This window comes from Chinchilla lanigera, unplaced genomic scaffold, assembly GCF_000276665.1.
Source record: "Chinchilla lanigera isolate Chin_1 unplaced genomic scaffold, ChiLan1.0 scaffold00001, whole genome shotgun sequence".
NCBI lineage: Eukaryota > Metazoa > Chordata > Mammalia > Rodentia > Chinchillidae > Chinchilla > Chinchilla lanigera.
Window position 1 is genome coordinate 18,643,604 of NW_004955402.1, and position 62,468 is coordinate 18,706,071.

The 62,468-nt window shown below is 36.8% G+C and overlaps 1 protein-coding gene across 1 annotated transcript; it reads left to right on the top strand.

Moving 5' to 3' along the window:
* The first annotated feature begins 25,113 nt into the window (after positions 1 to 25,113).
* On the top strand, positions 25,114 to 60,726 carry Dsg1 (desmoglein 1). The gene is made up of 15 exons (XM_005372741.2): positions 25,114 to 25,381; positions 34,065 to 34,100; positions 34,352 to 34,483; positions 35,926 to 36,081; positions 37,640 to 37,784; positions 39,673 to 39,839; positions 41,435 to 41,569; positions 41,857 to 42,042; positions 44,393 to 44,652; positions 46,092 to 46,231; positions 47,781 to 48,161; positions 50,575 to 50,708; positions 51,022 to 51,094; positions 53,345 to 53,553; positions 55,942 to 60,726. The coding sequence occupies exons 1-15, from the start codon at positions 25,337 to 25,339 to the stop codon at positions 57,025 to 57,027; spliced, it is 3,285 nt and encodes a 1,094-aa protein (XP_005372798.1). The 5' UTR covers positions 25,114 to 25,336; the 3' UTR covers positions 57,028 to 60,726.
* The last annotated feature ends 1,742 nt before the right edge of the window (positions 60,727 to 62,468 follow it).

Sequence of the window (62,468 nt, forward strand, 5' to 3'; positions counted from 1 at the left end):
AATACACTTTTCCAACTAATTATCGAACATCTCCTCTTAGATATCTGATCAACACATAAAACTAAATATTTTCGATTATTTTCCTCATCAGCACACTCAGTCTGCCCTCAGACCACTAGATCTGTATAGGTTTTTCCCGCATTGCCATAAATTATAACCCTGTCCTTCCAGCCCTTCAGACCAAAAAGTCTTGATATCTTCGACTCCTCTCTTTTTTTCATGCTCCATATACAATCTCTCTGCAAATCTTCTTGGTTCTATGCCCAAAACTTATCCAGGACAATATCCTTCTGCTTCCACTGTCACAGTCCTAATATTGGCAACCAAGATCTTGCAACTGGATTATTTTGATAGCCTCCTACCTGATATGTCTCTTTTTTTTTTTTTAAATCTCTCTCTAGAGTATTTTTCACATTGCAATGAGAAGGATCCTTTGAGAAATGAAAGCTAAATCATGCCACCTCGGTTTAAAACCAGCTGTATTTTATCATATCCAGTTGTTTTGTTTTGCTTTTGGTACCAGGAATTGAACCCAGGGCCTCATGCCTGCTAGGCAGGCACTGTGCTGCGGCACTCATCCCCAGCCACATCATACTTAGTTTGAAAATCAAATTGCTTACAATGCCTTTACAAAGCCTCCACGTCATTTGCCTTACTTTTAGTTCTCTGATATTATGTCTTTCCCTGCACCCTATCTGAGATACTTCTGATCCGAGATATTGGCACTGGATGTTTCTCCCAGCCGAGATCTTTATTTCTCTGATATCTGTGTGGATAACCCTTTTTCTCTTCAAGGTTTGCGATAAAAAAATCATTTGCAAACATGTACCAAAAAAAAGAAGGGGATCAAGGATGGAAAGGGAAGGAAAGGAAGGGAAAGGGCATGAAAAAAGGAATTAAAATGCATTATGTACATGTACCAACTTCCCACAAAGAATGTAAAGATTACATTCTACACACAGGTACTAATAAACTAAAATAACGAAAAAGAAAATACCTGCAAAACATCACCTGCTCAATATGGATTCTCCTGTTCTCCCTATCTAACGATAGCAAATCACCACTCTCTCTAATTCTCGTTCCTCACTCTGATTTTTTTTCCCATAGTACTTAACATTACATTGCATGTCATATATCTTAAATGCCATTTTTTGTTTTTGTCTATCTCCTTTCGCTAGCCTATAAGCTCCAGTAACACAGGGGCTTCATTTACTTCCCAAACATTTAAAATGGCGCCTAGCCCATGATGGAAATCCTCTTGGTTCTATTTGCTGAATGAATAGACATGAAAATAATTCTTCCTTTCAGGCTTTAATGTTCTAAGATTGAATAAATACAGTTTATTGATTTATGTCTGCCTTCAACATGAGTAGTATTTTATGATTCTCTTCTGGAGAATCTATAACCTTAGAATTACATGTTATATATTCGAATAGAGCTAAAAACATCAATAAACTTTGCACAGTCTGAGAGTAGATGAATATTGATGAAATTTTCCATTCTATACTTATCGTGTAATTGCTGCTTGATTTCTGATATTATTGCAAGATCTAAACACAATTTTTCATAGAAAAAAACCATCATCTTGAGTTTTTTCTTCAATCAAACATATGTCTGGCCTCTGATAAGCACACAGTATGAATGGTATACTGTTTGTTCACTACTACTGCATCCCCTGATCTCCCTGTAGACTTTGTACTGTACTACAAAGCTGTAAACTACTATATACAATAAAAGACTTAAATCATTATCCACTGGGTTCATATACCATTTCACATTCTTTGAATATGTGGTTCAGAAAGGATAAGTGAGATTTTTATTTTCTCTACTTTTTATTTTTGCCTTCTTTTGTAGAAACACCACTTGGATTTCCTGGAAGAGTTATAAGGACTTGATTTTGCTATTTGAAAGTAATTATGATCCAGTTGTGTCAAAGAAACTGAATGCAACCAAATTTTAGAGGTAATAAAAGTTATAAAATTCAGCCCCGGGTAGAGCATGATTTTTACATTGGAATCACATGAGCACCATCATTTATGAAAGCTTTTAAAAAAACATTTTATTATTTGGTGGATAGGTAGATGTAAGGGGGGCAGAGTGTCAAGGTTTTTTTCTTAGTTTTATTCATTATTGTTCTTTGTACACACTGTTTTTAAGTATGATAAATATCTGTCTGTTCAGTTGAAGGTTCGTGCTAGTCTTTCTTGTGAAGATTTTACAAGGCATCTTTCAAAGACAGCAGCTAGAGCCCAACTTTTCCCCTTAGACTCAACTCTGTGCAAGTCATAGCCTGGAGTCAATATGGCATCCAGGAACTCACAAGAGCTTTAGAGTCGTATGTGATTTCACCTGAATGCCTGCTACACTACCTCACTAATTCAACAAATTTTTTTTTCATCTATTTTATGCCAATTCTGGCTTTGATGCTGACAATCAGATAGTTTACAAAGAGCACCAGTTTTCTTTTCCCATGGGACTTCATCTCTACAATTTTAACCTTTTTGGTTAAGTATAACAGTGTCACTGGGAGTTTAGGATAACTTCTATAAAGTACTAAAATAACTTATGTCAAGTGCTTGGATACCATTTCCCTTTCTGGAGTACATGGTAGCACCATGCCTAACATAATGAAGCTTAACAATGGTTACACAAAGCTTTTCCAACCTGATGTCTAGAATATCCATGTGTTGTTGATAACTTTATTTCAATATTTTTAGCAAGTTAAATATCTAGCCCTACCTCATCTCTTGGGCATAATTGTTTTCTGAAAAATTCTTTTGGAGAATGGACTGAATAACCCTACTGCTTGACAGAATGAACCTACTGCTATCTCAGATTTTTGGGAGATGAGTCAGTCATCTGTCTGGTCTACATTGTTTTGTACAGAAAATAAGAGAACAGGACTCGATCTAATGATAGCAGAGTTCCCTTCCCATTGCAAGATTCTTTAATTCTACTTCCTTTAGTTGTCCCAAACTTGCATTTGTAAGTGTCAAAGTACATCTTATATACTGTGTGTACTTGCATGCACTGTTCACATATTTTATAGTTTTATGCATTTACAATGTGCATTCAAATTTTACCACTTGTAAGTACAATAAGTTTTCAAAGATTCTTCACTTTTACTTCCTGTTCATTTTTCCATTCTGTGCCTCCATACACATGCATGCGAGTGTGTATATGTGTGTGTCATAGTGAATGTAATTCAGTTGAAATGTTTTATGGAATATTAATGAAGGACTATGTTTCATATAAATATGCATTTATTCATTGTAATAACTAAATATGAAGTGAACTCTATAAAAGAGTAGTTAGAAACTCTAAAGTGAAAGAATTGATACCATCTTGATACAATTTTACTTAATTTCCCCTAGCAGTCTTAACCTTCTCTTTTAGAATCAAGTCAAATCACTTGCAAAAGGTAAAGTAATAAATGTGAGAAGCTGGGCAGAAGCTTTATGGTCAGGAAAAACAGGCAAAGCTGGGTCCAGCAGCAAATCCTGGGTTCTGAGAGAGGCAAGCACGGTTGACAGCTGTGTGTTAAATGCCAACAGAGCTCTTCCCAGCCGCTCCTGCCTAGATTAAGTAAACCATGGTTCAAACATCTTCATTTTTGAAAGATATCATAACGTACTGTTGATTTGATAATTCCGCATAATAAAAGAAGAGTCACCACCAGGTGGCTGTGTCTGGGATCCATTTCTTCCCAACAGAAGAGAAAAGACTTTGCTACACACAGATGTGACTAGATCTGCTCATGAACATATGAAACCCTCCAACACACACTTAGCAGGAGGAGGGCTTTGAGAGCCTGGCTCCTGAATGATCTGACGGGGATCTTTTCTGGTAAAAGATCAGCTATAATTAAAAGGATCAGAACAACTTATTCACCAGTTTCTCCACAGACATCCTGCACTGCTTCTTTTCTGTCTGTTTTAGTGCGTAGATGACTATCATGCTTGGCTAGTTTTTTGGGTGATTCAGCGCCTCCTTAGAGAAGTCCCGAAATAGACCACACTGAAAATCCCAGCGTTACCCTTCCTTCTCCTCAACTCATTAGGAACACTACAATTAAAGGAGCGCTCCCCCGTCATCAGGTACAGAAACCCAACTGAGGACTTTACTCTTGCAGGAACAATTCTTCATTCTTATACCATGGGTCTGGCGAAACCACCTTGCCACGATACAACTTAGCTCTTCCCTGACTTGAGGAGCACGGCCTAAAATACCACCTTGAGTCATAAGGAGTCTAGTGTGTCCAAATTTTTATACAGTTGGTGCCAACATTTTATTTTAGTTTTTCCCTGAATCTCTTTGGTCACTTCCCCATGCCTGATCTATCCCTCTGCCAAGTTTTCGGCAGCAAGCTCCCTCAGAATGCCTCCCGTTCCGTGCAAATTTTAGCATCCTTAAACACGCTTTTCTCCTTTCCCTCGACCTACATCCCATCCTTTAAAGGATCCAACATGCCTGAGCTCAGCGCAGTCCCAACAGCCCTTGTGCAGCTCAGCCCAGCACCTGAGCACAGGTTGCAGCTTGTTCTGCGACTTCTCCAGCTCCACCCTGCTCCGCCTCTCCACCCACCACCTCTGCCCCCAGCCCCGTCTCCACCCCGAGAGAGTTACACCTTTATCTTCACTCCCCACCCCTGGAGCTCATGTGGCTGCTCATTGTTCCCCGAGGAGGAAAAAAGCTGAGGCAGCCTTAGAACTCCCAGGAGGCCCCTGGGGAGGAATCCAGAGATTCCTTGACAGTCACTTACAATCACGTTTTTTTCATTTTGTTTTGTTCTTGTTTTTACCATAACCCTTCATGAGATGTATTGTTCATGTTTCAACCCAGCGCATATACACATACACTGGGGAAAATATAAATTAATTCAATACACCACGGGAAAGAACTGGACTTATCAACTATCTCATACAAAATTAATTCCCATGAATTCAATCACACACTTAAAAATAATAAAAATTTAAATTGTATATATACTTTTTATTTTATTACGTATATTTCTATGATAGAATAATAGCTAACATCTATTCAACACTTAACTTTATTCCTAACCTGTGTACTACATCATGTAAATCTCCTAAGTACGAGGCAAGCATTGGCATTAGCCTTATTTACCAATTAGAAACTGAGGTACATAGAGCTTAAATAATTTTTCCAAGTTCACAGAGGGAAGAAATGATTGGACGAGGGCTTGTACCCAGGCTGAGGCATTCCATGCCACCCGCTGTATAAGACTTGCATAACTTGATAACAGCACATAGGGTTATGGTCACAGAATGAAGTATATTGCTATTTATGGGCAATTTAAGGGTTTTCATAGGTTTTGATGATCAAAGTAATTTTGGTTCCTTCCACTTACTTTAGAATCTCGCTTGTTTACTTTCACGATGAAATTCACAGGAAACACTCAAACAGAATTTTTTTTAAATTTAAGAATGATGAAAACTATCTTAATGCAATAAACTGTTGTTAATAATATATTCCTTCTAGTTAACTAATTTTAATAAATTACAATATAGGTCTTAGCACAGACCAATATTATAAATAGAAAACTAGATATAATATCTAGTGTATCTACAAATAATATCCACACTAATATTCTAGTGTATCAACAAATTGAGTAGCAATTTTTAAAACCCCACAAAATGATAACTATGTGTCACTCTCCAGGCAATCTTAAAATCAAGAGTATTAGCAAACTGAATGAAGACCTATTTTTGCTAACAGCAAAAACAACAAATCTTGGGTCCTGCATTTCAATTACTGGTCTGACATTTTAATTATTGGCTAAAGTTTCCATTCTTTTTATACATGTGAAAATAGTGCAGCTCCTTTTGGTTCATCTTAGGAATGCTTGGGGAGTATCTTTGTCATCTTATTGTCAAGTTATGTTATAGTAGTTTCAATCTTATATCTGAAGTGTAATTTTTTTCTGTTTTAGTAAAAACAGTTATGAAATCTTGAATTGAGAGGCTAAACTGATGTGGAAGAAAGAATTAAGGGAATCAGAAGATCTAAGTTGATCTTGAATAAATCATTTTTATAGCTCAGGTTCCCTATGCCCTTTGTGAAGAGACAGCCCTATATAAAAATAACAGTTCTATCCAAACCTGAGATTTGTTTCCTCTAAAATTACATGAAATACATCTGTATGGTAATCATGGAGGTACATAAAAGTAACAATTTGATATCCTATAGAATACAAAGGCTTATCATACCAAAAATCATCAGGGAATTACATACTACTTTAAGAACACACTGCAACTTTTCTTAACACAATCTCAAAGTTCCCTTTCTCTTAAATTTAGAAGAAATTGTACTGATGACAGAAATATTTCTTTCCTAGCATCACAAAGTGTTAGAACTAGAAGCTGCCTCATTTCCTCTAGCATAACATTTCCATCTTCTAGAAGAGAACTCTGACACTCAAGAGTTATGGCAACTCCATCAAAAGTATAACATTTAAAAATGAATGGTAGTAGGACTTTATAAAAATTAACCACAAATTTCTTGAATATTACCAAGAAAACTCATCTTTAATATCATAAGTGCTGTGGTACTTTTAAAAAATTAGTTTATCTTCTTATGGTTTCTATGTCATTAAAGTATTTGAAGTGCTTTGTTTTCTATGTGAGTAACATAAGTTGGTACAGAAAAATAACAAGTACAATGTGAAGTTACATTTATAGGGAACACCTACTCAGAAAAGTAAAACAAGTTTAACAAGTTCTTACTGAGCTCATCCATTAACTAGACCTATTAATTTAGCAAAATAATAGTAATACTGATATAAAGCAAATGTGGTAGCTACTGGGATAATAAGATTACAGTGAACATAGAACAGTAGGAAAAGCCTTTCCGCATTGCACAAGTTTTATTCCAGTTCAACATGTACATGCATCATAAGCCCAGGGTAAGGTAACATTTGTGCTAATGGTATCACTATGGGAAGTGTCACTCTATAGAGTTAGGCAGTGAAAGGACAAACATGTAATTAGGCAGTAAAAGAAAGTCCATTCAGCTTCTAGTAGGTAGGGTCTCTAATTTCATTTTGAAATTAATGGCTTAATGTTTAAGGCAAATATTTACCCCAGTTTAGAGCATTTGGAAACAGTGCAGCACCACGTCATCTCAATGCAGCTTCTAGATGGAGATCTGAGAAACCCTGGAACACATCACGCACACAGTTCAAGGAGTTTCCAGGGCACTATCTTGACATGTTAAGAACCCTCGGAAAGCAGGAGGCCCTTAAGTTAGGTTGAGAAGAAGATGGATAAAGCTCTCACAATCTACAAGTTTCCACACTGCTATTAAGTATTTGTTGGGTCTAGACATGACCTGGAACACTGAAGCATCTGCTGTTTGAGAAAGCTGTCATAATGTTTTCAGTGCTACTGCTTCCTGAAAATTCAAAGACAGTTAACTATGCATAACATCCTTTACAGAAATCACTTAAAAGATGGAGATCGATTCCTTTTCTAAGGAGTACAGAAGAAGTAAACATTTCATATGAAATACATGGTACTTTAAGTTCAGTCACTTTCATTAAATTTAAAAATCTTTTGATCTACCACCTCTGTTGTAGCAAAACATATATGGAAGATAATCACATTACCAGGACTCTTGCGTATGTTTATTTCACCTTCAGAAATTATATTCTTTTATATATTTTAAATATAAAACAATGCTATTAAGAATTATTTTAATATACTTATTAGCTTTTGAACTTTAAAAATGTAAACAACTTTTTAACCATTTCCAATCAAATATGTAATAGAAGGGAGTAATTGAAGCATCAGATCAGGAAGATTTGAGGGAATCTGAATTTCTCTCCAATTTCTGAAACTAAAAAGACATTTGTGCAGCAACCATTTCTTCCTGCATTCTTACTTACTCATAGCATCACAGTCAGTAACATCGTATTTGAAACATTAGAAACTTTGTTAAAATTGAGAGAGACACAGGTACACTGCAAAGAAGCTGCCCACATACCTTTGGTAAGTGGTTAATTCTGCAAATGTTTATCAAGATTTTATACCATATTTACCAGGTATAGCATCTACATGTAAGTAGTAATAAATATTTTGGAATAACAAAAACTATATTGATGAATTACTATTAATTTAAAAAACTATCTTATACCCTTTCCTGTTCATAGTTTAAATATTCAGTAGTTCTCAAGTGGTTTCTATTTTTAGAGTGGGAAATTCCCCTTTCAAATATTATATAGCTTATACTTATGTTTTTATACACTCCTACTTATGTCTGTCAAGAAAATATTTAATGGCTAGGGTGGTAATTAATCAATTTAATTTATGGTTTGGTTTATAATATTTTAGTTTATTTTATTTATTTTGGTACCAGGAATCAAACTCAAGACCTTACGCTTGCCAGGCAGGCTCTGTGCCACTGAGCTATATCCCTGCCCCTATGTTTTATAGAAGTGAATATTTGTGTATATTTGTAAATTTTTGTTATTTGTGTAAATTTGTGTAAATATTGTGTAAATTTGACACTTTGGAAGTGTTACCAAACTTTTTAATTGTAAATAATAAATGAAGGATATATAAACTTGGATCTATCAATTATTTAATCATTGATGATAAATAAATATGTCAGAGGCTCCATGGAATAGTTTCAGCCCACTGAGTTTCTGGGTTAAAATTCAAGTTCCTCCGATGTATAGATAATAAATAATGAAAATATAAACACTAATGCTTTCCTTTTTTTCCTTTTTCCCCATGGAACATGAGGTTATGTAGACTATGATCTCCTTAAGGGTTTCGTGGGTCCTCAACACTAACATAGCATCTTACACTAAATAAGAACTCAATCTATGACTACTGGGTGCATGAATAAAGGATTGAATCCTGCTGTTGAGATCTTTTTCTGTTTTAATGATCAGTGAGTATTCTTACAGCAAGTGAGTGCTTCCTGAGGTCTAAAGAGCAGGTGGGATCTTAGCAGGTGGAATCTCATCCTTGCCATAAGGTGTGGTCCTTGTTTTGCAAGTTACCTCACAGAAGGGAGGGTTTCTCTCCAAAAGAGAAGAAACCTTATAAAATAATTTTCCTGGTGGTATTTATCAACTCTACACTTTCAAATAAGTGAATACTAAAAGATCAGTTTAAGAACTATATGTAAAATATGAGTGTACATAACACACACTTGGTCTTATATTCATTCCATTTTTATTTTTATTTTTATTATTCCCTTATGTTCTAGAGTAGGACTTTTATTCTTACTATGCTACCTAATAAGTATCCAATAAAAATATCTGTATAATGATGCTCCAAAAAAAAGAGAAGAAGCCCCTGAATTTCAGACTGCTTCTCCCCAGGGATCTTGGCACATGGAAATGTTGACCCAAGCAGAGCTTCATGGGTAAGGCCTCCTCTAGTGACAAACGGCCTCTCTTTCCAGAATTAGGAAAAAAGATGTGGAGATTTCACAGTAGGACATCTAGGACCATGGAGTTTTTTCCAAGTTCCAAAGTCCTGACAGTAAACAAAAAGCAACTAGCAAACAGGAATCTTTAATATACTATGCAGAGTTGACAGCAAACACATAACATACCAACAGGCACATATATAGTACAAACACAGTCCTCCCTACCCCCACCCCAGGCTGTGAACATCCTCTGGAAAGGAGAAACATGACACATAAGCAACAATAATAAATAACTAATGAAACATTTGGAAAGGAACACCTAGTATTTAAGAGTGTTGTTTTGGATAGTGGTTGTATAAATAAAATCGATACGAAACTTTCCCACCAGGGCTCTCTTTCTCAGCTTGTGCTGAGGAGGAAAAGCTTATCATCCTAAGATGCCCCACACATGAGCAACACACACTATGTGTTGTACAAGCACCAGAAAAGTAGTACTCGACGTTCAGGAAAATAGCTCTGATGTGGGCTGGTATTAGCAAGCGAGTAACAATTGCAGAGCCACCTGCAAGGGCGTGTCCTAGGGAGGAAACTCAGGGAGAAGAGGAGGGCAGCCCACAAGGCATACCAGGCCTGTGAGGCCCCTGGCAACCCACTCTCGGGCTGGAGGAGGCTGCTCACCCGGGATTCCCATAGGAACAAAGAAGGCCGGGCCTGTTTCGGCAAGGCCAACCCCAGGAGCAGTTGCTTGCCCTGTCCTGCCTCTTCCAACTCTCCAGGCTTTGGCTGCCTATAACTCCAGCACCACCCGCCCTTGCCTCCTCACTGCTCCTCCGGCGTCTGCAGAGGCGCTCCTCCTCCCACGCAGACCCAGCCAAAACTCCTCTATGGAAACTCATCTCCCCTTTAACGCAGATCAGCGCTTCTTCTCTTTGTTTTCACCTACAGAATTTTATGCAAACTTCTAGTACAGATATTGCCGTAGAACATTTTAATTCATTTCTTTACCTACCGTAGTTTCTCCAAAATGTTATTCTAGACCACATATATCATTTGTCTACTCACAGACTCACACGGCAGCACAGTGTGCACTCGGGAAGTCACTGTGGATGCATTCTGCTTCAGGGTCAGTGGGGACAAGTCTCCCAGCCTCTGGTAGCCTCCACTGAGGGTGCTCAAGTTGCCGCTGGAAACCCTTCCTGCCCACTTGGTGATGATCACTACCTCTTCCCCTGTCTGTACCCTCAAGACCGTGTCCCCATCTTCTTCGGGATTCTTCAACACTGAGGTTTGGGCTAAACGGAGCTAAGATTGCTGAAGGCAAGAGCAGAACTCTTTGGTTATCTGCACTACGATGCGATGATACTCTAGGATTTGAAAAACTAGTATCATCAGGTTCAAATGACTCCCACTGGCTATAAGACCATTCCTAACTGCATCTTTGGTTTCATCTCTTACCACTTCCCTTCGCATGCTTCATTCCATCTTGACTGAGCTTCCAGACATTGTACAAACTTGTCATGATATTTTATTCCCATCAGCATTTGCTTATCTATTAAACATGTTATCGTTTTCGTTTCACAGATAAGACAACATAAGGCTCATGGACATTAGTTGATTTGCCCAAGGTCTCACAGAGGAATACCCAGAATTTGATCTTGGCTGTGTTGGATTCCAAGGCTTATCTTATTTCTCTCTAAGCCAAGCAATTTCCTCTAATTAACAGAAACATTTGGATTCTTGAGGCTATTGTAAACTGTCAAAGATAGCTTAAATAAAAGAATGCTTCCAGGTTCACCGTGTCTCTGTTTCTCTTGAGTAACAGTTATAACTGGGATCAAATCTTCCTAACCATGTTTCTATGCCAGAGGTTCTCACAGTGCAGATGCTTCCCAGTTACTTTAGGAACTTACTATAAACATAATTTCTTGGTCCCTTTCTCTAGAAATACGGATTTAATAACATAATATGGGACCTCAGAATCCACATTCAAAGCACATTTTCAAAAATAGTTTTCTACATAATTTATTAAGCAAGACATTTATTACCATCCAATTTGATATCTCTGCATAGAAGTCAGTATTTTGATGGTAAAATATTTGTTAAGATCCTGCAATTAATCCTTGATATTAGTTTGAATTAGTTCAAGTTATTACTCCTCAGAGTAACTTGACCCAAGATTCCTGATAGAATTATTACCATTATATTTATTCTCCCATTAATATCTCTGATATATGTAGATTTTTCTGGGTGTTCTTCACACTGGCTGTAAGTCTACAGTCCTGTGACTCATAATATACAAGTTTGACTGCTTGGATGTGCATTTCCAGAGGTTAGTCATCAGCCTTTCATAGTGCCTACCTGATTGTATCATGGAATTTTGATGATGTTGGCAGTTGCTTGAGTTGAAAAACCTTCCCAACAACCAGAAACATGTTTTAAAAACCTGTTCCCCGGTTTCTTAATGCAACTTTTGTCATAATTACCAAAATTAATTTGATGCTCACTGACTGCAACTTAATGTTTTGAAGTCACCAACAGTAGGAAAAAATCACACACACTCACACACACACACACACATACATACACACAAACACACACACACATCTCACTCCTAGAGAGACATAAAGTGATAAAGAAATGGATGCTTTAACAAGAACAGATATTCTACATGCTTCATTCAAGAAGTAATGGTGTAGAGTTTGTATGGAAGCAAGAGAGACACAGAGTCAAGAGAGATAGTATTAGAACTAAGGTGGCAATATCTGAAAAATGAAACTTTAATTCAATTTAATCTGCAATATTTATCTCACACATACTGGATCCTCATGCTAGGAGAGCAAGGAGAAGGAGAGATGTTTTTCAAGAACCGTTTAACTTCCCAGGAACATATATACAGGGACCACAGTACAAATCACACCATAATAAACGCCTGTTCCCATGGCCACATCTACACCTTATGAAATCATTCCCCTTTAACCAAGTAAAGTCTAATGTGAAGACTTTAAGACCACAATCTACTGTCCCTCTAGAAACTTCATTCTTTTCACCACACTGAATCTCATAGAATATATACTGCATTTCTTCAGAATTAATCACTCGATGGACCTAGTTTTCATTGCCTTCACTATCCAGACTATACCATATAGTCAGGTGTTTGAGTATTTCTAGCAATACTAACCTTCATATCACTCACGGTGCATCTGAAAGTCATCAAAAATCATCTATTTTCAAATTTGATGACTATTTTCTAGTATTTTTCTACCCTCTCAAATCTCTCAATAAAATTTGAAATATATACACTATTCTTGAACTCCATTTTGCTTTAATTCATGTATCCTATTCATTCAAAAATATTTGTTGGGCAATATCATATGCTACATCTCCAGAATATAGTTTTCATCAAAACATTGTTCCTATTCTCATAGACATAACAATTTAGTGATAAGGTTGGAGAGTAAACAATCACACAAATAAACATAAACTTGCGACTACAATAACTGCAAGGGAAGAGGTGTTCAGGGCTGGGAGAGCATCTTCTAGATGGGATACAGTACAGGATGAGCCTGGAAAGTTGGGTCAGTGTGAGATAATTCAAGATCTCATAGCCCAGATAAAGATATCTGTACAGCTTCATCCTTGAGGTCACTGAAAAACGTTGTAAACAGATTGATAGGCTCAGGTTTCTCTTTGAAATAACTTCTGACTACCAGTGTAATCAACAGATTGTGGGCTGGCCAGAATGGAGGCAGCACTGCCTATTGGAAAGTTGCCACAGCAAGAGTAGTGAGGGAGAATAATTACTTGGCTGGGATAGTGGTGCTCAAAATGGAGAAAAGAGAATGAAGTTGAGAGACATTTTGAATGTAAAATCAATAGACCTTAGTGATGGAAAAATAAGAGGAAAAAGATCTAGATAATAGTCTTGGGCTTCTGTCTCACACAATTACTAGATAGTGGGCTTATCAGCTGGGAAGTGTGCTCTGGTAAAGATGAAATGAGTTTTCAGTACACTGAGTTTGAATTATATTTGAAACTTCCAAGAGAAATATCAAGTAAGCATTTAGATGTAGAGGTCTGAAGTCTGGAGGGAGAAAAAATCTCTACATGACTAAATCTATCATTGTTATAACTGCATAACATCACTCTTGAAGAAACTCCAGAAAGGAAAAGAGGGAGAGAACCAAGATTTATGAGACAAACACGTTGAACAGGTGTTTAAGGAAGAACATGGCAGCAGAGAAATAGGAAAGTAATAATCAGAAAGTGGGGAAGAAAATTGGGAAAATGTCTGTGCTCTTCCAATTTTTCTCCTATCTTTAGGACTGAAAACTTCTCATCTTGAAGCTTTGCCTTTTATTTAAATCGTACTGGACAGACCTGGTTTTACTACTTCTTTGGAGCACCTTTTTTTTCTTCTTTGCTCTCTCCTTTTCATTTTTACTAAGAAAATATAAATAAGAAAATTTACCCTTCAATACTTTACTAGCTGTTCCTTCATGCCTTCTGCAGATGGTTTCCTCCATTAATGCAATTTCATTGACACCTTTAAACTGACAGTTTTGCATATATGTCTCTAATACTCCTTTTGCTGTCATCTGATAAATACTTAACATAATCTAATCTATATGTTGGCCAATATTATATATCTACCACACAATAGCACGACAATTATGAAGCTTAAAACGTTGTCATTTCTTATTATAAAATGAAGGCCTCCTAATGCTAAATTATAGAAGTAGATCAAAAGGATTTAAATTAAACATGTAAGTCCTTGTCCTGTAAATATATGAATAATTCTAGACAGCTTCTCTGCATATATAAAAATATGCATGCATAAAATATTTTTACTTTTATACAAGTGTTTATGTTGTGCACGTTATTTTTCTTTTCACACATACTACAGCTTAGACGTCTTTCTCTATCAGCATAAAGAGCTATATCATTTTTTGTTCCACTATATAAATTACCCCAATGTACTTAGCCCGTTCTGATGGACATTTGGAAAGTTACCAATCTTTCATTCTTACAATAATCCAAAGAACATCCTTGCATATAACTTTTTATCTGTATATATTTGAATCAGTATATCTTAGACCAAATTCAGAACATAGAAAATGTCATATCAAGGTATACGTACATTCAAACTTCTGTCACCTGTCATCAAATTGCTATACCAGAACATTGTATCAGCTTACACTCACACTGTGAAACAGATTATTTCTTGTTTTCCCACTTTCTCTCCAACAATAAGCATTATCTAATATTTATGTTATCAAGTGCCAATCTGGCAGGTGAAACATGTTTTGCTTGTTTTGTGATTACTGCTCCTGAGGTTGGTATTTTCTGTCTACTAGCCATTGTATTGGGGGTTTTTTGTTTGTTTTTTGTTGTTGTTCTTTTTTGGGTCTTTTGTTTGTTTGTTTGTTTTTTGTCTTTTTGAGACAGGGTCTCATTATGCAGTTCAGGCTGACCTTGAGCTGACTCTGGAGGCTAGGCTGGCCTCAAACTCATGATTCTCCTGCCTTAGCTGGGATTACACATGTGCACCACCTTAAATGACAGACCTATACATACTTTTTGCCTCTTTTGGGATCATCAACTTTCTTTACACATTTACAAGAGCTCATTACATATTATTAAGTGGATCTTTGTTACACATGTAAGAAATATTTTTCTAGTTTACCATTTTTTTATTTATGCTTACTTACCACATACATCATTTTTATGTTGCTGAAACTTATCAATCCTTAGGCAAGGCATGGTAGCACATGCCTGTAATCCCAGAACTTGGGAAACTGAGGCCAGGAGTTTGCCGCGAGTTCAAGGCCAGCCTGGGCTGTGTAGTGAGTTAAAGGTCAGCCTGAACTAGACAGCAAAAAATTTCTCAAAAAAACAAAAAAATAAAATTTACCAATCCTTCTAATTTATGAGTTTGGATTTAGGTAGATATTCCTCACTTCAAAATATTTAAATTTTTGACTCAGTTCTTTTATTTATCAAGTTCTTTTATTTATCACTCAGTTCTTTTATTTATCATTTTATTTATCATTTTATTTACAATGAACTTCCTTTACAGTTAAATATTTTCTCCCCAGGAAATTTTTTTGATATAAGGAATGGGTTAATTTTGCTCTAAGTGGCTAGCTATCATGTCTCAGCACTATTTTCTGAATTGTGTATGTTTTTCTCAGTGATTTAAAAAATCATCTTCTTTCCAAATCCAAGATCTTTTCTGAACATATATATATAATCTATTCCTGAAATCCTAGATGTCATTGCTTCTAAACTTATTTTCCAGTTCCAAATTGTCTTAATTGCTACAGTGTTCTAATGGTTAGTACATCATTAGGTTTCAGGTCACTGATTACATGCTTTTCCAGAAATTTCATTTTCACTCTTGATTATATGTTATTCCATATGATACAAAATAGTTCTGTCAAATTTCACGCCAAAAATTTTGTATGTCTCTACGATATTACATCTTTTTGTATAAAAACAAGGTATCTATATATATTGCTCATGTTTTTATGTCACTAAGGAAAGATTTAAGTTTTTTCATGCAGGTTCTACACATTTCTTCTCAGTGTCCTTACAAGCTACCTTACACTTATAGTTGCTATTTTGAGGGGCATATATTTTCTTCATTCTCTTTCTTAACTAGAAATTACTTAGATTACCAAATGTCCCTTATTAATTGAGCATTTAGCCACCTGAAAAATTTTTAGGTTGTTCACAATAATAAATTTTGATTCTCTTAGAATTTCCATGTAGAAAAATATATGGTTTCTAAATAACCCATAGATCTGACGCCTTATAACACTTTTTCTGTGGCATTATTCCCAGAAAATATTGAGTGATACAGTAGCGAGATTTTTTTTCCTTACTTTACTAAGAATGTGTTCACCTCTCTGACGCTAAGTATGATATAGATGGTTGTATAATGCAAAATTTTTATTAAATTCGTGACCATCCAGTTTATTTGTATTTCAATCTTTCATTTAAAAATAGGTGATGTGTTAGGAACTAAGGATGTGCCTCAGGGGTAGAATGCTTGCCTCATTTGCCCACTGCTCTGAATTCACTTCTCAGCACCACCAACAAAAAGGCAAACAAATGATGAATTATATTAAGCTTTTTAAAATGCGTAATTCATTTTTTAATTTGAACTGTTACAGTGGTTAACTACTGTAATAGATTCTGATAACAAACTACCTTACATTTTGCAAGAGAATTCCAATTGGTGATGACTTATTCTTTTAATGTGACCCCTGAAATCATGTCAATATATTATCTCAAAATTCAGCAATTAGTGAATACAGTTTTATCATTCAGTTCATTGCTATGTAGCTCTTTTATTTGCTATGTTTATTTTGCTTTCAGAATCATATTTTTGTAAGGTCCTAATGACTAAAGATATAAATTATTCTCTTTTAGCATATGGTGCCATTTTACTGGATTCAAACATGCTCACCAGGTTTGTGACATCACCATGGATTGCAACTTACATGGATTCTCGTACAAAAGTTCTGTCTTGATTTGTCTTCAAATTATTTTTATCAATAATTTATATTTCCCTTGCTTTTTATTTTGTGCACATTTGGTACTAAAATGTTTAGAAAATGAACATTAAAACCATAATCTTAAAAATCCATAATCTTTTATAGAATGTAAAATTCTTAAAGTCAAAATTGATAATTGTCCTGTGAGACAATTTTGTTTAGATTTCACGTCTCTTTGGTCCCATTTAATCTAGTACAATCCCCTACTATATATTGTATATCACAGCTTTGACATTTTGGAACACTTCAGATCATTTTTAATAGAATATTCCAGAACAGACTTTTCTGATTGTTTTTTCATTTGAAGATTCAAGTTAAATATTTTGGGAAGGAACACTACCTGTGTGCCATTGTATAGTTTCCCTTGCATCATGAAAAGGGGTGCATATTGTCGGTCTGCTCCATTATGGACAGTGGTGTCAATAATTGATAAAATAGTGTAATACTTCGAGCCCATGTAAATTCCTGGTTTCCCAACAAAACTTCATTTAACACTAACACCCACTGATGATCTTTGTCTGAATCAATCATTGTGTGGCTGGGTGCAATACCAAAATTTTCTACTTCTATTTTTATACTTATTATGTGCAATCTTGTCTAAAGAAGACAACTTATGCATTCTTTTTTATTCGCTGTCATAGCTCTCTAGCATCATTATTCTTTGTGTTACTTTTTCCATCAGAGACACTTAAGGAGTGATCAGGTAGCAAAAGTCTCAGTTATAGTGTTCAGAAAAAAGCAACATGATTTTCTTAACTCACTTTCAATTATTTCACAAAAACATAACAAATCAAAAAGTATGTACAGGGCCGGGGATATAGCTCAATGGTATAAGTGCCTTCCTGGAAAGCACAAGGTCCTGAGTTCGATTCCCAGTACAAAAAAAAAAGTATGTACATAGAGACAGAGATACGGCTAATGTGGCAAAATGTTAACACATTGTAAATCTAGGTGAAGTTTTGAATTTATTATCATTAAGTCAAAAAGAAGGAAAAATATGTGCAAACTAAATGTTGAAAATGTCTATGAAAATTGCATACAGATTTATTTACTTACAGATTTCTTGTACTTTGTTAAGAAGTCCAGTCTCTCCCCTTTGCAATTAACTGTAGAAGAGTTTCCCCTAAACTCCCATCATCTAATTTCTTCCACTGAATCTGCCATCTGCATTGTTTTAACTCTAACATTCGTCTGTTACCCTTTCCTGTCCCGGCAAAATCATATATTCCAGGTTCATTACGTAAACTCTCATGGCCACTTCTGAGTACACTTTTCTTTGTCTAATGTTTCTCCTCTATTTTGTCACAGGGCTTCAAAGACAAGTCACACAGCACAACTCTGACAAGGACGGTGCCTTGCTCGAACGCCCACAGCGAATCTCCGCCTGCCATTGAGTACTGAAAGTCCTCCACATTCTGTCCCTGCTGTGTGCCCCTTAATCCATCATCCCTGCTATCTCTCACAGACATTATACTCAGATTTTACGTGGCTCCTTTGGAGGCTGGAAAATGTGTACTTTTTTCTGCCTCCTTTCCCATCTGCGTCTCCATTTGTTACAAATGTAGTCATCCTGAAAATTTCACAACCGACCTTCTATGAGGAGTTCTCCAGTTCCCTGAATAAGAGAATTATGCCCCTTTTGCGGGGCTCATAAAACACCACAGGGCTTTCTAGCAGCACATAGAGCAGGATGCTGTATAACAGAGATGAGCCTCATTGCCTTCTTACATCCAGGCAAGATTACAGCCTTCTCAAAGATGGGAACTCATTATTTTTTTAATCTGCTTTTTCATTATCTATTTTTATCTCTCCCAACAACCAGCACAGTCCCTAGTAGGATTCAAGAAATATTGGTAGAACTAAATATTTAAAACCACAACCAGGGCTGCAGATATAGCTCAGTGGCACAGCACCTGTCTGGCAAGCATAAGGTCCTGAGTTCGATTCCTAGTACCAATAAAATAAAATAAAATGAAATAAAACCACAACCAAAAGCAATTTCTGAAAATGATGTAAGAAGCCTTTTATTTTTTAATGGAGTATATACATGCCCCTAAATGGAAAATATTCTGAATAAACCTCAATTATTACTAGGTATCCTGAAACATATTGATGTCATTCCTATCAAAAGCAGGGTCCTCACAAATAAAAGGTAAGTTAGGCTTGCTGACTCATACCTGTAACCCAGCTCTCTGGAAGGCTGAGGCATAAAGATCCTAAGCCTGAGGCCACCTGGTTAACTAAGCAACATGGCAAGACCCTGCCTAAAAAGAAGAAATGAAAAATGGGTTCTTGATGTAGCTCAATAAGAAAAAAAAAAAAAAAAAGCCCTAGTTTCAACCTCTAAGAGAAAAGAAGAAGGCAGTGGGTGGGGAGAGGAGGAAAGGAAGAAAGAAAGAAAAAGAAAGCAAATCAATGGTAAAATTTGTTAAGACTCTGGAAGGTGATAGAGTTTGTTTTCACCACATCCAGTAAATAATTTGCAAACATAAATTTGTCACTAAGGGATGACAATACTAAAACACTTGGAACTCAGAGGAGATATATATATAGATATAGATATATAGATATAAATATATATAACACTTTCTTCAGAGGAGCTGTTATATAAGGAAAACAGCATTTCAGAAACTGTTCTGGAAAAGGAATGCAAAATGGATGCAAAACTTGACTGCATAAAGTGCAATTAGAATTATAGCACAGCAGTGCAAGCTTAAGAAGCCTGAAGATGAGCAACACTAGCAGAAATAAAGAGACCAAGGCAAAGTTGAGACAAAAGAAGATGTAAATTGTAAAGTGCAAAATAAAGGATTAAGTGAGTTAAAAGGAAAGGAAGAAACCAAGCAAGTAGCAATCAGGTCTATTCTGTTGGAAATGTTACCAAAGAGAACAGTGTAAGATTTCTCACACGCCGCTTCCCACAAAACTGGGCTGAGGGCTCTCAAAGCATCTTACATGTGCTTCTGTTCAGCAAGTTGGAAAAAAATCTGTTGTTCTCATCCCAGCTACCCTGAAGCCACTTTAGAGTAAGGCCCGCTCTGTGTCCATGTTCGTAAACCCAGAATGTAGGATAGCTCAAGGCACATGGTAAGCTAAAGAAACACATGGTGTAGAACTGAACCAATGTAGGAAGAAGAGGAGGGACTGAACTTGTACATGAAACTCAAATGCCACACTGGTGCAGGAGCTATACAGAGGTGTGTGAGAATGCAGGCTTTTAGATAAATGTCATACTACTCCCGTTCTGTGGCTACAATGGAATAACCTTGAAGGCAGTGTATTCTGAATATTGGACATCAAGTAGCACAGTGAGGAACATAGACTGCATGGATGCTTAGTTAGGATCATTAGTTTTTATTCTGTGAAAGCACAAGCAATGTTTATCCTCTTTTTCTACTCCTACTTTATTAAAAATATATGTTTTAAGAAAGCATAAGGTTCTCAAAATCATGTAGAGTATTTCTCTGCTCAGAAACTTCCCCTCTACATAAAAATATAAAGATGCAGTGCTATTGAATGATTGTTCTAGAATTTACTTTAAAAATTAAGATTTTTCTTAGCTCTGGTTTAACAGAAAGGAAGACTGTTCAGCCGTTGGCTTGTCATTATAAAGCCTTTCTGAAAACATTAAACTAAAAATACAACTTAATTATAAAGACATCATCTCCTCAGTGATTAATTTCTTTTTTTTTTGCAAATAGAAATGTTTAATTTGAACCCAAGTCAAACAAATCATACAGCATTTTTATACTTATTAATTCAGTATAGTCTGGACTTTATGCTGTTCATCTTAGAATAAAGACACATCCAGTATTAGCAAAATTGGTACCAAAGTGATTTGGTCATTGTGTGAAATTCATTATATATTATATATATTATATATATATAATATATAATATATTATAAACATATATAATATATTATATATATTAAACAGGGTAAACAGGTAAATTCGGCCAACACTATTAAAGCTTAGAGACTTCAGATATTTCAGACCCACTCTTCATTCCATTTTCCTCATTTACACCTTTCACTGAGGTTTGATGTAACAAGAGAATCCTGCACAGATCAAGACATTCTACTCTTAATGTACTCAATTCTTATTTCAAATTCATTCAAAAGTCAGAGAAGAAATCTAAGTCCAAATCTTCATATTTTTGTTCAAAACATTCCAATAGCCTTCCTACCTTCCATACAGATCTTCCAGGCACAGCATATGGTACACATTTGAGCACTTAAAATAAGCCACTGGCCTATGTACGCATGGAAGAGAAAAATGCTAGCACTTTTATATACTTATATACAAAAAACCTCAAATTTGATTGATATTTACACATTTTATAACTTTGTACCTGTGAATAGTAGTTGTACGGTGTACTTTTATTATGATCACGTGTACACAATCGAGAGGCAAGTGTGATCGAGTTGAAGCTGCATAGTTTCCTATAATCCAGTCTCTGCCTATGGCTCTGCTGTGCTCTGCACGTTCCAACTGTTACACACCAGTTCCTCAGTGATTAATTTCTTTAACCCTTCAAGGCCTAGTGTTCTAGTTTTGGAACACCTGCGATGACAGAACAATAAAATTTTTTCTCTTCAAATTCTTGTTCCTTGAATTTTTCTAGATAACATATATGAATTTCAGGCAAAAGTTCAAAAAATTGCAATCTTCCACATAAATATTCCTAGTTATCTGCCACCATCACAACTTTGGTTTACATCCTTCAGAACGTGGTGGGATTTCCTACAAGTCAATCTTGAGTTTGATTTTGTGCTACAGTCTCTAGTCTATTCACCCAGTCAGAGGGTGGGCGAGCTTTCTCTGTACAGGGCCAGATAAGGAATCACTTTAACCTTTGCAGGCCACACAATGTCTGTCACGCCATTCAGCTCTGCTTTTGTAGAGTGAAAGTAGCCTCAGACAACATACAAGCAAATGAGTACATTGTGTTCCAGTTTTGAAAAACAAAACAAAAATCAGGCAGGGAGCCAGACTTGGTCCAGGGCCATCATTTTGCAACCCCTACTTTAGTCCATTATCTTTATTTTATTATGAAAGTTTTCAAACAAAAAGAAACACAGACAACAGCATACATGAGCATTTAGACTTCAGAGTTGTGAACATTTTGCCACACTGACTTCTTTTATTGTTACTGCTGAATCACCATAACAAAAGTTCTTGTCATTGTGAGATTTAGTCCCTACATAATTAAGCAAATATTTCTAAAATTAAAGGCATAATGTAATAAAATGTATAGTGTTTATCCTATCCTTAATATACTCACCTTGATTTCTTTTCCATTTTTAAGATTTATTTGTATCTTTCATACATTTTGAAAAAACAATTGGTAGGGCTGATTAGAATAATTTTGATACCTATATCACACCACAGTTTTACATATAAGATAAAAGCATAAATTCCAAAGGGTTTCTCCAAAATATGAATCCATATTATGGGTCTCCAGTAACGATGTTGGCTAGAACAGTTACTTTAATTAGGCTTTAAAAAAGTCTAGGTCAGTAGAACATTTCACTGTTTTTCACTTTCAAAAAAAGCTTTGCAGCATTCCTAGCTATAAATAAACATGGAGATGCTGACTGTTGGTATGATGTTCTAGAATCTGCAACGCCTTATCAAAGACCGGAAAACTGTCTCTTCAGGGGAACTTTGATTACTATTAGAAACTCTGCCAGCTTACCAGGGAAATTCCGAGAGAAAAATTACCCCAGATTTCATCAAATCTGTATGAAATGAGACCCACTGGTGTGTGCAGGGAAGTATAGGTACTAACCCGAGCTGAGAACGGAGACAGGATGCAGGCGCATGGAGGCCGGGTGGAAGAAGCCGCGCGCACAGCCCGTGATGCCGAAGTGTAGTGTGAGTTTAGCGACCAGGCAACTGCGGAAGGAGCTGAGAAGATGTGAGCGGGAAATGTGGGCTCGTGTTGCCGGTGTCTTGAAGTTTACTAATTCACAGGTAGGGAAGAGGATCAGGAAGGAGTCTGGAAAAGCAAATGGAGTCCACTGTTACACAGAGGTAAGGGTTTTCAAAGGTGTTCATTGGAAACTGGAACAAAGGTAGATTAAGAAAAGAAATAAGATAGATTTGAATAAAGGGAATTGCAATTTCAAAAATCGGAGGGAACTGAGCAAGAGAGAAGACAACAAAATCAGCGGTGTTCTAACGCCTCCGAACTGGCCATCAGATGGGCCACTGGCCACATATGCTTATTTAAATGTAAGTTAACTGAAGAGAAGTTAAAAATTCAGTTCCTCAGTCGTATGAGTGTTAAGTCAAATGCTCAACAGTCACAAGCAGCAAGTGGCTACCATTTTGGACGGTGCAGATAGAGACTATTTATGCTTTGCAGAAAGTTCTGCTGGACAGCACTATGCTAAGGAAATTAAAATGAGTAAGAAGAAAAAAGACAAAGAGAGAAAAGAAGGGTAGCATTTCATAACTCTCCTCTCTCACTTGCTTAATGTCAGTAGCTATCCTGTGACTATCAGGACTGCCTCTGCACTGCAACCCTGGGGTCCTGTCACACCCTCCCCTCCAGAAAGTTGCCCTACAAATTCCTCTAGGTGGTTGGGATCACTGGAGCAAGGCATTAAGTTAGGGCTGGAGCGAGGGCTGGGCTTCCGAAAGGGTAATTCAATGGATGAAGAGAGCCCAAGAGCAGCCATGGCACCACGCCCGGAATCCAAGGAGGGTAAAGCACTCACTTGCCACTAGAAGGCCATGAGAGTAGATTCCATCCATGGTGCCCAGTGAGTGTTCTGTCACTCATGTTCAGACAGTCCTTCTCCTGGTACGCTGCTCCACCTAAGTTCTAGGTCCACACTCACATTCCATATTACTCCACTCCTGAAAAATTTGGTCTGACCATCTCATTTAATTTTATTTATTTGCATCAACCAATCCTTACAATTTTTATTCATTGCAAGCAAACCCCAGCAAATCCTTTGCCTTCCCTCTGGGCTCTAGGATGACATTTCAAACCACTGTCAACCTTTGCCACATCTGTAATAAAATGGCAGCTTCCTGTAGACTGCCTGACCTTCGGAGACACTTTCTCCCTTTCTGGGACACTTTCCACATCCTTTGACCATAATCAACATCTTATCAGATAGCTCTGTTGTTCCAGACTGGCATTTCCAACTGTGAGGGCATCCAGCACCTGTAGGCTTCCTGCTACCCACAATGTTCGTGTCGCCAGGTGAGAAGAAGACGTGCCAACAATATGTGCACGCACTCCCTTGGAAGGGTCACCATCCTCAGGAGCCGCAGGGCTGCGTTCAGCTTTCTACCTGCATGTGTGGGCAGCTGTTTCCTCAGCCTGCTGCCTATGTTCTAATTGGCTCACTATGTGGATTCTTGGCTCTGTGCTTGGGAATCAGCCCTGACTTTTAACACACCTCACCTGAGGAACAACTTTCAGGGATTCCATCTGTATTTCAAGCCCTGCGCTTCAGTTTAAAAATGGCTAGCAGGATTTCACTGGTGGTGTTCATCTCTTCCTTTGACCTAGTTTAGTGATTAAATGTTTTAAGTTTTGTGCTACTGTGTTTGAAAAGGACAGGATTTTTTTAAAGAAAAAAATACGTAGGGAGAGGAAGTATTTATTTAAAGAAAATGGAGGCTTCTGTGAGCATCAGGCTGGTCACTAAAAGGGAATTGTGACTACATAAGTCATGCAAGACCTAATTGTAAGTACCATAGACATGCTTGAATGAATTATGCTACCAAAAAAAAAAAAACTCCTCAGTCTCAACATTAGTGATTTTTTTTTTTTGTCTCTTAGAAAATAACCAGATCTTTCTTAACATCTACTAAAATGGAAATCTTGTAATTTTCTACCGTGTCTTGAGGGTTTGGCTTGAACATGAGCCAAATAATCCTCTGAATTACGTGAGCAGCCAAACTCTCACTCCCTCTTTAATATAGGAAGAGTTAAATAACTCGTAAATGAAACCCAGGGTGAGAAGCCCCTATAAATTGCATAACTCCTTATTTTGGTCACTTGGAGTGTCTGCCACTGAAAACCGTCAGCAGAGCCGTGATTCTTCCTCAGCCCATGGAAAGCTGCTTTCAGCTGGAAGAAGGGTGTGTCCCAGAGCTTTTACCTGGGAGCAATGATGATCTTGTCAAGCATTTCAGGGAGACCAGCCCAAGTTTTTAGGGTGGGGATCCAGACTGGTTATACGTACCTCAGTCCTTCTCCCAGAGGAAGGCAGAAACACCTCAAAGCCTGCATGTAAGAACATCTACTGGGAAATCATTTTAATCAGACGCCAGCTGAGTGGGAGAAAGAAAAAGAACAGAGAAGAACAAAGCTCCCTTGGTCTCGGATGTAAGGGACACCACCGCGGCGATGGACTGGCAACCCTTCACAGCAGCAGCCCTGCTCCTCTGCCTGGTAAGTGGACCCTGCAGGGGATTCCTGCAGACTCAACCTCGTCCAAAGCAAGTGAGGACTTTCTAGACAGTGTTACTTAGTGGTACTTCTAACCTAAACCCATTAAAAGTTTATGCTAATGACAAGGTGATTTTATGAAGTAGATTTTTAAATAGTATTTCTCGCCTTAATTGAAGACTCCAGATCATATTAACCACATCCATGTCCACTCACCATATCATAAACCTGACATCGAAATCACTGCAAAGTCATGCTGAGGAAATATTAAACTGAAGACATTCCTCTCACTCTGCAGTTACCTTTCTCAGATTCCCATGCGCAGATGGACTTTTACACTAAACGTTGAGAGTGTATCCTGATATTCAACCTAAGCATGATCTTATGCTTTTGATATCTCTGGTGGTAAGGTCTCTATAATTTTTAGAACATGAAAACAGGATCCATACAAATTAAAATCAGCAGTCTGTGACCGTTTCAGCAATCTGAGTGATCTCCCTAATTTCTGTGCTGTTAGAATCCACAGTACTCCTATCAAAAGCCCCATACTGCATAACAATAATTTGATTTAGAACAATATTTTTATTTTAAAAATGACAATATAGGCGATTTATAAATAACACAGTAGGGAAAGAAATGGCTGTAATTATGGAATAAACATAGCTATCACTGTACTTGTTCTTACTACTGGAAAATCAGTGGTCACTTTATTAAGAAAGGTATACAGTAGGTGGCCAGACAATGTAGTAAAAGTGCCTTATTAATGCCCCTCCGTCATGTTACTAGTTTTCTCTTTTTGGAGATGGTAAATGTTAAGAACAACATCAACATTTTGTATCAATTTCACATTTAGCAGAAAGTTTAAAGTCAGCGTTTCTCTCACTGAAAGGTTCATGTAACCCAGAGAAGTTTGTGCCAGGCAAATGGCCCAGGTAAATGCAGTATATATCTGTCTCTACTTGCTTGAGTTCTGAACTGGAATGTTGGGTTTGTATAACAAGTTAGGTCTTTGATTCACAGTATGCTTGTGAGTTGAGTAACTGAGAGGGGTGAAAACCAGTTATAAATGAGCATCAGTACCATGATGGCTTAAGTTCTAATCTTGCCCTCCCACAATTACTCTTATTCCATGGACATTTTCATGGCCTTTTAAGATTAGTTGATGTCATAACTTGGATTATGGTGCGGATCGATGAGCATTATGTAGTATGTGACGCATACGAACATTGTGTATAGCCAAAGAATTGAATACTTTATTTTTAATTTCACATAACTTTGACTCATTGAAGATTACTGTATAGTTTCAACTGATGAAAATTCTGTCAGATATTTGTGTACTAAATTTCATTAAATCTATATTTGACTTATTCTTAATTTATAGGATTATTTCTGATGAATTATATCCTATAAAACTCCTTTAAACAGTCATTTTTTAATTAACCATTCTTCAATAGAATCTATTACTTTACCAAAATCATGTATTCTGACAGAACTTTTTTGTTTTTGAAAATTGTTCTGGGCATTTGTATTTGATTTCCTGAGCTAGGAAATCTTTTGTTTGTGTGTGGACTGGCTTTAGAAGGGCACAGAGTGTTTGGCCATATTATATTTTACTTTAGAATCAACCATAAGTTTCTAATATGCCTCGAGAAAATTATTTCTTTGAAAAATATAATGAACTTAGATATTTTATTTTTACATTGATATAATTTTTTGTAAAATGTTACACTTTCTAAAGTCATAATTTATTTTTACTGTTGGTTTTACCAGGCAGTTTGGTAACTGTCCCTTGAAGTTAAATATCTGTGTTTTGTTTTAAAGTATTTTTTAAAACAACCATGAGTACAGCAAACTCTTCCAATTTCCTTTCTTCTAGTCTTAGTATGAATGTTTGCTTTTACCAAAAAAGAAAAAAATGGTTTTCATGAAGAAATTGTGTTCATCTCTGCTCAAAGTAGATAAATGGAAGTTCATGTTAGGAATATAGTTGAAAAATTCATAATAGCTTTCAGGCAAAACACGAGAGAACTGGGCAACTATTGCTCACAGAATATTGTGACATCTGCTTACATATGTGAAAGCTTATACCTTACTCAGAGAAATGGGTTAAATCAGAAAACATGAAACAGAGGAGCTGGGTGCAATGGCAAACACCTGTCATCCTAACTTCTCAATCCAGAGGGTGAGACAGGAGGTGTACAAGTTCGAACCCAGCCTAGGCAACTTAGCAAGACCCCATCTCAAAATAAAAATAAAAAGTAATCTGGGTGTAGCTCAGTGGTAAAGCTTCCTGAGTTTAATCCTCAGCACAAGTTAAAAAAAAAAAAAAAAGAAAAACAAAAAGCAGAGCAACTCCTAAAGTAGCCAAGATTGCTACACAAATACTGCATTATTTTGGTAAGTCTTCTGGAGAGACAATAATAGCTCACATCTGATATAATGCTACAAGACAAAGTCTTTCTTTCCTTCTTTCTAGAAAGTCAGTGTACACAGTTGAAGGGAAGAGTTAGATTATATTTTCTTTTCTCTAGAAAATGATGTTACCTGTGTATCCAATATAAGAAATCTGTGTGGAAGGTTAGGAGAGTGGTAAAACAAAGAACATTGATCACTTTGAAAAGCAAAACAGAGCCGGTGGAATTTCTAGAGTTCTAATGATTTCTGAAAATTACTTGCAAAATTGCCAGGTCCGATTAATCTATTAACATGCATACGATCTGAAAAATGATTTTTGTTCTTGCAGTACAGATTCAGCCTAGGTCTTTTACACTGAGCTACATCCCCAACACTTCTTTTTTTTTTTGAGACAGGGTCTCACTAAGTTGCTAAATTGAACATGAATTTGCAACCCTCCTGCCTCAACCTCATAGAGTGCTGGGATTACACCTGTGCACCACCATGCTGGGTCTGATGAGGTCTTTTTCTATAAAGGCAAATTTCTGTAGCTCAGGCCCAAAGAATAGATAAAACTATTTTTATCTCTTAGCACAAATGATCTGATTTTGCATTTTAGATTTAAAAGATTTCTCTTTTTCTATAGGTTAATATTTTTGTTTTTTAAAAAAACCCTCTACCTGATTAACAAACTCCGTAATTTGAACTTGTTTGAAATCCTTTAGGGTATGAGCAGTAGTTTTTCAAGTATTTCTCAACACTCAGGCTGAAATGCACTGAAAATAATGTTTACTTTCATATCTCTCATCGACTTATTTGAACCAGACCTTTTAAGTTCCCTTAACTGTATTCACTGTCCCCTAAATCCAAGGAAGGACTAAAAAACTGGTACAGACCAAAGGGAAGGCAAGTCTGAGAGGAGTGTTTCTGCTTTCTTATGCACATGTTGTAGTGATATACATTACAGAGGTTAGCATTTCAGCAAAGTATTTTATAGAAAATAGAAACAGTATTTTTGTCCCCTATTCAGTGAAATTTACAAACTATATTTAATCAAAATCATCTCCACTGACACTGTGTTTTAAAAATTCTGTCATTTTCAATGCAGATTTAAGACCAGCATCTTCCTTTACCTTCACAAACATAGAGAATACAAATTCATTACCACTTAATTTGTTGGAGTTACCACAGAGTAAAGACATTTTGCCACCTCTAGGATTTAAGGAGTAAGAGGAAAATCTAAAGCGCTGGGGAATATTGTCATGTTAGGTCGGAAGGCCTGGCCCTCAGGGTCAAGATTCACCTCCTTTGAAGAGGCTTGTCAATTTAAAAATATGAGCCTAGGTCACTGTCCAGAGAGTTAATTTCCCATAACTCTCCACTACACATTCGCCAGAGCCCTGCTAATGAGAATCCTTGTGTCCTGACAGGCCCTGTCCCAGGTAGAAGCAGGAAGCCGGCTCCGCGTGGCACTGGGCTCATATTTCTTTTGCTGCCTCAACTGAGTAACACCCTTCCCAAGTGCTAGGTCATGCCACCCTCGCAGGTTATGCTTGGCACTCAGATTTCTTTAATGGACTTAGACAGGTCAGACTTTTTTTGAATGTCATTGGCAGCTGATCCGTGCTCTTAATTGGTTTACGAGAACACAGCGCAGTCTTTTACACTTGTCTAATGAGAAACCATATCTCCCCAAGTTCATAGCTGCCCGTTGCTTACAAAACTACTTGACTGTAAGTTATTTGAAGGCAGGGTCTGCGTCTGATTCACCTTTGTGTCAGCACAGCACCTTGCACCATGACAAGATTGATCAACAAATGTCTAATCACACAAAGCAGAAGGGAGCCGGGGGATGACTTATATTTCTCTTTCCACACACTCTCCTAAAAATTGTCAAGATGTTAACCATGGAAATAATCATGTTGGATTTTTTTCACACTTTTATGGTATCGTATCGCATTTACTTGACATTTCATCTAAAGCTTACCATACTGTTTTAAGTTAGCCCTTTATAAATCTTAATGATGCCTTGGATCTATATAATACATAGACAATATGTATTTGTCAACGAAATAGACCAGTAAATAAATATGAGAAATCAAGCCACTGGGTTATTGTCAGCCCCAGAGTGAGAGCCTGTGTGAGATCAGTGCAAAAGAAAGAGAAAAGAGGAAGTTTTATTTTAAAAAGTTATACTTTACTTTTGTTTCAAGTGTATCCTTGTGACTTACATAAGAGTAGATACATACATTAGAATTTGATGTTTATCAAATTGTGACTACAATTGTAGTCACAATATTAGCTGTTGTAGATTTTCCTCAGAAAGGTTACTTTCTCCAGTCTCTTTTTATTAAAAACAAAATAAACTTCAATATCACAAATTCCTAAAATTAACTGTAATTGGGGAATCACTACATTAGCACTCACTTTTGCATCCTCTGGCTTTAAGAAAATAAATGGATTGGCTCCTAAAACAGAGCTGCAAGGAAGAAGTGATTAAAGATTCCCTTCTCACTGCTTCACCGAATTCTAGGTTTACCAAGGGTGTTGGTGTCCTATACAGATGAGGAAACTGAGGCACAGATTGGCTGAGTGGCTGCCCCAGTGCCCACAATCAGTAGGCAAGCGAGCCGATACGCACTCAGCTTTGCCCGCCTCCCACTCATCGCTAAATAAATCTCCATAGCAGCCTCCTTGGCAAATTGTTTCTGAACTCAAGCCACTCCCTTGGCAGAAAACGGCCCCACCCTTGCTCTAGCCTCGAGATCTAGGTCACTCAGAACAATGTGCTTCAACTTTCCTTTCCTAACCAATTTACTGTAATCTCCATCCTTTCCCTGTTCTCTGTCCTCTGTCTTTCAAGTCCTTTCATTTCTGCTTTTCCCTCTTCTTCTCCCTGTACACCTCTACTAACTCTCTCCTTTCTGAATCTCTTTTCTTTCAAATCAAAGTATCCTACTTTCCTTGTCAACTTTCAAATACCAACAGGTCTTCCTCTTCTGTAAAATTTCCTTAATACCTGCTTCTAATTCTTTTTGTGTTTCTGTTTCTTTTTATCCCCAAATTTCTTGAAAAATGCCTGTCTTTATCCCTCTTTTTATTCCCTAATCCTTCTCAGGCAAGTGCTTCTTCCATCTAACTGGAAAAATTCTCTTGAAGATCACTGAAAACCTCAGGATTTCCTCAGGACTCACTCAGCTCAACCATTTTTGTAACACCTGATGCTGATATTCATGACCACTCCATTTATCTTCTAGTTTCCTCTTTCTTTGACAGCTACTATAATGTGTGATATTTTCCCCCTGTTTCTATGGCTTCTGTCTTTGTTACATTTGTTTCCAGTTCTACAAAAGTAGGAACTCCTCTGCTGTCATCCTCAGCCACCGGTTGTTTCTTTGCCGTCTCCCTACTTGAGGACTTCCAAATTCTTCCATGATTTCAACTACTGCCTTCTCTGAGCAGATCTACCTCAAGTCCACATACCCAGGCTGGATTTTTGTTTAGAGATTTGATCTTATTTCCAACTGTTTAATACCTTTACCTGGGCATTTCTCCAGTATCTCAAATTCAATGTGTTCTAATCTAAATACTGCTACTGCTTTGTGGTCAGTCCCTGTCTTAAAAGCTGTCATCACCTGAGATTCCCTCTTCCTTTCCCGACTACCTCATCCTGTCTGTTTGCAAGTCCTGTCCACTCCATCTAATATGTCTCCCTTGATCTTTTCCTGTGGTTCCCTTTGCTTTTGCTCTGTTTAACTCCTCCTCACAGCCAGCCTGACTGGATGCAGAAGACCTGATGCTCCCAGCCTATAATCACTGCTTTTTCCCACCACTCCTACCAGCCAGTGTCGAAGGAATCTTTTAAACCCACAATTTTATCACACTTTTCCCATGGTCAAAACACTTCAGTATTGTCCTAGGGGACACAAGGATTTGGTGCTTGAACAGAAAAGGAACTGCGTACATAAGTGAGTCTGACACATACCACAACTGAGCAAACTAAAGCTCAAAGAATTCAGAAAATACATTGAAAGTATTCTTATTCTACCCTGTAATCTTCTCATTTCATTTCACATTTGAAGGTTTGTGTCCGAGTTTATTCTAGACCCTGAGCAGAAGATAATAAGCTTAGGTCAACTAGCCACATATTTAAGCAGACATGGCAGTTTTTTAATTACCCATCCAATTGAGAGTCTGACACTATGGTGAAACCTACTTGGTCTTCTGCCTAAATCACCTCCATGGGAAAAAGAATGACCCAGCTTCATAAAGTCAGAAAGACTTCTTAGTCATCCGGCGCAGTAATCCAAAGCAAACAGCAGGTGCTGACCCTTGACTGCAAGAACAGAAGTGCAAAACAGGTAACAGAGGTGTACAGTGCTGTGAAGAAATGACTTCCAAATAGAAAAATGAGGGCTCCCCGGTCCCTCTCCTGCACCCACGAACAACACAGAGGGAAAGTGCTCTGCATTTGCGTCACTGTGCTTTCCTTCTGCATTCAGAGGGATTTCAGAAACACTGCAGTTACGTGCGCCACCACCGAGGCCGTTTAACGTGCTTTTCCCAGCTTTATTTTTGTTGTCGTTGATACATGTAATAATCATCATAATCACAGGATAATGTGAAATTAAATTAAAACCAGAATTTTTACACTTCTTAAAGATGTAATATTTATTCTCCATAGTATGTTTTACTTAGTAATTTACCCGAGAGAATGGGCCAGAGCACAAACTTAAGCTAAAATGTGTGGGATTGTAGGTAACCATAAATTAGTATCCAAGTTTCAATTTCTTCCTCTATAAAATAGAGATAATAACGTATTGCAAAAATATACCTATAATTTTACAAAATAAAATGGAGATACTAATGGTGTATTTGTTATGAAGATTAAATGTACACATTTTTCTAAAAACATTGTTATCATCGGTGAATTATAAGAGTGATAATTATTATGATTAGTATTATGTCATGACTAAATAATTATCTGTATACAAGACAACATTAGCCATAAATGCATGGTTTCTTTAATTAATAGTCATGACAATTTTAAAACATATGTGGTTGGAGACTGAAATGTTATATTTTCTGTAAGGATAAAATTGAAACCAATTATAAAAAGTAATTTACTATACTTAAAAGTTACTATGCTGGTATTTTGTAAATACAACACAATGTCCTTGGATTTCCGATGCAAATAAAGTTTGATTGTGAAAAAAATTTAATTAGTAATTGAACATCTCCTAACTAGGAAGAAATAAAAACTAAAGATATGTACTCTTTTAATAGATTCTCAAATTTGAAATTTTAATAAATGCAAGCTAGCCTTCTAATCCACTCTTAGTTTTTAAAATGTACATTTTACATGGGGACATTTGGCTCCATATATAATGTCTGTATTTTTAAAAATGCCTATGGCTTTAAAGAAAAATGATTTAAATTATCCTTATGTTTCACAACAAGTCACATATAAAGATCAAGGGTCACTTACAGCAGGCAGATGCTACTTGCCTAGCACACTTGGTTGAACAGGGAAATTGTTCAAAGCTGGAGAAAAGACTCCCTACATCGTATTTTCCTATCCTTGCTACAGTTGGGTAAATTTATATCATCTATTTTGATTTTAGTGCTCACAATAAAACAGCAAATAGGAGTTAACTTTCACATAAAGAAAATTATTTGGTTTGGGAACTTTATATTTTGATATTTCAAATCAGGTAAAAATTATCATCTTAAATTTCTCAAGAATACTAGAACATCTTCCCTCAGCATTGGCATGTGAAGAAACAATTCTGAAGCTTTCTGAATGCTTTTGCTTCATATTCCTTCTTCACTCTGAATCCTTTTTTCTATTTTCACATAACCTTGCTCAGATCCTGAAACTCTACAGTCTAAGGCTTGAACATTACACCTCTGAATTATGGAAACCACTGGATAGCATCTCAGTAACTCCAGCTTTCCAGATCCAGAGTTTGCTAAGAGAGCTTGAGTTTCTTACTTTAATTCCCCCTCAGTTCTAGCTTCAGATTTGCTACCAATGTGATTATATCATCAGTGTCAGCACAGGCTAAGAATGAAAAGGAAAAAGGGGAGCAAACTTGAAAGTTAAAAACAAAAAATTCTTAACTTGGCATTCTCATCAGATCTAAGACATAAGCCAGATCCATTTGCTCTTCAGATTGATAAATAATTCTAAGAACTCACAAGAACGTTGTTTGATTTTTAAATGATTTAATAATATCAATTTCAAAGCATTCCATTAAAATTAATTACTGTGATTATCTTGTTTTTCTAGGTCATGGTGGAAGTTAACAGTGAATTTCGAATCCAGGTACTATATAACAAATCCATCTATTACAAATTTAGAAAATAATGGTTTGGGCGTAACATGTTTTATAAAAGAAATTCATTCTTATGAGTAAAGTTAATGTAATGCTGAAGTTAAAAGACAATCAAAATTATCAATTTTCCCAGTGAAAGAACATCTCTTTCTGATATCATTATTCCATCTCCAAAACATCCAGTGCAATATAAATTATAAATAAAATTAATACATATCATGACTTTATCCTTCCTATCAAGGTAAGAGATTATAACACTAAGAACGGCACCATTAAGTGGCATTCAATCAGAAGACAGAAACGGGAATGGATCAAGTTCGCTGCAGCCTGTCGTGAAGGCGAGGACAACTCAAAGAGAAACCCAATTGCTAAAGTAAGTGCCAGCCCCAAGCCATAGATGTGAAAAATAAACTAGATGAGCTGAACTTTCCAAAGAACCAGTCTTTGAAATAACTTGCGAGCCTATCTCATTGAGAAGTTGTGATTTCGTGCTGTAATGATTTAAGTTACAAAAACTGAAGTTCCTAAAAAGATACATTTTAAAAATTATATGTCCAGATAAATAGTTCAAAATCAACTCACCTCCCTGGAAAATCTAAAACGCGTGAACATATTTCACCCTGAATTTTAAATGAAAAATAAACAAACAAATAAAGAGCAACGAATTAAAGCATGAATTTAGCATTCAGCATACACAGAGAAATCTCAAGGTGTGCCATTTCCGCTCTGCAGTCTCTCAAGATTGAGCTGTTACTTTTGTGCTTACGTAGGATTCACCATGTGCCTCTTTCATACTGTCTTTTTACTTTTATTTTTCCTACCTTCCCCTACAGAAACACACACATGCACACACACACACACACACACAGATACATATATTGTTATGAGCACAAAGATTCACATAGATATACACAGAGACTCCCAAGTAAGATTTGCTTAGGCATATAATGTTTTATTTCAAGAAAAGTGAGCTGAACTCTTTCCTTTTCTGCTAATGCATCATCCCAATTTTCAGAATTAAAAGCTTCTACATAGTCAAATAACTCTTGTTACATATATAAATCCACTTAAAACTTTGTGGTAACACTTTATACTTTTTAAAGTTTTGAATCTGAAGATCGAACAAGCTCCATTCCTGCGACCCAGTCATTAAATGAATTGGTTGCTAAATAAGGAATTGTGCACAGTATGTACATTACAAAACTCAGAACAAAAAAAGTGAAAAGAAAGTCCAATTTGATGACTTTGCTTTCATTTTCATAACTCACGTACAGTACTGTAATGTATAACAGAACAAAAAGCTATAGCACTATACAGTACAGTCAGCAAAATTACAGTACTATGTAAGGTTTACTGTACAAAAGTGACTCTGAGGCTCTGTACAGAAGATATACAGAACTGTACAAAATGCAAAGATGGGCTGTAAGTACAATCAGCATGACTCCAAACAGTCCTTAAACAGTATCTCATTAAATGAGTGTGTGAACAAAAAATCAAATTATAAATGTTGAATGCACGGTGACTGCATACACTTAGATTTGTTAGGATGATGGCTTAAATTTTTATTGTTTGGGAGAAATAAAAATTAAATTTATTTTATTACATTGCCAGTTACCACTAAAAATACTGCACTTTTTATGCAGTTGTTGTTGAAAAATGCAATAGCTACTATACGTCTAACAAAATAATGCTTTGTTTTCAATGTTTCCCAAATAATAAGGTCAGCACGTTGAATAATTCCCAAGGAAGATATTATATATAGCATGTGATTGTTTATTTCTGCTCTGTAATATTTCCACTGTGTCCTATCTGCAGATTCATTCAGATTGTGCTGCAAACCAACAAGTTACATATCGCATCTCTGGAGTAGGAATTGATCAGCCACCGTATGGAATCTTTATTATTAATCAAAAAACTGGTGAAATTAATATAACATCTATAGTTGATCGAGAGGTCACTCCTTATTTCATTGTAAGTAGGTTTCATGTCATCATATATGTTTTTGGAAAAACCTTAAATGCATATCATGCTTGATTGCTTTCAAGAGTCACAATATCAGACATTTTTGATTGTCTCAGTTTAGGAGCCAACAGATACAAAGAAAATTAAGAGAAAGGGGAATATTTTTTCTGAGGTGTTAGCAAAAATGGCAGCCTCCAGGCAGCCCTCACAGAAGCCAGCACATTTGTTTGGAAAGACAAGTAGCCAACTCGTAATATATTTTTAATTTTTTTTCAGCTGAAAATGTTGGTTTCTTTGAACGCCAATCCCTAGCAATGATTCTGAAGCTACGGAAGGATTCTCTTCTGAGTGAACACACGTGATTCTAACTTTGCTTGGCTTGAGCTCAGCTGAGCTCTAAATGAGCTTTGGAAATGCAGCCGTTCTTCCCTGGGTCTCCCTCTGTTCCTCACAGGAACTGTCACACAGCTTGAAGACTCTTTGCCTTCCAGCCCTCCACTCATTCAAGTTTACGCAACTGACCTTGACACTTCATTAGAAAGGCTGAGGTCATCTATCACAAATTCCCATAATACTCTCTCTTCCAGAAGTGCTATTCACTCAGTCCAGAAGCACATTCAGTTTTTTACCAATCCCCACAGTTTATCTCAATTCCTGTTGCCCCTTACTTGTTTATTCCATCAACTTTGTTCTATCATCTCTCTTCTGCTTACCCCACTGACTGCTTCCATTTCCACCCATCATGGCAGCCAACACTTCTTAATACTTAAAAGAAAAAAGGAATAAAAATCCCTTCTTTGATCTTGTAATCTCTTCTATTAAAACCCAAACCACCCGTACCCCAAAACACCTTCACATAGTAAGATGCATTTGCTGCTCTTGCTCCTACTTCTCATTCCTAGGACTACTTTGATTCCCTAGCCTTTAATTACTTTTAATTTATCTACAGTTCTACCTTTTATTCCATGCTGATTCTCCACAATCTCTCCTAATCAGCCTGCCAATCTATCAACTTTTCTTAAAGCATGGTGTTTTTTATACAAAATATGCGCTACATGTGAAATAATGTACGTGATACTTAGGCACACTTCAAATAATGACAAAAAAAACACCCACATAGGCACCAGTAGTTTAAGAATGCTGCATTTCTTTGAAGTTCCTGTGGGACCCTCCTTTTCACAGTCTCACTACTCCTGCCTTATTCCTATTTTCCAACACAGCATTTCCAGCGTTCCATTTCTTCCCTGATAAGAATCCCTTAGTGTGGAACACATGCCAGTTCCCACGTGCATCTGTTGAAATTCTCTTTCAAGGTTTATTTCAGTCATTGTATTCTATATAGTTAGAGTCCTTCCTACTACAGCTTACCATGTTGCCTATTTAAAAAATCATTTTGTGTCCATATTTGTCCTCTCTTATTGATTGTATGTATTATTTGTACCTGTGTTCAATAGGAAATAATAATGTGTATTATTTCTCTTTTAATTTCCCTCCTAGCAAAATATTCCCCAAAAGTAGAACTTAATAAATATGTGTTTCACCATATAATCGTTCTTTTGTCTCCTAGATTGTTTGCCGGGCTCTGAATTCACTCGGTCAAGATTTAGAGAGGCCTCTGGAGCTCAGAGTCAGGGTTTTGGACATAAATGACAACCCTCCAGTGTTTTCCATGTCTACATTTATAGGACAAATAGAAGAAAATTCCAATGCAAGTAAGTAATCTTTTCCACTAGGTAAACAAGGATATATTGGCCTCAAGATCATTCTTAACAGCCAGGCAAATACAGACTAAATTGTGTCAACGTAAACACTGAGTGTTAAAGGACATGCTGTAGGAAAGCATTGCAATCAGAAAGGCTGTCCCTTCAATGATGGAAGCAACTCCAGTCTGTCATACACATGAGCAAAAGAAACAAGGGTGATGAGTGACTCGTGTGACTCACACACTTTTGCACTTTGCAAGGTAGTGACAGGGGCATGAGTTGAGAATTTAGCCGTCCAGCCTTGCTGGTGTTGAAGGCCAATCCCACCCACCTCTGACCGTGCAGCTTTCAGTTAACTTTCTAATTGAGAGACAATATTTGTACATCTTTAGGAAGTACCTCATGGCAATTCAGTGCATGTGCATAATATGCGGTCAGTCAGAATAAGTGCATTCACCTCATTAACCACTAACCATACTAATCTTCCCTACTCATCTGTTCTAGTTATTTTGAAATATATCATAGATTGTTTTAACCTGTAGTCCTGCTAAGAAGGAAAGGGAAGAAGAGGAAAGAAAAGAAGGAGAAAGCCCACGAGAAGGAGATAATATGCCCTAGTATACTTGTAGCAAATTTGTACTTAAAGCATTTTGGAGGGTAGAAAAGAATTCTAGTTTATCAATGAATACTGGCAACTTCTCTTGTTCTCCAGGATCCTTCATCAAACCATTTATAAGATTAATTGAAAAAATAAAGGACAGGATAGTGTGCATGGTCTCAACAAACATTTCTTTAAATTTGCTAATTACTCAACACTTAAATAAGGACCACCTGAAGCAAAACAATGATATATATTTATTAAAAGTCCATTACTCACTAGAACCTTTGTATATGCTTCTCTTATTAACTATTTAATTATTGTATTAACTTAATAAAGATGGTACTATTATCACTCCCAATTAGAGATGTGAAAGCTGAACACAAGATCATACATCTAAAAAGTATTAAATCCAGGAAAAAAATTGATCTGGCCTTAATATCATTACACTTTATCATAAGTATCCTCAAAAACAAAACAGCACAACCTATACAAAATTTTTACATAGTGGAATATTACTCGGTTATAAAGAAAGGTAAACTCGAGGCTTTCATAAGTAAATGGACACAACTAGAGACCATACTCATAAGCAAAATAAATCAGACCTGCATGTGTAAACAGCGTTTTGTCTCACTAGTGTAAGAACCTGAAAGAGTAAATAAAATCTGAAAGGTACATTAGACATTGTGAAAGGGAAAGAAACTGCTCAAAAGAAAAGAACTGGGATGAGGGAAAAGAAAAAACAAAAAAAGAAGGGAAAAAATATGTATACACTGGTTAGCTAAGAGAGTTGTACTACTGATTTCTATTGCTTTATTGAAAGGAACAGTTAATGTTTAATTGTTTGATCAACCTTACATGTCTATATTTGTTTATCTGAGTAACCAATTTAAAATAACAATATGTACTACAACAACCATTGTTAATTTCCTATCACTCTGTCTGAAATTCTGTATTGCTTCTATTGTTTTGGTGTTGTTTTGTTTATGTCTGTTTGTTAATGTATGTTTGTTCTTTTATCTTTAAAATTAAAAAAAAAAAGGAATAGAAACCAGAGTAATATATTTCCTTTGCTTCCTGATTATAATAATGTCTAGGCTCCTAGTAAAATGTGATCTTTTTTTTTATCAAAACAAAGGTTAAAAAAAAGAGCTAAGATATCCATATGTTGAAGAAATAAAAGGGAAGATAGTAAAATGCACCAACTCACTTTCACGCCAGGTTGGAAAGGTGGTATGCTATATTGTGTATATCACGGAAATATAAATTATTCACTTGCAAGTTTTTTTTTATTCTTAGATACACTGGTGATGAAACTCAATGCTACCGATGCAGATGAACCAAATAACTTGAATTCAAAAATCGCCTTCAAGATCATAAGACAGGAACCTTCTGATGCACCTATGTTCATCATCAACCGGAATACTGGAGAAATTCGAACAATGAATAATTTCCTAGACAGAGAGGTTAATATTTTTTTTCTTTCAATGGTTCTTTACTTGAAGGGACTGATTTACTTGAAGGGACTGTTTTAAAATTTTAATTATATAACATTTCACAAAACGTTAATGAAGAGAAATATTTTAAATGAGAAAATGCAGATTAAGTTACATTTTAACTAATGAATTGAATTGGATTTGCTTTAAGTTAAGAAATCTATATTGTGAAAGCATATTAAAATCTGCAGAAGGCAGAATTCCATTTTTCTAAAGGTGTGTTCTATAAAGAAATAAGTATAGAAGTACTTGCTATTATTTCCCTGTCTTGATGAATCACAGTCCATGTGAACATGGTAGAGGCTCCAAGAATATTTACAGAATATTTACAGTTTTTTTCACAGCAAAATTCTTTTTGTTTCCCTTTTAAATTACTCTTGTTGACAACCCACTACTCATACTTTTGGAAATTAATCACAGGATCAGAAAAATGGATAGTAACTAAATAACTTCAGGAGCAAAATTTCATTTACAAGTGATAGCTAATGATTGTTAAAAGATTATAATTAGCATTTCTATCACATTATGGGGTCCCCTTTCTTAATTGTAAAGTCCTTAGTCTTTCTTTTTTTAAAGAAAGAAAATATCTTTAAATATAAGGTAGAAAACCTATATGCACATTAGAGTTATAAGTGAGGATGTTTTATTTTGATATTCAATAAAATTTTATTTTAATTATTCTAGTCATTTAAAAATGACAAGCTCCCTATTAATGACTCATAGGTTCAGATAAATCTTATTTTTTTTTAATATTTTAGCGGTCCAAATGTGACCAGTTTCTAAATTAGCTAAACATCCTTTTTTACTTCTTTGAGAGTTTCTATTAGAGGAAAATGACTATTTCACTTTTTCAAACTTTCTTAAGCAGAACAGTAAGATTCCTTTAATATCCAAGGTTCCAAAAAAGGGAGAATGTCAGAAGTAAAGGAACTCTGCTGTTATTGGAAACCCTGGGGCCACAAACCAATCTCAAGATGTCTTTAAGTATAAATGTCCAAAACTTACACTTACAATTTTGAATGAGCATGCACTTATGCACAAGTCTAGAAAAGGCTCCAAAGCTTTTGCCGGCTTTTTAAAAGGTGAGCACCATTGCACAGATAAAATACAGACACATCATCAATATCTCAATCGCCACAACTCTCCACTACCCCTAAGTACAACCAGCTGTCATCTCTACTTTTCTTGCACACTCAGAGGCTGGCTTATATTAACTATGGAATTTTCATGCCATAAGCCTTTGGTAAAACGATGTCTCCTTGACTACTCTGATCCATTCCATACTTTATAAACTTTTCCAACCTATGCACCTGTTATGATTCATAGGAAATGAGGCCTTGAAGAAATGTTGTTTCTTTTAGACGATGCAGATAAATGTTGTTGGCAACACAAGAGCTAACTTCCATTTTGATTCTAAGAGATGCACGGATATGCAAGACTCTGTGTTACCCTGTCTCTATCGTAGATGTGTATGAATATTGAGCCCATATTTTAAAAGAACTTTACATAGGACAGAGTAAAGTTGTCTGTGTGAGGCATGATATCGTTTACAATGTGTTTTTTAGCAATATGGCCAGTATTCTCTTGCTGTAAAAGGCTCAGACCGAGACGGTGGGGCAGACGGCATGTCGGCTGAGTGCGAATGCAGCATTAAAATCCTGGATGTCAATGACAACATCCCCTACCTGGAGCAGTCTTCAGTAAGTACTTGTTCTTGAAATTTTGAATTCAGTAACTTTAAGTTTATCGCACTTTAAGATTTATACAAACATTTCTTTTGCTGATGTACTTTTTATGCTTGCTGGCACAAAACTGAAATACAGAAACACCTTTTTTGGTTTTGCTTACCTAAAAGGAAAAAAATGGATTTAAGCAAGGAAAAGTGAGATTACAAACACAGATATCAAATAATAAATAACTGTTAGCATTTCAGTACAAGTCTAATACAGTTCTTCTCTCACACTCTTTTTTTTTCTGCTTGTTTCAGTATGAACTCAAAATTGAAGAAAATGCTCTATATTCAGACTTGCTCCAGCTCAGAGTAATTGATTTGGACGAAGAGTACACAGCAAACTGGATGGCAGTAATTTTCTTCATTTCTGGAAATGAAGGAAATTGGTTTGAGATAGAAATGAATGAAAGAACAAATGTAGGAATTCTTAAAGTTGTTCAGGTATGCTATAATAATCTTAAATACTGTAGCTTTGGTTTTGGTCTTTTTTTCAAAATGTTAAGTTTAAAATAAAATGATATTAGCATTTTATTGACTTCAATCAGTGAGAATAAATATTACTGTGTTTTAAAATTATATATGACTTAAAGCTTTTCATATGAAATTGTTCTGCTTATATCATTTCAGGAAAACATGTAGTAAACTTTAACTTCAAACTTTTTTTTTTGTCTTTTTTGAGACAGGGTCTCACTATGCAGTTCGGGCTTGCTTTGAGCTCACTTTGTATCCCAGGCTGGTCTCAAATTTGCAACAATCCTCCTGCCTCAGCCTCCCAAGTGCTGGGATACATGCACCCCCATGCCCAGCTTTTTTGTCTTTTTGAGACAGGGTCTCGCTATGCACTTCAGGCTGGCCTTGAGCTCACTTTGTAGCCCTGGCTGGTCTCAAACTCACAACAATCCTCCTACCTTAGCCTCCTAGAATGCCGGGATTACAGGTGTATGCCACCACCCCCAGCTTTGTTTTTTTTTTGAACTTCAAACTTTTTACCAGTACAATACTTCCAAAAGATAATACCAAATTTTACATTTTAAACAAAAATCTTATTTTCTGCTTAAAATAAGCTAGGATTAATCCTTGAGATAATGTTTTAAGTGTATTTTAAAGTAAATTTTTAAAATGTGTATGTCAGCATTGTATGTCAATTTCATGCACTAAGAATATTTGTCTTGTAAACTGAAAGTTGTTTATTCCTCCAATATGTTTGTATATAATTAAAGTTAAATTGCTACAGTGGTTGAATCATCACATTCACTTTTCACCATGGCTACTGACCAAGGCTTAGTAGAAAAATATCTAGAGATTGAGTTCTAATGATCCACCACATTGATCCACAGAGGAATTACATCTGAGATGTGCAGGAAAAAATAGGTAACGTCTAGCAAAAAAGATGGCAAAGGTTTCACCCTAAGACTCACAGACTTAATATTTTAAATATAAGTAGCTGTCCATGGACTATACAGAATGCATATAAGATGTGTTCTTCACAGTGAAATGTAATCCCTCTTTGACTAGTTCTTTCCTTCAGAATAGTCCCCATAGGAATGTGTGGTCTTTTGTCTCCTTTATTTTCATGAAGTGTCACCGTGCTGGTAGCTTCCTTTGACTTCAAAGAGTGTACAGATGTCTTAGTCGGTCTCTCACAGCATCCTTAAACATTAGGCTATCTCATACCCATATTACAATAAAGAGACTGAGGCTCAAGGGGAGATGTAAATCACTGAAGTTCTCATAGCCAGTAAGAGGAACAACCGCCCCTCAAATCTAGGTTTCCTAGCTATGAATTCACACTCTTTCATTATTAGGGCAATTGGGTCTTACTCCATTTCACCCCACACAATGCTATTATTTTGAAAATTATTTAACCTAGTCATTCTCAGTGTCTCTATCTGTAAAGTGGGATGATAATTATTCTCCCAGACGTAATATAATATATTCAATCCTTTGTTAGAACTATAAAGAGATATGTTTGGGATGCAGATGTGTATATGCTGATATAACTAGTATTTAAATTATAAAGAAATTAAAAACTAGAACACAGATTCAAAATTTTAGCTCAATAGGAGAGGTCAATGTGTAAAATCTCTATTTGTATCTAAATTACTCTCATGTGAAAATTCAGAAAAGTACATTTGGTACATACCAGCATAATGGCATAGTTTTGTAGATTTTTCTTAGTTATGATTTTTTATATCACCTTTCATAATGAAAATCATTCCCTGATTATTTTATAATATAAAATGAGTTTTTTCTAGAATATATTGAAGAAAATGAGGATTTCTTCATACTAGCTGTATAATAACATTCTATTACCTGACTTATTTGAAAAGTCATAATGACAAAGGCAAAATTTCTTCTAAATAATTCTTTATAAATCAAATTAGTCAAATGATCAGACCTCAAAAATAGTTGACCTATATTTTGGTATAAGTAGAGCTACTTTCTGAGAAACATGAAATGTAAGTGCCAACATAAATTATCTTCACACTACAAAATTCATGAGTTTGACCATCTATGCTATTTTAAGTTTTTAATTTGGTGGGCAATTAAAGTTCATGTGACACATTTTCTTCAAACTTTTCAACTATGGATAAAATACAACTGGGTATTTTTCTTCTTATACTGTATTTGCATGTATTACATTAAACTGAAGATTAAGAAAGTAATAAATTGGGTATCTGTACGCATTTATCTTTAATTATAAAAAGCGTATTATTGTTACTATTCTGAAGGGACTCGTTCTTCTGGAAATTTTTTTTATAGTAAAACGATTTCACTCTGTATTTTCCAGCCCCTAGATTATGAAGCTGTGAAGAATGTGCAACTCAGTATTGGTGTTAGAAATAAAGCTGAATTTCATCATTCGATTATGTCTCAATATAAAGTCGTAGGTACCGCGATCTCCGTGGTTGTGTCAAATGTAATTGAAGGTGCAGTGTTTCGCCCAGGTTCAAAGACATATGTGGTAACAAGTAACATGGGAGCAAATCATAAAGTGGGAGACTTTGTAGCTACTGACCTGGACACAGGTTCAGCTTCAACAACTGTGAGGTAAGAGCGATAGTTTCCAACTTTCACCACATGTTGAACTTACACACAAATGTTGTTTTCAGGAAGATTACATATCTGAATGAAAACATTTTCCATTATTTTTGGAACCATCATTCAATCTGCAAAAAAGCATCTACTACTGAATTGTTACTTACAGCGTTTTTTTAAACAGTATAAAAATTTACACAAGTTGTAATATGTGAAACTGTGAAGATATAATACATGAAAATTGTATCTAAAAAGTTTGGCCACAACTCTGTTTATATATCTTCTTGGTCAATTAGCTGGTGACTGTATGTTATAGTCTTCCCCCTCTTGTACCTATGAGCCTTATGGCCCTCTCAGCCAGAGAAGATTTTATAGGACTGATTTTCCCAGTGCAAAATTGCTTAGCTTGAAATTGACTGGATTTAGTTAGCTCACCTTGGTTATTTTCTCCATTTTAATGGACACCAAATATTGATCCGTAATTTTAGGTTGAGAAACTAGTTATATTAAGGAAAAAAGAGGCTATGCCATTTTTTAAATTTTATATGTCTTTCACATAAAATTGTGTGTCCACGTGCACACACGTGTGCGCATTTATTTGCAGCTGTGACTGTGATCACAAACAACAGGAAAAAGATCTCACCAATGGGATCACCAGTGTTGGAAGTTTTTTCTCCATAGTCTCTTTGCCCAATGCGAGTATTTTTGCCCTCACTGGTATCACACTGGATCACCACTGTTAATGGGCCTTCCTGTACCTGACAGCAATGAGCTCACTGAGGGTAGCCTCACCTTCACCCCAGCTCTTCTCAAAGTTCTGTTCCCTGGGCTTAGCACAGTGCCTGAGACAGACAGTTATCTACCAGTGTTTGCTTCACAAGTATGTAAAGGAAAAGGGAAATAGCAAGGCCAAAGATGAGGAGAGAAGGAAAAGACGGTAAACACACAAGGTAAGGACATAGTCTGGAATTCAAGCAGAGCCTTGGAAAGTCACCGTGCATGTGGAGAGGAGCAGCAGATACAGGAAGGGAATGCGGGCCATGGTGAGGAAGGCAGAGTAATCGCTGTTGTTTTCCTCACTGTTGTGAGAGAACAGTGTAGATTAGGCCCAGCCCAGGAAAGCCCAGGGTGTAGATCTTCTGGGACAGTTTTGCTACCACAAAACCGAAATGAGAGGGAAACATAAAAGGAGTGCTGTGCTATCCAAGTGGGCATAAAAAGGTATTCCGTCGAAATGGTTGCTCAGTAATTCTTTAATTTTACATTAAATCTTCTGTCTCCTTCTGAATGGATGCATATAACTGGTACTGTCTTCAAAAAAATGAAATCCTGTAATAATTAAAAAATATGTCTAGGGCTTATATCTACCAACTAGAGAAATATATTTTATATTTCAGAAGTCTTTTTTTAGATAGTTGATGTTAATTTGCACTGTTTTCTTTTAAATACAGATATGTAATGGGAAATAATCCAGCTGACCTGCTAGCTGTTGACTCAAAAACAGGCACTCTCACTTTGAGAAAACAAGTTACCATGGAACAGTATAAAATGCTTAGGGGAAGATACGAAGGGACACTTTTATCTATAGATGGTAAGACATCAATTTAACTTCTTTTTCTTGTAGATGAAATGCCATAAAAATGTACTTATACATTAAAATTTTCATAATTGCATCTTAAAGAAACATTTTTCCTATAAAATTAATCATATTGGGAATTATAAATCCAAATCTTTAATACTATTAGACATAATTTAGTGGCTAAAACCATTATCTCTTAAATGAGACTGCATTGGTATCTTGTACCATCATTTAGTATTGTAGAGTCTCAGAAAAGTTATTGAACTAATCTATATAGAAGGAAGTGATGGTAATAATAAAAAAAAAATAAGAATAATAAGACTGAACGGTCATGAGACTTTATATCTTATATATTGGGTTCAAAGCTACCATTGTTATATGCTTTTAGAGATACTTTTATGTATTCAGAAAGTCTAGACTCTTAGTAAAATATTAGTCATTGCACCAAGTTCTAGTGTTATATTAATGCAAAGTTAGGCAACTGAACTTACATCTGTGTAGCAGCATCAACCAAAATAACCTTAAACAAGCTACTCCTATATGTATACTCAATAAATGCACTTTGAATAATCTTAAGAAGCATCTTAAGTATAAACGGCTTAGTGCACAATGATGCTAACTACAGCACTGTCTTTAATAATTAAATGTTGCCAGCAATTCCAGTAAGTAACTGGAAGGGGACACCATTGCAGCAGAAAATGTCTGCCCCCTACCCTCCCCAGCCAGCATACCTCAGTTTCTTAGTTGCCCAGGTAATAGTTCCTGTTCCAGTTCAGGTTGTTTCTGTCCCTTAGAAACAGCTGGTCACTGTGATGCATAGCCAGTCACTATGATGCACATTGTATGAACCAATCCCCAACTGACAAGCCATTCTGCCTATGTACTTCCTGCTTGCTTATCCAATATAAGCCCTAGACCACCAGAGGTCAAGGCCTGATATTTTGCGCATCCCGATCAGTGCTCATCGATGTAAATAAGTCTGCCTCCAAATCCTGGGTGTCATTCTGATGTTTCTGTTTGCTGTTGCACCATGGCCTCCTTGATATAAAATTATGTAGCCATCAGAAATTATACTAACTAAAAGTGTATTCAAGCATGAAAGAATGCATTCTAAAGTGAAAAAAATATAAAATGAGCCATGTAGTCATATCAACATAACATAAATAATAAACAGTTCTTAAAAATTATAATTAAGGACAAAAGATTATCCCCTCCAATTCAACAGGTGTCCTTGGTTGTCCTTGGCTATAATGGGCTTATTATATGGTTTTAGTTTGCTCCTTCTTATACTTTTCAAATTATACGTACTGTCCAATTGCTTAAAATGTAAAGAAATAATCCAATAAATATTTCCCTAACAATAATGATAAGGTTAGTTATAACAACATAATGATTGATTTAAAAAGCTGAGTCACAGACAAAGGATAATTTGAGAAGCTACTGAATGAATGGAATAAAGACATGGAAATAAGTATTGATGCAACATGAAAATAGTTCTGTATTATTCAGCAATTATTACATTAAGTGTATAAAATACTCTCCATTTTGAAACTTGTTACAGATTCTCTCCATAGAACTTGCACTGGCACAATTGTTATTGACCTTGAAGGTTCTGGCTGGTCAACAGCAGAAGGTGGTGGAACTGAGACAGAAAACCAAGGTGGTACAAGCACTAGCACAGATACCAGTACTGGTACCATTCCCCGTACTGATGAAAGTGATGCTGGAGATACTACTAGTACCACAGGTGAAGGTGTTTCCACTAATGAAAATGACAACTCTGGAGGAACTGACTATGGTGAGGGTGGTAATACCCAAAATACACAACAAGGAGGAGGAGGCGCAGGAGGCGGAGGAGTAGAAAAAGAAAGTTCAGCAGATAACGTGCACTTTGGTCCTGCTGGGATTGGACTACTCATCATGGGATTCCTAGTCCTAGGACGTAAGTATTTTCACAATGCTATTTACATACGGAGGAAGTAAGTTTTCTGATCCTTTGACAAAATATATTTTACAAGTTCTTAGTTTGAGTAGTTATGAAGAAACTTCTACACTTGGTGCTAGGGTGGTAAAATGAAAAAATGGAGCCCCTTGACCCCTTTTAGGACAGCGCAGGGCACAAACTTGAGTGTATCTCAGTGTAGGAGGAAAGTGCCATGGGAAGCGAGCTCAGATTGCAGTGTGAATGAAGACAATCAGAGGCAACTTACTGAAGCAGTCAGAAAAGGCTACCTAAAGAAAATAAACTCCAAGCTGAGTTTTAACACATGAGGAAGCGACTGGCAGTCAAGAGAAAGGGAACACATGATAGAGAAGAACAATCTGTGGGAAAGCCCCAACACACGGGAAAGCAAGGTACGGAAATGAAGGCCTCCCGTGTGAAGAGCAGAAACAGCATGCTTGAGTGTGCAGTGGGTGACAGTTGAAAAAAGAAGGACACACAAAGGCTAACTATTGAAGGGATCTGGTGTTTTGCTAAAGCTGTAAGTTCAACAGCAGGGAGCACCAAACAGACCCAGGGTTGAAATCTGTTTCTAAAGATTCCATTGTTTGAAAACCTTTTTGAGTCTTGTTTTTGTCATCCATGACATAATACTATTTATATCTCACAACGTTGCCGTGATGATGGGGAGAAAGTACTAGACATAACGCATTGAGCACATCCTAGGACCACTAGACTAGCGTGAGTCCAGGACCCAGGGGTAGACCCTGGGAGTAGAACGCAGTGGGTTCTCCCGGCAGCCTCTCACACTGACTTGGGTGATAATGGAAACGAAGTTGGAGATGAGCCGCATGCCAGAGTCTGAGGAACGAGCAAGGGGGCTCTGACGTCACTACGTAGAAACAGGGCTGCAAACATTGCATAACAGTTTCAGAACATCTTGGTGTTGGAAGATTCCTCACATTTCTAATTAAAACACATTAAATGTGAATTCAGAGCACTTTGTTTCTTACTTTCACTCCTTTTAATACATAAACAGCTATAAATAGGCACGTTGCTAAATTTATTGAAATTAAATTTATTGAAAAACGTATTTTCTCTGGCTAAGTAGCTCACCGTCCTGAGCATTTTAATCAGTATTAATCCATCTAAAGCACAGATTCTGATACGCTGCTACCAGCTGGGGCTGGTTCCCTTTAAAATACACTTTGAAAATGAAATTCCCATATTAAGTAATAGGAGTTCTTATTGACATACAAAAAAAATTTAAATAATGACCAGGAAAAGTTCTACAAAAAGAGGAACAAGTTTAAAACAAAAATAGTCTCATGAAAATGAACAAAGGCAAGAAAAATTTTAAAAGTCCAGAAAATGGATGGAATGTAACCTAAATGTACGTGAAAAAAAAGATAGAATTCTCTAATGGCTTAGTTGTGTTGATCACCAACCAACATTACAAAACTAAAATTTATTATTTTATTTAAATACCCAGGTACTGATCATTATACTTATAAATAATCCTTAACTTTAACTTTGAGTTTGTCTTTATGTTAGTGACCAACTTTGAGTAGTATATTTAATAAAACATTTTAAAATTACATGTGGGCTTTACAGTCAATACTGCTAAATTTAAAGCTTTCTTTTAGTCTAGCAGATTTTCAAAAATGCAAAAGATGACCGGTCCTGCTCCTTTTTTCTCCTCTCCCTCTTCCCTTGATTTCTCTATTTTCTTTCTTGTAAGCCATCTCCTTCCTTTCTTCTTCCTTCTCTCCTCACATGTTTGTTTGCGTATTCTTCCTTTCACCCATTTATGGATTCAAAACCATTTGTCAAGATTATATTATATAAAAAGAATGATTTAAATAAAATATTAAAAGGATAAATACAATGGATATTTAAATAGATGCATGAAAAAACTCTGATTGTGTGATATTTTCTATTCATGTGAGAATAACTTAAGGAAAAGGTGTCTGTGTAGGGGACAGTATCAGCCTCAACAAGAACAGCTGCTCAAGGAACAAATAGGATTTTACCATTAAAATAAAGGCAGGCATGCATGAAAGCCTAGAAATAAGGAAAGGCATGAAGGAGAAAACAGAAGGATCAAACATCTTGCCTGGCTTCTCCAGCTTTTTTTTTCTCTCCTTTACTACTTTTCTGAGTAATGACAGGGGAAAGATTTATCTACTGCAATAGTATAATACTACAGGGAATTTTAATACTATAAAAAATTAAATTGATTACTATATTAAAGCTTGCCTCAATTTTGGTGTCTGACAATTTTAGTGTGTTCTCTGAAATTTTTAAAATCAAGCGCAGTTCTATTAAGAGTTCAACTGTAGCCATTAGTAAAAGCGGATGGTTGTAACATGGTCCTCCATTAACGCCAGTATTCCCGTCTTTCCACTGCCAGTGGTCCCGTTTCTGATGATCTGTTGTGACTATGGAGGTCCCGCTGGGGGCAGTGCTGGCTTTGAGCCTGTTCCTGAGTGCTCTGATGGAGCGATTCACCCATGGGCCGTAGAAGGACCACAGCCCGAACCCCACGTAAGTGCTGAGCTGAAAGATGGAGAATTTGTAATCACCTAACTCAGTCCGCACAGATGCGCCAGGATGCCACAGTCGCTCAGTCTGCACTGTTTGCCCTGGAATAGCTAAGAGGGGCAGGGAGGGGAACAAAAAGCACACTAGAATTAGATGGAATAACTAGAGGGGCTTTCTGAGTGAGATTCAAGTTTTAAACAGACCTCAAAAGTGTCCAAAGTAGTACGCGTTTAGGAAATCTGCAGTAATTTGGCAAATGTATGACTGGAAAGAAAGACTCATTATAAATGGGAGAATGTTTCTTCGTGTTTTTTAGGATATGGCCACTATCTGCGTACCGCAGATACCACCCGGGGGTGCGACCATGATGGAATGTATTGACAACTCGGGTGAGAAAAACATTTTAACAGCCCAGATCATGAAGAAACTTTGCTCTCTCTGAGGATATCTTAGGGGTTTTTTATGACTTTATTTGTCTTTGAAAGTGTTTCTATAATTCCCTTTTCGGTGACTAATTTCTACATTAAAGAAAACCTGCTCTATTATTCTTATGTGCTATACTTTCTAAATCTTCCTCAATCATCAGAAAGTAAGTAGATGACATTATTAAGACCTCTATAAATAGAAGTACTGAATTATAACTGTGAGTCAATTTTGGCAAGGTTTTTTATCTGACAGAAAATTTCTTTTACCCAAATACATATATGACTGATTAAAATTATCATGCCACCAATTAAAATAGATCTGTGCTCATATACTGAGGCTACAATCTCCTTCCACAATTTAGTGATTCAAAATTTAGCTACTTATTGTGACAGAGAAAAAACTCCATCAATTCTTTTCTTTTGTTTTGTTTGTTAGTTGGTTTTTTTGAGACAGAGTCTCACTATGTAGTTCAGGCTACCTTTGAACTCACTGTGTAGTCCAAGCTGGCCTTGACCTCTCAGCAATCCTCCTGCCTCAGCCTCTCAAGTTCTGGGATTACAGGAGTGTGCTACCATGCCCTGCTGCATCAATTCTCAGAATCAGTGTAAATGTTGACCTCAAAAAGTTTTGTCCAGTTTCTTAAATTGAAAGTCAATAGAGGAAATATCAAAATCTACATAGTGGATTCTGTGGAATCCGTAAGGTTCTGCTTACACAGGAGTCCGACTCTAAATACAACTTGCCTCAAAATCAGAGTCAAGACGGAGTAATGGACAGAAGCTAGCGAACTATTAGAATCTCACAGTAAGTGGATAACTACCACCATAATGAAAAGAACAATTAAATTCTCAAGTCCATGAAAATAGTTAGACTCTATTACCTTTTGCAAGGCAGATGTTACTTTCTCATTTTCCTTAGTCTTTTTCTTTGTTTTGAACTTTTTTGGTTCATTAGTACATGTTTGCAGTGGATGCAGTTTATAATCATCTTGGGGAGTGGGCACATGCACATACTATAGCTTTTTTGTCTTTTTATAATCCCCTTCCTCCCACGTCCCTCCCTCCTCCCCTAATTCTCCTATCGCAGCTTTCATTCTTGTGGATATTACGCATTTTAGTTCACGCTATGACCTATAATCTTTACATTCACTGAGGTTATTAGGGTCCTGTACAGGGCACATCTTTATTCTACTTATTTCCCCTTCTCCTCCTCTTCACCCTTCACCTTTCCCCTCTTGGACCACTTTCCTATTCTTAGTCATTTCCAAACTTATAATTATCACTTCTCTACTTTGAGTACTGTAGAATATAATAGGCATAGAAATGTTTATAGTTTGTAGAACCAAAATTTTATTCAAAGAACTGGAAACGCTGGTCTTTACACTATTTCTGCTCATGCTCCATCCATTTTTGTAAATGAGGCCGGTATCTCCTCACCTCAAAGACAGAAACCACTGAGAGATCCTCTCTTTTCATTGGTGCCCAATCAGTGACTCAAGGCTTGTGCAATCATAGAATTCCTTAGGATATTCTTGAAGTCCACAAACCTTTGCACAGATCTTGAGCAAAGCCACATAGAACACACCAGAGTCATTGAAGTATAAAAGATACACTGTCCCCAAACTCGAGATTTTTAGAGCACTAAAGCCATGGGACACCTGTCCTAAAGTGAATGTCCTCCCTTCTGCAGCTCATTCATACGCCCAGCTGCCATCTTACCCATTTTCTTCGAACACTGTGACAACCTTCCACTCACCCTCACATGCAAGTGCAAAGCTAAGACTCTCCATGGAAAACCTCCTCTCCGAAAGCCAGTAATTCTTATACCTTCTGGACTCCCTGTGGGTCCAACAACACATTTGGGTTTATCTTAGGCTACTCATTCACCTTTTTGTATTTTACCCCACAACTTCCCTCAATTTGAAATCAAGCTCTTTAGAACGAAAGTTTTTTGACTTCTCTGCAGCACCCGCTTCCAGCACACAACATGGCAGCCTCTTGCAGAAAATGACCAAGCTAACAAATTGATTCATAATTATTTCAAACTCAGTGTCAGTTGGAGTTTTCTCTTTCTTCTTTATGTGTCATCTTCATTTCATTTCTTTGCTCAGAAATGTGTTCCTGAATGAGGAAACTCTGCATTATCGTAAGTTGTGAGTTTTTAGTTCATAATACACTAGAGAAAATAAATTTAATGTTATCAAACACTTTTAGGTGTTTACACAAACGACTATTGTGCCAGAGAAATGCAAGATCTGGGAGGAGGAGAAAGAACAACAGGATTTGAACTAATGGAAGGAGTTAAAACATCAGCCGCACCTGAGATATGCCAAGAATATTCTGGAACATTAAGAAGAAACTCTATGAGGGAATGTAGAGAAGGAGGTCTGAACATGAATTTCATGGAAAACTATTTCTGTCAGGTAAGGCGTCCGACCATCTGGCTTTTCATAATTCCCATCTGGGGCTTTGTCAGGAACCTCCAATTCCCAGCCTCCAGCCTTTGCGCCCAATGGTCTGTATTGCTGCTGAACAGTATTTCTAAAGCTCTGACCTAAGCCCCTTACTCTCCCATTTAAAAGATGGTCAATGGCTCCCAGAGCCATTTTGTCCATAACATGAAGTCCAAAGTCCTCAACATGGCAGTGAAATTTATTCACAAACTGTCCCCTCCCACCCATCTCGTCACTCCTTCCCATCCACCCTGCTTGCTGAGCTCTTTTGCCTTATTTACAGCAGACTGTTCGCCTCCACACTTTGCTTATGCTGAGAGCTCCTCAAACGCATTCTGTCCCATCTTCTCTCTCACAAACTCCCACCTCTTTCCCAAGACCCTATTCAAACATCTCCGCCTCTCTGCAGTTTTTACAATCAACTCTCTCATCCTGTTTCCTGTCTGTCTTTTTGGAACACTTTCTATATTCATTTGATGAAACTTATCACTGCTAGAATCTGTTAGTTTGTATGTTTACCATTATTTTTAGTGTCTTGCCCATTTATTCTGTATGTTATCTAACCAGTACCCAGGTCAGCAGCAGGCACATAGAAAACATTCGTAGGACACTTCCAGAACATTCTAGAACAACCTGCAGGTGACACAGAGTGTGAAGCCTAGAGAGGCAGTGGAAAAATTAACTTTGCTGTTCCCAGGTAGAGACCCAGTCACTCGTGGCTACAAACCGCGTAGTTCTCAACTTTCAGCCAGTTCCCATCCCTGATGCTGATGGGAAATGCGTTTCCATCCCTCTGTGTTCTGGCCCAAAATACTTCAGTTACTTCCCCGCCAGATGTATCCAAAGCACAGCACACCTTTTTTGCCTTTCTTTTTAATGTCAAAAGAAAAAATATTTTTAAAAAGGCAAGTTTTGTTTATATATGTCAACCATATTATATATTTATATGTAGTCTAAGGCAATTCCTCTTCATTCAAAAAAAGAGGGCAAAAAATTGTCAGCCACACATTGGACATTTCAGCAGGTGACTGATATTTTTAAATAAAATATTGGTCAAAATCTTTCAAATAATAATACAAAACAAGGAGACCCGTTTCTGAAATACATAGGAACACTTCCTAGTCACGTCCCTACCTACAAATATAGTGTCCCCGAGAAGTAGAATTCGGCCTGGAAGCTTTTGTACTTACCTCAGACTGGCCAGAACACTCACATCCCTCTGTCACGTCATTGCTATCTCCAATCAAACATCATGTTATCAAAGATGCTCCCCTTCGCCTGCCTGTCTGAAAGATCAGCTTCCATCCCCTTCTCTTCCTTTTCTCTGTGTCTACCGTTCCCGATGTAAACATTTGTGCTCTCTGTCTTGCCCAGCTAAAACGTAAGTCCTAGGAGGGAATGATTTTATCTGCTTTTGTTCTTTACTGCATAGCCTCATTCCTAACAGAATATCTGCCCAGTACCAAGGACTGAAGAAGTATTTTTAATTAGATGGCATAATAAACTGGCTTACTATACAATGTTTCTGACAGCCTGAAAGTTTGCAGTGCAGTACCATGAGCTGCAAAGACAACGTAAAAGTGCACATCTGTGGGTTTTCAGAATACAATTCTATATTTTTAATTGTGTAATCTCCTTCAACTTTGAATCCCAAAATGGCATAGACGCAAAGTCAATTTTTCCTTCTGTGCGGGAGAAGTCACACTAAAATAAACCTTCCTGGAACCGTCACATTCACGCCATCTAAAGAAAAGAAAATACAACGCTGAATGAATTTATAATCTCTGAACTACACTTTCAGACTGAAAATAACACACATTTGTGGTACTTTCTTGTAACTTTTTTATATATTTTTGTGTGCTTCCTCACTTTTTTGCATGTACATATTTTTACATACCTCCTTCCAACTTGTTAATTTTTTGTATATGATTTTATGTTCAAAGTGCACTATTTTTTTAAAAGTCTTTTTAAAAGGTTTTAAAAGTCCTTTTTTTGTCTTTTTAAGACAAGGTCTCACTCTGCAGTTCACTTTGTAGCCCAATCTGGCCTTGAACTCACAGTGATCCTCCTGCCTCAGCCTCCTGAGTGCTGGGATTATAGGCATGTGCCACCACACCTGGCCTAAGTACACTTTAAAACTCAAAATGTATTATTAGATTTACAATTAAAGTGACTTCTAATAAAATTCTTTCAAGAAATTATAAAATTCTTCACAAAGCATTTCTTGTAGATATTAGAATTTCATTTCATATATTCTTCTTTGGTAATGCTCCAAAAGTAAATATGATGATAACAACGGTTGTGTTATCTTTAAGCGTGTATTCATATTTCCATTTTCTGTTTCCCCTACAAACTCAGAAAGCATACGCTTATGCCGATGAGGAAGAAGGGCGCCCATCCAATGACTGCTTGCTCGTGTATGACATTGAAGGTGCAGGCTCCCCCGCTGGCTCTGTGGGTTGTTGCAGCTTCATTGGTGAAGACTTGGATGAAAGCTTTTTGGATACCCTGGGGCCCAAATTTAAGAAGCTGGCAGATATCAGCCTGGGAAAAGAAACCGAATGCTATCCAGACCCTGATCCCTCATGGCCTCCTCGGAACACTGAGCCAATCTACCCTCCGCAGACAACAGGGCCCATTCCTAGCGGACTCGCATCAGTCTCCCAGCAGGTTGGCACCACCACCGTCATTTCTGAGAGTACCTACCCCTCGGGACCTGGTGTACATCATCCCATGCCTATTCCCGACCCTCTGGGCTATGGCAATGTCACTGTAACCGAGTCCTACACCACCTCTGGCTCTCTGAAGCCTGCTGTCCACCTTCATGATAACCTGCATGCGCCCAATGTGGTGGTGACGGAGAGGGTGGTGGGCCCAATCTCGGGCGCTGATTTTCATGGAATGTTAGAGATGCCTGACCTGAGAGATGGCTCCAATGTTATAGTGACAGAGAGGGTCATAGCGCCAGGCTCAAGTCTACCCACCACTCTGACTATCCCTACTCCCATAGAGTCTTCAAATGTGGTTGTTACAGAAAGAGTAATCCAGCCAACCTCTGGCATGATAGGCAGTCTAGGTAGGCACCCAGACTTATCCAATGCCCACAATGTGATTGTGACAGAGAGGGTTGTTTCTGGCGCTGGCATGGGTGGAATTAGTGGGGCAGCTGGGATAAGTGGTGGCGTAGGCAGCAGTGGCCTGGTTGGCACCAACATGGGTGTCAGTGGCAGTGGCCTGAGTGGGCCTGGCATAAGTGGTGGTGGCATCGGGATGGGTGGCCTGGGTGGGGGTGGGGGCCTGAGTGGCAATGTGGGGGGGACAGCCACTATTAGCCACATGAGGAATTCCTCTGACCATCACTTTACCCAGACCCTGGGATCTGCCTCCCCTAGCACGACTCGAAGTCGAATCACAAAGTACAGTACGGTTCAGTATACCAAGTAGTTTGTGTCCCGGAGCGCTTGCTCACGGTACTTATGGCTTAGATTCGGTTCCCACCACCCAAAATCTACTCATGCAACTTATGATGCACAGCTAGGTGCTAAGAGCTCCATTTTGCTGTGAGAAACCACAATGAGAAAAATAAATGGAAACATGGCCTTGGGAGAGAGAGCTCTCTGTACATTTATTTGTAAATTGTTTCCTTATATCAATATTAATGACCTCATGACAGTGGCCTTAACATGACTTCTGTGTGCCTATTTTGTTTCTACGTGGCCTGTAGTTTATAGCCAGCATGTGGCATAAATAAAATGTAATCATGTAAAACTACTGCCCTTCACATGGCATTTGGCATAATTTTCCTATAATTTGCCAGGTAACCCAGGCAGTATTCAAAAATAACTAAACATGCAATATATTGCCATGTGTAATCTGAAATGCTACCTTGTCAATTTCAGAGATAGTGTTAATAAAATTCCAACCACAGATTCAGACCAGGGTTAACCATTTAAGAATCTGATTACCTAATCAATTCCATTAGAAACTAGCAACAGAAGGAGATTTGTTCAGGGTCAACTGGCAATGCCTGCACTTGAACCTCAAGCGGGTGGGTTTCAGTTCAAAGTCAAGGACCTTGATCCCAGTTTAGGGTTAATGGTAGCTGTGCTCTGGAAGAATATTGCTTCCCAGGGAGGTTATGAGACATCACATGCATTTTTCTCTTTACCGCTGTGGCTATATTAATTAATAATAAAGGAAAACTTCTCAGGCCGAGTGGAGTGACGGGTGATATGATTGTCATATTTACCTCCTGGGTAAGCAGATACAAACTGCACTGCATTGTCAGAGCATGTTTCCAGCAAGTGTTACTCACTCCTATCCAGCCCTTTGTTACATAGCTCCAAAGTTAAAATGATTTACCTAAGCTGAGCTGTGGGGGGGGAGCTCACTGCATGGTTAAGATATAGGGGAGTTTTTTTAAGGGGATCTCAAAAAAATGTTTTTAGAACAAGCAAACTGTTTTAAATAGGGAAGTTAGAAAAGAATCGTTTGGTAAAGCAAAATCGAACTAATTATTAGCTTTGAGTTTAGTACTTTCTTTTAACAACCCTCTGCCGCCATTTTGAAGTGGTCAGCCATGAACCTTTTACAGAGTTGATGATATTGTGTTGGAAAGAATAAAATAGTACTAGACAAACCCATTTCTTTCTCTCCCTAACTAAATTTTTTCACTAGCATAAATTTTAAAATCCTGATTTGATTTGTCAATAAAGTCTTGGCTTATAAATGTTCTGATAAATAGATAATTCCCAAATAATATAGTGTGACATATTTTTCTAGCTTCAAAATGTAGTAATGTGCTATTTATGATGTATTATTTCTGTGTATTTGCTATATAATGTTTTCTGATTACAAATCTCCAAAACGAAGCAACACATTCTAAAAAATAGGTACATTTACCATTGCATGGGAGAGGAGTTGTTTGGTTTCTTTTTCTTTGTGTTCTTAAAATTAATTGTGGATGTAAGCTCAGTAAAGTGATATTGGATACAGCAAAATACAACTAGAAAACAATTCTTCCTCCTGGAGCTGTGAATTATATACTATAAAAGATTTTTCCCCTAGTCAACTATTCACATTGTCTATGGTGTTAGGAGATCCAAGAATCATTGTTCAACTTCCAATGCTTGTCACAGAGGTCTGAGAGTGAATTACCTTACCTAGAGCTATTTTGCTCCATATAGTAGCAAATGAGATTAATATGATAAAAGTCACAATATACATCTTACCTTAGCTCTGTAGAATATGTAAAATTTTGATAATCTGTAATATGCTCAAATGCAGAGGTGTAAATAAAGTCATTCAAAGGGAGTCTTTCTTTTATTTTTTCTGTCATTAGGGGGTTCTGTTAAGAAAGATAAATATTTTTCCAGAAGTAAAAACAAAAGGCAATTTATTGAAAATACTTGTGCATGCCTAGGTTCAGGAATTTGAAGAAATACAAATAATTATTAATTATTTTTAATATTACTTAATTAATGGGAATGATATTTGACCACAGGAAACATATGTGTTGTCCTGATGCATCATAGTAAGTCTTTTCTTTTTTTTTCTTTAGTACCAAGGGTGGAGATTGAACTCAGGACCTTACGCTTGCCAGGCAGGCGCTGTGCTACTGAGCTATATCCCCAAACCCATAAGTCTTTTCTTAAGACACCTGAAACATTCCAGATATATTTTTGAATGTTGTCTAACAAATGACAGAGGGACTATCTTTAAAAACTATTGTTATTAAGATCCTTTAGTTTATAAAACCATGAGAAATCCAAATTTTAAGTGGTAGTATTAATCGTTCATCTTTCTAGGAAGATACTTTCAAATGAAATATTTTTCTGGATTGGACAATGATGTTCTGTTTAGTCCTAAATTTAAAAATTACTTTTCAAAGACATCAACCATTCTAAGACTCATTTAAAGGAATATTTTCAATGAGCAGTCTTTGTTCCTGTCTTTAGATGCTTTATTCTAACTCATGTGCATTATTCCATAGGCCTAGAAGAGTCATGGAATCATTTTAAAAATAAATAGCTATAATTTAGGTCCCTATTGCAAGTTAAATCTTAGGTCAACTTGCTCTTAACAGAAGGAAGAAGGAATAGACAGCAATTTAATGTTATGCATATATGGTTTGCAAATAAACCACAATATTTATACATCGAAATTTCTAAAGAAATAATTCTTAAGGGCAAAAAAGTTAATGTATCCCAAACATTCTACCATTCAATATCAATGAAAATACTATCTTCTGTTAATTTGACATTGATTTTCAGATACATTTGCTACTTATTATGGACTCCATGCATAAGGATTAATGTAACTGTATTTGCACTGAAATTTTATAGAAAGCTAACATTTTAGGGCTATGTATATACCTTCATCTGGATATCTGGTCTACATGTGTGTATGAAGGTTTTAGCATTGTACTGTAGTTTCCATTCCACACAATGTTCTGACAAAATTTTAATTATATATCTTCAAAAATTATATTTTTATATTGTTGATGCCTTTAGCTGTACAATTTATTTTTGAATTCATATGGAAATTTTATTGTCAGCCAAGGCATGACATTTGTGACATTCTGAATTTTGTGGGATATTAAAGGGATAAACAGTGGCAAAAACAACCATGGCTGTCTTGGATATACATTTAAAACCAAAACAAACTTTTTAAAGAACTGGACTACTTTTCCACGCAGATTTCATAATTTCTAACCTTCAATTTCTGGCATTTTAAGGCCTATTCTGCATTGCCCCAAAATATACAATAATTCGCACAAAATCAAGTATGTCTTCCGTTCCAGGTTATTCAATGTGTCAGAACAAAGCCTGAATGAATAATTTATTTTTTAATTCTCTACATTCCCTTCCATTTAGCTATATTTAACTTACTAAACAATTTATGATCAAACTGTGCTTAGTCTAATTTATTTTTCTTTTGATGCCTATTTTTCAAGCATTTTAAAACTCTAATATTCGTCTTTGGTGATGTTTAAAACAAGACGTTTTTCTCTGAGCGTCAATACAAAAGGTTTGGGGCTGTTTGGGTGCCAGTTCTTTGCTTCATCATCTGTTGCCTGTTTTAAGATGGTTTATATTTCCAAACAATTGTGTTTACAGCAATAAAATGCTTTTGATGCCTCCATTATCTTTTCTTGAATTATAATGAGGGGGGAGCTTTATAGACTGCAAGAAATCATTAATTCACCTCCCCCTATTATTTTCAGTCCGTATTCAAGGAGATCATTATTTTCTTTTCACAATTCAGAAAGAAATATACTTTCTTTCTCCTTCCCTAACTTCCCCTTTCCCCTCCCTCCCTGCGGAGCCTCCCTGCGGAGTTCCTGGTAGCCTGGCCAGGGCTCCTTGACCAGCTAGTTAGCCTCGCTCACATGGACAGGTAATTTTTTTAAAGACTGTACTTAAAACTTTTATATTTTTAATACTTTGTCTTCATTGTGTGCTTGTACTTTTTTCTTTCATACTCTAACTTTTTAATATTTATTTAGGCAAGCATTCTTTTTCTTTTGGAGTGACTTTCCTTATTTGCAGTAAAAACTATACCTTTTCATCTGTAAACAAGCCATGTGGCTGTCTGTGCACAAGACACCTGCAACAGAGGGGTATTCAAGAAAGAACAGGGATGTGTGTGGGTTGGGAGAGCGTAAACAACAGGAAGCAGGACAGAGGAGGTCTGCGAGGAAGCCAGGCGTGGGGTTCAATCTGGCCTTGCAGGTCATCGCAAGCCTCTGTGACTCTGCATGTAACGTAGATCCACTGGGAAGTGTGAGGTGAACGGTCCTCTGCTCGTGTTTGTATTTTTAAAACAGCTCTCTACTTTCCCTGAGTGTCAGCACTCCTGGACGGGAATCACAGAATCAAGGAGACTGGCTAGAAGGCCACAGCAGGAACCCAAGTGAGTGGTTGGGCCAGAACAGCTTGGTAGGGAAACAAGCAACAGAGACAACACAAAAATCCTAGATAGGCCGGCAGAGCAGTACGGAGAAAGAAACCGGACACAGGCCACTGAGCCACAGACTAAATTTTAATCTTATTATAAACTGCCTTTAAAAGTCAAGCAGAGTAAGTCCAAACAGAGACTATTAAATGGATCAAAAAGTTTGAAAATGATGCCATTTTCTAGGCATGTACTTGGTGATTGAGTTGAAATAAGAAAATTCCTGCAGACCTCGGGGTATTTATTTTTCCTGTTTGGACAAAGAGAGCTGATAAACTTGCTATAGCACAGTCTGTGCATTTTCTAGCCATATCATTTCTTTGTTAACCTCTGTTATAAATCTTAGGAGGAAGAGATTCAGCCTCCACAGCTTGACAAAACTGGTCAGAATATCAGGCTCTGGTTTTCACCAGAATTCACCTTCGTGTGGCCCAGAATGCAATCTGCTGCATTATGTTCAAATGAAAACACTTTCAGTGGGTCATGGCAGCACACACCTATAATCTTAGCATTCTGGGAGTCTGAGGCAAGAGGATCACAAATTTGAACTAGGCTGTTAGGCAGTTTAGCCAAACATTGTCTCAAAATAGAAAATGAAAAAAAGGGGGCTGGGGATATAGGTTACAATATCTTTTTTTCTTTTTCTTTCTTTCTTTTTTTGTTTTTTTTTGTTTTTTTGGTTTTTTTTTTTTGTTGTTGTTGTTGTTGTTGTTGTTGTTTTGATTCTGGGAATTGAACTCAGGACCTTGCCCTTGCTAAGCAAGTGCTGTGCCACTGAGCTATATCCCCAGCCCACTGGGGTATAGGTTAGTGCAAAGGACCTGAGTTAAATTCTTGGGTGGGGGAGGAGAAAGAAAGAAAGAAAGAAAGAAAGAAAGAAAGAAAGAAAGAAAGAAAGAAAGAAAGAAAGAAAGAAAGAAAGAAAGAAA

Coding starts and splice junctions, on each gene's coding strand:
- Dsg1 (XM_005372741.2), top strand. CDS start 25,337: ATGGACTGGCAACCCTTCACAGCAGCAGCCCTGCTCCTCTGCCTG. Junction 34,484..35,925: donor AGAGAAACCCAATTGCTAAA/GTAAGTGCCAGC, acceptor TCCTATCTGCAG/ATTCATTCAGATTGTGCTGC. Junction 51,095..53,344: donor GGAATGTATTGACAACTCGG/GTGAGAAAAACA, acceptor AAACACTTTTAG/GTGTTTACACAAACGACTAT.